The sequence below is a fragment of the Gopherus evgoodei genome, unplaced genomic scaffold (genome assembly GCF_007399415.2).
Source record: "Gopherus evgoodei ecotype Sinaloan lineage unplaced genomic scaffold, rGopEvg1_v1.p scaffold_31_arrow_ctg1, whole genome shotgun sequence".
In the NCBI taxonomy this organism is placed as follows: domain Eukaryota; kingdom Metazoa; phylum Chordata; order Testudines; family Testudinidae; genus Gopherus; species Gopherus evgoodei.
Genome location: NW_022059983.1, coordinates 4830698 through 4900802, shown reverse-complemented (window position 1 = coordinate 4900802; position 70105 = coordinate 4830698). Strand labels below are relative to the sequence as shown.

Here is a 70105-nt window from a genome sequence, read left to right as displayed (position 1 = left end):
GTTATGCTGCCAGGCAGGGAGATGAGGTTAGATCCCCGAGCCCCAGAGCGGCACTGAGAGTCCCATTGCTTCTCACAGGGAGTGGGCCGAGCGACCCAGCGAAGAGGAAACAGCCCAGCCAGAGTCCAGTTCTGGCAGCTGGATTAAACGGTGATTGCAGAGGGTCCCCGGAGGGCAGCAGGGTCAGCCAGTGATCGGCGTACAAAGGGGCATCACAGCTACTGTCCCCCTGTAGAGCCAAGGACCCACTGCTCAGACGGCCGGAACTCAGCTGGTGGCTCCTCCCAGGCCCCAGTCTATAAGAAGTGGGTGGCCCCCAGGGTCTCTGCCCCCCGCCTTTCATCAGGAGGTCGGTGTGTCTGTTTGGACGTCCCTGGTTTGTGGCTCTGGCCAGCAATAAGGGACTGGGGCAAGCTCAGTGCTGTGGAGGGAAAACCAACAGTGCTGAGGGGGAAATGCTGGGGATGGGTTCAGACATGAGGGGGGAGGAGGCCGGCTTGGAGAGACTCTTTCCCAGCGACACCTGTCAGCCCCTCGAGCTGCGTTCGGTTTCCTCCTGGACAAAAGTGAGGAGGAGTCAAGACAAATAACCCTGAATCATTTCTTGAGCTACGGCCAGGCTCTGGGGCAAGAGGTCATGACTTGGGTCCTGCAGCTGAATTGTAGCAATGGGGGCCCAGGGGCCTGCATCAGGCCAGGCTGGCTCCAGGCACCAGTGAAGGAAGCAGGTGCTTGGGGTGGCCAATCGAAAGGGACGGCACGTCCGGGTCTTCGGGGAGAATTTGGCAGCGGGTCCCTCACTCCCTCTCGGAGGGAAGGACCTGCTGCCGAACTGCCGCCGAAGAATGAAGCGACGTGGTAGAGCTGTCGCCCAAGTGCCGCCAATCACAGCTTTATCCTTTTTTTTTAACTTCACTTCGCCGCTTGGGCTGGCAAAAAAGCTGGAGCCGGCCCTGCATCAGGCAGTCCCTTACTAAGGCTCCTCATTTCAGGATACGTATCTAAAGCCCATAAACCCGCAAGTGTAACCCAGGCCTATGCAGGGTGGTGCTCTATCCCCTGCTAGTGGTGGCCAGGCCACATACAGAGCTTTATCAGTAAACCTCAATTTCACTATACACACACGCACAAAGTGATGAACAGATATCTCCACCGATAACTGAAATTCACGGCTAGGCAAAGTGAGAGAACTAGGGTGACGAGATCACAACTGTGATCCAATCCCAACTTACTTCCTGTTTGCCCCTAATTTATATAGTAATATTCTCAGCTATACCTGAACCAATCATTTTACTGAAATTTACCTAACCAATCCTAACCTATTGTAACATGATTAGCCAACAAATTCTATCCCTCCACCTTAATTAGTTTACACCCAGCAAAATGAATTATACTGCAGACAGAGGCAATCACAGAACCAGACGGACCCTGCAAATACACAATAGCAAAGTGGGGACTCTCACGACAAAACAATACAGAAGTGAGGATTTCACAGCTACATCTATACAGACATAAGGGTGTCCCAGCTGTGTCTATTGATAAGTGACTTCTTATCAAACAGAAAACTATTAAACTAAATTTCCTTTTCCATCTTCTAGTCTCTTCCCTTTCTCTGGAGGTGATAGATCGGATCCCCTTTCTAACAGGCCCAGGTTGCCTTCTTTCAATATGCCTGGTTTGAAATGTGTGAGTACGGGCGACTCCCACTGTTTAGCCAAAGGCCTGAGCTTAAGAACAGGGCCTCAGACGGTCACAGAGAGAGAAGGCCCTTACACAGGCAGTGATTTTGAATCTTTCTTTTATACCTCTAGAACTAGCTAAATGATAAACATATACCTAAATTCTGAAAGTATAGACCTTTACGGGCAGGCCTGAATCTCTATGTCCTAACACCCAGCACAACAGGGCCCTGGTCTCTTGGGGTCTATCCCTGCACCTCTGTAATATAACTAACGACACATCCCCGCAGCCCTGGAGTCTGGGAGAGCAGCACCTCCGGGAATCTTTTCCAAGCTGATCCAGTTAAATATGGAGTCCATGAAAATCTGCCAAGAATGCCTGAAGATGTTGCCTTGTGTCCTGCAAACAAGAAGGCCAGAGCATGGAGTGTCTTAAAGGGTGCTCCCCATTCCCCTGTCAGCCTAGCCTGGAGGGGTGGGCATTCGCCCCTTGGGCTTTGGATTAAATACGGCCCAGATCCTTAGACACCCCTAAATTCAAAGGCCAGGTGGCCTCACTTCTCAGGCACCCTGCGGGGAGCGGGTGAGGGGCAGACAGCAAAGATCCAGCCCCTGGCCCATGCTCAGCTCCCAGGCGGGTTCAGGAGTTAATCGTTAACCAGGCATGTTCCAGTAACAAGCCGAGATCCCGGCACTGGGGCTGCAAATCTGGGAATGCCCCACACGGGGTGTCGGGGAGGGGCTGGGAATCTGGACTAGCCCCAGCTCTGGGAGGGGAGTGGGATCTAGTGGGGGTAGGGCTGGGAGTTAGGACTCCTGGGTTCTTGACTCTACCCCTTGATTCAGGACCCCTTGTGTGCTGGCCTAGAGCGAGCAGGACAAGCCCTATTCGTGGTGTGACCCCGTCTGGTTACAGCAGCTGGGATTGCCAGTGCCTAGCAGACCCGCAGAGCTGGGGGCTGCGCGTCTCCTCTCAGGCAGGACCCCGGTTTGCGCGGCCGAGCCCACACACACCCCCTGCCCTGCTGTGCTGTCTGCGGAGGGGGCTGATCAGATCCTGTCAGGGTGTAAATCCAGCGCTCGCGGCTCCGCTTTATTAGCTCAGGTCTCTGACAGCCTGCGAGGTAGAGACATTCGACATGGGCTCCTCTACGCTCCCCACCCCCACCAGCTCTGCCGGAGCCCCTCACTCCTGACCCACAGCCCCTTGCTAGCTCAGTCTTGGGATCTCGCAGTTGGTCACTCGAACTAGGACCTAGACTGTACTGCACGCCCGGTAGCTGAGCAGCATTTGCTCTGTAGACCTGATGAGATCCTAGCCCTGCGAGGAGACTTCTTAGAAACTGGGAATTTCCATGTCATGGGGAACTTTTGTCAAAGCGCCCACTGGTTCACCGCAGCACAGAACAGGAGACACTCTAGGCAGATCCAGGCATTAGTAGGAGCATTGCCAGCAGATCGAGGGAAGTGATTATTCCCCTCTATTCAGCACTGGGGAGGCCACACCTGGGGTATTGTGTCCAGTTTTGGGGGCCCCCAGTACAGAAAGGATGTGAACATATTGGAGAGGGTCCAGCGGAGGGCAACAAAAATGATTAGGGGGCTGGAGCACATGACTTACGAGGAAAGGCTGAGGGAACTGGTCTTGTTTAGTCTGCAGAAGAGAAGAGTGCCATATCCTCAGAATAGAATCTGTCCCGTGCTCTGTTCTGTCACCTGGTGACATGCCCGGAATCGTTTATAAGCACCTGTTGTAGCTTCCGAGGAGTCTTGGAAGAATTAGCTGTTTGACAACGAGCTCTTCAATCTCTCACAGAAAGGCCTAACATGATGCAATGGCTGGAAATGAAGCTAGATACGTTCAGAAGGGAAAGGTGCGGATTTTTAACAGTGAGGATAACGTATCACTGAAATAGCTTACCAAGTGGGACAGTGGGGGTTGGGACGTCTTTCTAAAGGATCTGTTCTAAGGATTATATGAGGGCCGTTCTCAGGCCCGTGTGACACAGGAGGTCAGACGAGATGATCACAATGGTCCCTTCTGCCTTGGAATCTTGGAGTCTAGTGCATGACAGCTACTGACATGATCTGAAATAGCCAACAGAGCTGAAATAAAACTAATGGGAAAAATACAAAAGGGAAAACCCAAGTCCAAAGGACATTTCAAAAATATATTTTTGAAGTATCAGAGGGGTAGCCTTGTTAGTCTGGATCTGTAAAAGCAGCAAAGAGTCCTGTGGCACCTTATAGACTAACAGATATTTTGGAGCATGAGCTTTCATGGGTGACTACCCACTTCGTCAGATGCATGTAGTAGACATTTCCAGGGGCAGGTATATATATGCAGGCAAGCTAGAGATACTGAGGTAGTTCAATCAGGGAGGATGAGGCCCTGTTCTAGCAGTTGAGGTGTGAAAACCAAGGGAGGAGAAACTGGTTCTGTAGTTGGCAAGCCATTCACAGTCTTTGTTTAATCCTGAGATGATTGTGTCAAATTTGCAGATGAACTGAAGCTCAGCAGTTTCTCTTTGAAGTCTGGGCCTGAAGTTTTTTTGCTGCAGGATGGCCACCTTAAGGTCTGCTATAGTGTGGCCAGGGAGGTTGAAGTGTTCTCTTACAGCTTTTTGTATATTGCCATTCCTAATATCTGATTTGTGTCCATTTATCCTTTTCCGTAGCGACTGTCCAGTTTGGCCGATGTACATAGCAGAGGGGCATTGCTGGCATATATTACATTGGTGGATGTGCAGGTAAATGAACCGGTTATGGTATGGCTGATCTGGTTAGGTCGTGTGATGGTGTTGCTGGTGTAGATATGTGGGCAGAGTTGTCATCGCGGTTTGTTGCATGGATTGGTTCCTGAGCTAGAGTTACTATGGTGCGGTGTGCAGTTACTAGTGAGAATATGTTTCAAGTTGGCAGGTTGCCTGTGGGCGAGGACTGGCCTGCCACCCAAGGCCTGTGAAAGTGTGGGATCATTGTCCAGGATGGGTTGTAGGTCCCTGATGATGCGTTGGAGGGGTTTTAGCTGGGGACTGTATGTGATGGCCAGTGAAATGAAGTGAATCTGTTTGTTTCAAAATGTTTCCTAAGCTGGGGCAGGGACTGTCTCTCACTGTGTCTGGGCAGCGCCCGGCTCAGTGGGATCCTGATCTGTTGGGGTCTATCCGTGCACCTCTGTAATATAACTAATGACAAGTCCCCACAGCCCTGGAGTCTGGGAGAGCTGCACCTCTGGGAATCTTTTTCAAGATGATCCAGCTGAACATGGAGTCAGTCAAAATCTCTGGCCAATTTTGAAAATATTGGCCTGTGTCCTCCAAACAGGATGGCCAGACTGTGGAGTGGTGTGAAAAGACGTTAAAGGGAATTGAGTCAGGACACCTCGGTTCCAGCACCAGGTCTGGGAGGAAAGGGGGGTGTAATGGGTCAGAGCAAGGGGGCTGGGAGCCAGGACACATGGGTTCTCTAGAATTGCCAACCCTCCAAGATGTCTCCTGTGATTTCAGATTAAGCTTTACTGAAAGATTATGACATGTGATGAAACCTCCAGGAATACATCCAACAAAAACTTGCAACCCTCATTCTACCCCACTTTGGTGGGGTCTAGCAGGTCAGAGCAGGGGGCTGAGAATCAGGACTGACTGGCAGAGGGTGTTGTCACCTCGTTAGACTCAGAAGCATTTTGGTAAAAACCTCCCATATTTTGTAACCGCACGAGTCTTTTCCCATAAAGACGTGGATCGTAGGTAAACAGCTGTTCATCCAGCCCCATCCTTACTGGAATCTCTACTCCCCTCCCAGTCACTGACTCCACTGGCCAGGAGGGCTCTGAGCTAGTGAATAAATACAGGCCCCTGTAGCTCCCAGCTCCACTCAGCTGCTTGCGGAGAAGACCCAACCCCTAGAGAAGATGAGAGTCCAGATGCTGGCTGTCTTGCTCCTGTTCGTGTCCCTCCTTTGCGCTGAGGGAATCCGCGGAGCATCCCTGGCTGAGGTGAGTGGGGGACCCTGTTCCGTTCCTGGTGTGCCAGGCGCTGCCCAGACACACAGCGAGAGGCTGACCCTGCCCCAAAGAGATTCCAATGCAGTAAAGTATGGGAGGGGAAACTGAGACACTGCCTGGGGAAGTGAGTTTCTCTTGGTCACACAGTAAGGCAGCAGCAGAGCTGGGAATGGAATTCAGCAGTCCTGTCTCTCAGACGCCCCCTCCCACTGCTGCTCTAACGAGGTGAGTGGGGGACCCTGTTCCGTTGCCAGTGTGCCAGGCGCTGCCCAGACACACAGTGAGAGGCTGACCCTGCCCCAGGGAGATTCCGATGCAGTAATGGGTGGGACGGGAAACTGAGGCACTGCCCGAAGAAGTGAGTTGCTCTTGGTCACAGAGCAAATCAGAAACAGAGCTGGGAATGGAATTCAGCAGTCCTGTCTCTCAGATGCCCCCTCCCACTGCTGTTCTAATGAGATGGATTTCCCTCCCCTCCCAGAGTCAGGGATACAGCCCAGGAGTCCTGACTTCCAGCACCCCTGCTCTGAGCACTAGACCCCGCTCCCCTGCCAGAGCTGGGGCAGAGCCCAGCAGTCTGCTTAGAGACGGGCGTTAGATTCCCTGTGATCCCTCCGGAGTTGCAACTGCTGGTCAAACAAACACATGGGGCAGAAGTGACTCCCTGCTGTCCCACTCTGACAGGTCATGGAGTCCCAGCAGTCGGAGGAAGGCCGAGACGAGTCCAAGGTGATGGTGAAGAGAGAAGCGGTGAGTAGGGGGAGGTGGCTTCACTTGTGTCATTGCTGGGGGGAGGGGAGAGCTATGCTGGGTGACATGGGCTAACCCCAATAAAATCATGTGGCAGGTGTTTCAAGATATTTATTTCTAAAATGTCCCATAGGTTGACTGAATTTATATCCAGTGGTAGGGAGTCCCATAGGCTAACTCCAGGAAACCCTGTAGTAGGGAGTCCCAACTCTAACATATCCTGTGGCAATGAGTTCCACTGTTCAACTCTGACACTTTGTATGGGTTAACCTTCGTATGTATAACTGACAGTAATATCCCACCAACAAGCATCTCTCCTGCCCAGCAGAAGGCAGTAGTGGTCAGTCCATTAACTCTGACATTCTGCAGAGAACATAACCCTTTAGCACTCACTCATTGCTGGGCATCAGGAATAGAACCCAGGAGTCCTGATTCCCAGCCTTATCCTTCCTCTGCTCCTCCCAACCCCTGAGCTAACCACTCCCCTTCCAGATCAAAAAGTGTCTCCAAAACTACATCTGAATAATTGTTTTGGGAAAATCTGGGCAGGGAGCCGGGTCTGGTGGTTCGTGTAGGGGGAAGGGAGCCAGGACTCCTGGGTTGTTTCCCCGGCTCTGGGGGCGGGGGAGAGCAGCTTTGGAGAAGGTAGTTGGGGGGTCACTTAAGGGGAGGCCTCACTCTAATCTGTCCATCTCTTCCAGAAGGCAAAGGATTTCATTTGTCGCTTCTGCTATAACTGCTGTCCTGGGAACGGTGGCTTTGGATTCTGCTGCTCTTCATGATCCCCTTTGCCGGTCACCCTGCGGGTGCCGAGAACCTCCCCAGACCTGCCCGGGAGCAAATCCAAGCCAGTCTGGGGCCGAAATCGCCTGGCACCGAGTGACTGGGTTCAGGGAGGGCGGACGCTAACCCTCCTGCTGAACCCCAATAAAGTGTCTGCCTGGACGTGGAGTTTGTGTCTTTATTCTCAAGTGCCATGTGCTTGTCACCCATTCCCTGTGGGGCTGTGCCCGACCCCACCCCCTGCAGCACAGCGCCCCCTAGCACTGCACTGGGGCATTGCAGCCAGCCCTGACTGCCAGGGGAGAGACCCCACCCCACCCCGCTCCTTGCAGCACAGCGCCCCCTAGTGCCACACTGGGGTATTGGGGCCAGCAGTGACTGCATGGGGAGAGCCCCACCCAGCTCCCTGCAGCAGAGCGCCCCCTGGGGCCGCCTTGGGGCACTGGGGCCAGCATTGACTGCCAGGGTAGAGACCCCACCCCACCCCACTCCCTGCAGCACAGCGCCCCCTAGCACCACACTGGGGCACTGGAGCCAGCCCTGACTGCCAGGGTAGAGACCCCACCCCAACCTGCCCCTCCCTGCAGCACAGCACCCCCTAGCACCGCACTGGGGCACTGGAGCCAGCCCTGACTGCCAGGGTAGAGACCCACCCACCTGACCCCTGCAGCACAGCCCCTAGCACCCCCTGCAGCCTGATGCCAGGTAGAGACCCGACCCCACCCCACCCCCTGCAGCACAGCGCCCCCTAGCACCGCACTGGAGCACTGGAGCCAGCCCTGACTGCCAGGGTAGAGACCCAACCCCACCCCACCCCCTGCAGCACAGCGCCCCCTATTGCCACACTGGTGCACTGGGGCCAGCACTGACTGCAAAGTGAGGGCCCCTCTCACAGGGACCCTCACTGCAAGTGCACAGACCTTAAGACATTTGCATACCAGCGCCTCTCAATGGTAAGTCGGGTAACACAATGGAAGGGTCCCAGTCACCCTTGTTCTATGCCCTACACCCCACTCCCCTCCCAGAGCCAGGGAGAGAACCCAGGAGTCCTGACTCCCAGCCCCCCCTTCCCTCTACTCTAATTCGCTAGCCCCCCCTGCCCACCGTCTCATGCTCACACTGCAGGGGCTGTGCTGAGTTCACTCACTCTGAGCGAATCTAGGCCGCCCGGCGTTGTGACAGCTCAGCTCGAGGTCTGGCTGATAAACAGCCCCAGCCCGCAGCCCCACGGTGCGATTCCCCGGCCCCGTCGGCCCGGAGCTCGGCCACAGACTGACACAGTTATTGAAATGCTGAGCAGCGTCTTTGCCTGCAGTGCAGGGCTGGCGTGGGGCTTTGGAGCGCGCGGCAGTGACTGAGCACATTTCAAGGGCTACTTCTGTGTCTTAGGGGGTTAACCCCTGGGACTCCCTGCCACTGGGTGTTGGCAGAGTTAGCACACGGGACTCTCTTCCTGTGTGCAGTACTAGGGTTAACCTGTGGAACTCCCTGCCACTAGGTATTGGTGGTATTAACCCATAGGACTCTTCCCCTGGATGCTTGTGGTATAGCCCTGGAAGACTCCATGCCACTACATATTGGGTATTAGTGGGTTACTCACGTGACTCCCTTCCACTGGATATTAGTGGACTTAACCTGTAGGACTCCCTGCTGCTGGCTATTAGTAAGATTAACTCCTGTCACTTCCTGTCACTGGATATTAGCAGGGTTAACTCATGGGAGTCCCTGCCTCTGGTGTTAGTTTTGTTGCCCCATGAGTCTCACTAATCCCAGGTACAGAGGTGATATCGCAGCCCTGCTCCCCAATCCCCTTCCAGCAGAGCCGAGGGGGGGGGCTTTGCCCCTTTGCTGTGGATTAAAAACAGCCCAGATCACCAGATACTCCTAAATTCAAAGGCCAGGTGGCCCCACTTCTCAGACACCCTGTGGGGAGCGGGTGAGGGGCAGACAGCAAAGATCCAGCCCCTGGCCCATGCTCAGCTCCCAGGCGGGTTCAGGGGTTAATCGTTAACCAGGCATGTTACAGTAACAGGCCAAGATCCCGGCTCTGGGGCTGCAAATCAGGGAATGCCCCACACGGGGTGTCGGGGAGGGGCTGGGACTCTGGCCTAGCCCCAACTCTGGGAGGGGAGTGGGATCTAGTGGGGGTGGGGCTGGGAGTCAGGACTCCTGGGTTCTCAACTCTACCCCTGGCTTCAGGACCCCTTGTGTGCTGGCTTAGAAAGAGCAGGACATGCCCTACTCGCAGCGTGACCCCATCTGGTTACAGCAGCCAGGATTGTCAGTGCCTGGCAGAGCCGCACAGCTGGGGCCTGAACGTCCCCTCTAAGGCAGGACCCCAGTTTGCGCAGTCGAGCCCACACGCCCTAGGCCCTGCTGTGCTGTCCACGGTTGGAGCAGATCCGGGCATTACTAGGAGCATTGCCAGCAGATCAAGGGAAGTGATTATTCCCCTCTCTTTGGCACTAGGAAGGCCGCATCTGGAGTATTACGTCCAGTTTTGGACCCCACACTACAAGACGGATGTTGACAAATTGAAGCAAGTCCAGTGGAGGGCAACAAAAATGATCAGGGGGCTGGAGCACATGACTTACGAGGAGAGGCTGAGGGAACTGGGATTGTTTAGTTTGCAGAAGAGAAGAGTGAGGGGGGATTTGACAGCTGCCTTCAGCTACCTGAAGGGGGGATCCAAAGAGGATGGATCTAGACTGTTCTCAGTGGTGGCAGATGACAGAACAAGGAGCAATGGTCTCAAGTTGCAGTGGGGGAGGTCTAGGTTGGATATTAGGAAAAACTATTTCCCTAAGAGGGTGGTGAAGCACTGAAATGGGTTACCTAGGGAGGTGGTGGAATCTCCTTCCTTAGATCTTTTAAGGCCCGGCTTGACAAAGCCACTGGTTGGGATGATTTAGTTGGGGTTGGTCCTGCTTTGAGCAGGTGGTTGTACTAAGTGACCTCCTGAGGTCTCTTCCAACCGTAATCTTCTCTGAGTCTATGATTCTATAATCTACACTATGAGATGGCGGGATGGCTCCCAGTTCGGACAACCGTTCCCACCCGAGCACTGAGCGAACTAGCACGCAGAGAACAGAGTGCAGCTGCTCCGAGCGACAGGAGAGGCCAGGTGTCCAATCAGCCCTGAGCAGCAGCTGCCCTGCTGGAGTTAAAGAACAAAATCAAATAAAACGAATGGACGATTTCAATTACTGTGTCGTGTTACCAGAATAGAATCCGTCCCGTGCTCTGTTCTCTCACATGGTGACATGCCCGGAGTTGTTTATAAGCACCTGTCATAGCCTACGAGGAGTCTTGGAAGAATTAGATGTTTGATAACGAGCTCTTCAATCTCTCAGAGAAAGGTGTAACATGATCCAATGGCTGGAAGATGAAGCTAGATACATTCAGAGGGGAAAGGGGTGGATTTTTAACGAATTACTGGAATCGTTTACCAAGTGTGGTGGTGGGAGGCAGTTCTCCAACACTGCAATGTATAAATCACAATGGAACGTCTTTCAAAAGGATCCACTCCAGGGATTATTTGGGGGCCATTCTCAGGCCCACGTGACACAGGACGTCAGATGAGACGATCACAATAGTCCCTTCTGCCTCGGCATCTCAGAGTCTAGAGGGGAGGGATAGCTCAGTGATTTGAGCATTGGCCTGCTAAACCTCAGGGTTGTGAGTCCAATCCTTAAAGGGGCCACTAAGGGATCTGGGGTAAAATCAGTACTTGGTCCTGCTAGTGAAGGCAGGGAGCTGGACTCAATGACCTTTCAAGGTCCCTTCCTGAGATAGGATATCTCCATTAATTTTATTTTTTTGAATATTATCTAATATGTTAAGGTCAGTTTACGGTTCTGTTTATTTACTAGTAATCTGCTTTGATCTGTTTGCTTTCACTTATAACCTCTTAAAATCTATCTTTTTGTAGTTAATAAACTTATTTTCTGTTTTAATCCAGACCAGTGTGCATTTGACTAAGGTGTCCGGGGAAAATCTCCGCTTGGTTTCTACAAGCGTGCATGGTTCTCTTCACACTGAGGGAGAGGCAGACCACGTATTAAACCCACATACAGACAAGATTTGACCAGGGCAGGATGGTTCAGCTCTGCAATCCCAGGCTGGGAGGCTGGCGGTCAGAGACCCTGCAGGTAACTGCAGCTGTGTGTGTCCCGACCTGTGTGAATGCTGGTGAAAGTGCAGGGTGGAGGACTTTGCAGCTTGTCACCCAGCAAAGTGCGAGAGGGAGCCCAGGCTGGTTGTCAGGGGGCTCAGCGGTACCCTAGTTCCAGGTGGTACCCCGGAGTGAAGCCCTCACAGAAGGGTCTAGGTGCTGCTGGAGCTGGTCTGGCCCCATCCTCTCCCCTGCCCCTCGTCGCATGCTCACACTGCAGGGGCTGTGCTGAGCTCACTATCTCTGAGCGAATCTAGGCCACCCGGCGCTGTGACAGCTGAGCCCGGGGTCTGGCTGATAAACAGCCCCCGCCCACAGCCCTGCGGTGCGATTCCCCAGCCCCGTCGGCCCGGAGCTCGGCCACAGACTGACACAGTTATTGAAATGCTGAGCAGCGTCTTCACCTGCAGTGCAGGGCCGGCGCAGGGCCTTGGAGCGCGTGGCAGTAACTGAGCTCAGGGTGACCCACTAGCCATGCCCACATTTCAATGGTTGCTTCTGTGTCTTAGGGCAGTGGTTCCCAAATTTCTGTAGTGGTGACCCCTTTCACACAGCAAGTCTGAGTGCAACCCCCGCACTTATAAATTAAAAACACTTTAAAAATATTTAACACTATTATAAATGTTGGAGGTAAAGCAGGGTTTTGGGGTGGAGGCAGACAGCTCATGACCCCCCAGGTCATAATCTCACGACCCCCTGAGGGTTCTCGACCCCCCCCAGTTTGAGTACCCCATCTTAGGGGGTTAACCCATGGGACTCTCTGCCACTCGGTGTTTGCGGAGTTAGCACACGGGACTCTCTTCCAGTCTGCATTACCAGGATTAACCTGTGGAACTCCCTGTCACTAGGTATTGGTGCTGTTAACAGGTGGGACCCTCTTCCACTGGGTATTAGTAGGTTAACTCATGTGACTCTCTGCTACTGGATTTTAGTAGGGTTAACCTATCAGACTCCCTGCCACTGGCTATTAGTGGGGTTAACCTCAGAACTTTCTGTCACTGGACATTAGCAGGGATAACTCGTGGGACTCCCCGCCCCTGGCAATTAGTTCGTTTACCCCATGAGTCTCACTAATGCCATGGACAGAGGTGATATCACAGCCCTTCTCCCCAAGCCCCTGTCAGCACAGCCGGGCGGGCATTTGCCCCTTTATCTTTGGGTTTAAAATGACCCAGATCACCAGATTCCCCTAAATTCAAGGCCAAGTCACCCCATTTCTCAGACATTCTGCAGGGAGCAGGTGAGGGGCAGAGAGCAAAGGTCCAGCCCCTGGCCCATGTCTCGCTCCCAGGCAGGCTCAGGGGTTAATCGTTAACCAGGCCTGTTCCAGTAACAGGCCGAGATCCGGGCTCTGGGGGCTGCAAATCTGGGAATGCCCCACACAGGGGAGCCCAGGAGGGATGGGGAGGGGAGTGGGATCTAGTGGGGGTGGGGCTGGGAGTCAGGACTCCTGGGTTCTCTACCCCTGGCTTCAGGACCCCTTAAAGAAGCCTAGAAAGAGTGGGGCCAGCCCTACTCGCGTGACCCCTCTGGTATCAGTGGGATTGTCAGTGTCTGGAAGGGCCGCAGAGTTGGGGGCTGCACGTCCCCGGTTTGCCCTGCTGTGCTGTCTGCAGAGGGGGCTGATCACATCCTGTCAGGGTGTAAATCCAGCACTCGCGGCTCCGCTTTATTAGGTCAGGTCTCTGACAGCCTGCGAGGAAGGGAGATAAGGCCTGGGTTTCTCTGGGCTCCCCGCCCTCACCAGCTCTACTGGAGCCCCTCACTCCCAACCCACAGCCCCCTGCTAGCTCAGCATTAAGCTTCCCCCACTCCCCTGACTTCGTGGCTTCAGCACCCAAGTTCATCTGAGTGCACAGGAGGCCGTTCTGGTGGCAGGAACAGGCTGGGGGGAGGACTCCCAGAGACAGGTGGGTTTTCGTGAACTGCCCCTGGTAAGAAGGCGAGAAATGCTGCAAACACACAAGAGAAGCACCTGAGTAAGGAACAGATCCCAGGAGTCCTGACTGCCCTGTCCTGATCCCTTACTCTAACCACTAGACTCCACTCCCATCTCAGAGCCAGGTATTGAACCCAGGAGTCCTGGCTCCCAGTTCCAACCACTAGACCCCAGTCCCCTCCCTGAGCTAGGGATCAAACCCAGGCATCCTGAACCCCAATCTCTGCTCTGACCAGCAGGCCCTGCTCTCCCAAGCTGGGACAGGGGCCCTGGCTCCAAAGCTGCAGTTCTCAGCCCCGTCTCTCTGGCTGTGGGGCTAGCCCAGCACGTGACGCTCAGCGGGGAGTTCCCTGCCTGGCGGGGCCACCACGCTCCAGTCCCCTGCCAGCTGCAAGCAAAGACCATGAGGCTGGAGCTGGGTTGTCTGGTGCTGTGGGTCCAGCTCCTCCCCTGGGGTCCAGGTTCCTTCACAGGTCAGTGACCTTCCTTCTCAGGGTGGGGGAGAACTCATTAGAGGAGTGAAGTTCTGGAACAGCCTTCCAAGGGGAGTAGTGGGGGCAAAAGACATATCTGGCTTTAAGATTAAGCTTGATAAGTTTATGGAAGGGATGGTATGATGGGATAGCTTAATTTTGGCAATTGATCTTTGATTATCAGCAGATAAGTATGCCCAGTGGTCTGTGATGGGGTATTGGATGGGATGGGATCTGAGTTACTGCAGAGAATTCTTTCCTGAGTGCTGGCTGGTGAGTCTTGCCCACATGCTCAGGGTTTAGCTGATCGCCATATTTGGGGTCGGGAAGGAATTTTCCTCCAGGGCAGATTGGCGGAGGCCCTGGAGGTTTTTCGCCTTCCTCTGCAGCATGGGGCACGGGTCACTTGCTGGTGGATTCTCTTCAGCTTGAGGTCTTCAAACCACAATTTGAAGACTTCAATAACTCAGACATAGGTTAGGGGTTTGTTATAGAAGTGGATGGGTAGGGTTCTGTGGCCTGCTTTGTGCAGGAGGTCAGACTAGATGATCATATTGGTCCCTTCTGACCCTAAAGTCTATGAGTCTATGAGAACTGCACCCTCCATCCAGGGGTGGGGGAACAGGAGCTGTGTGTCTGCCATAGACCCCTGTGTGATCAGCACAGAAGGGCGGCAGCCAGGACACCTGGGTTCTAGCCTCAGCTTGGGGAGGGCAGTGGGGTCTAGTGGTTAGAACAGGGGGCTGAGAACCAGGACTCGTGGGTTCTAGCCTCAGTTCTGGGAGAGGAGTGGAAGGTAGGGCAGAGGGTCAGGACCCCTGTGTTATTATCTCTTCTGAAATGTTTTTATTTCTCCTACTCTGGCCTGTCTGCACACAGAAGTTGTCCCACTGTAACGAATCGCTGTTCCGTTAGAGCGAGGCAGCCCGTTGTGTGGACACGGGGAAGCCGGCACAAAGGGGCACAGCCCGGGAAGGCTCTACCCAAAGGGCAGGGAAAGACATGATTGTTTAGCAGTTCCCCAGGAGTGAGCAGTTTCTGCTCGGCGGAGGGGGCGATGAGGGAGTCGCTCTGCTCCTTGGGGTGATCCTGCGCACGGGCATGGACTGGGAACACACAGATCCCCTGCTCCTGGGGCAGGGAAGTAGCAACACCGCAAGACGCGATCTCTCCCTTCATGGTCCCAGCCCCTGCGGGCATCTCGGCCCGGCTTAGCTCTAGGGCCCTGCGTTATGAACGGGCCAGTTAGCCGCAGAAACAGCCTTTGGCTGTCTAGAATGATCCCTTCCCCTGGGAAACTGCCTGGTTAGTTGGGAAAGGGCAGGAACTGTCTCTCGCTGTGTCTGGGCAGCACCCAGCACGACGGGCCCTGATCTCAGCTGGGGCAGGGCCTGGCTCTCGCTGTGTCTGGGCAGCGCCCGGCACGACGGGCCCTGATCTCAGCTGGGGCAGAGCCTGGCTCTCACTGTGTCTGGGCAGCGCCTGGCACAACGGGCCCTGTTCTCAGCTGGGGCAGGGCCTGGCTTTGGCTGTGTCTGGGCAGCGCCCGGCACGACGGGCCCTGATCTCAGCTGGGGCAGGGCCTGGCTCTCGCTGTGTGTCTGGGCAGCGCCTGGCACAACGGGCCCTGTTCTCAGCTGGGGCAGGGCCTGGCTTTGGCTGTGTCTGGGCAGCGCCCGGCACGACGGGCCCTAATCCCAGCTGGGGCAGGGCCTGGCTCTGGCTGTGTCTGGGCAGCGCCTGGCACAACGGGCCCTGTTCTCAGCTGGGGCAGGGCCTGGCTCTGGCTGTGTCTGGGCAGCACCCGGCACGACGGGCCCTGATCCCAGCTGGGGCAGGGCCTGGCTCTGGTTGTGTCTGGGCAGCACCCGGCACGACGGGCCCTGTTCTCAGCTGGGGCAGGGCCTGGCTCTCGCTGTGTCTGGGCAGCGCCCGGCACGACGGGCCCTGATCCCAGCTGGGGCAGGGCCTGGCTCTGTCTGTGTCTGGGCAGCGCCTGGCACGACGCGGGATTTCTAGTTGTTACTGTGATACAAAGGACCCTAGGTATGAAGCGCCAGGGACGGCTGGCTGGGAATACTAATGGGTCGTGCTCTGTGTTGCTTCTGCAGGTTGAACGCATTGCACCCCGCTCCCCTGGGACCCCTTCCCCCTCTATTTCTAGACTCCCTGAACCCCTCCCAACTCCTCCCTCACTCCAAGGGCTCTGGCTGCCCCCCTTCTCCCCTCCCCCCATGTTAGGGTCTCCCACTCTTTCCCCATAGCCCCCCTCCTCCACTATTGTCCCCCATTCTCTCCCACACCGGGCTTTCTCCGTGCAACCCCATACCCCTCTGCCTGCCCATTCCCTCAAGCCCTGCTTTGCCCCCTGCCCCCATACCAGTGAACCCCGTTCTCTCCCCTGCCAGGGGCTCTATGTGCCCCCCATTCCTCCCTGCCCCCCCATGCTAGTTCCCCTGTTCTCTCCCTTGCCAGGGGCTCTGTGTGCCCCTTCCATCCCTCCCTTCCCCCCCACACCAGGGGCCCCCGTTCTCTCCCCTGCCAGGGCTCTGTGGACCTCCTACTTCTTCCTCTGCCATATTTGGGTCCCCCTCCTTCATGCCCAGGGCTCTGTGCCCCCCGTTTCCCTCTCCCCCATGTGAGGGGCTCTGTTTGTCATCCCCCCGTTTTCCTTCCCTCCATGCCAGGTGCTCCATTGACCCCCATTCCCCCCATGCCAGGGATTCTGTGTGACCCCCATGCCAGGGGCTCCATGTGACCCCTATTCCCCCCATGCCAGGGGCTCTGTGTGACCCCTATTCCCCCCATGCCAGGGATTCTGTGTGACCCCCATGCCAGGTGCTCCATTGACCCCCATTCCCCCCATGCCAGGGATTCTGTGCCACCCCCATTCCCCCCATGCCAGGGGCACCGTGTGACCCCCATTCCCACCATGCCAGGGGCTCTGTGTGACCCCCATTCCTCCCCTCTCAGGGGTTCTGTGTGACCCCCATGCCAGGGGCTCCATTGACCCCCATTCCCCCCATCCCAGAGGTTCTGTGTGCATCTTTTTCCCCTCCCCTCCCCCATAGCAGGATCCTTGATTCTCTCCCCCATGCCAGGGGCTTTCTCTATGCCCTCGTGTCCCCACACTTTTCCATCCCTCGATGTTTGTGACCCATGGGGGGATGCTGGGCACAGCTGAGTTGGGGGCAGGAGGAGGCTGGCTGGCCACTCTGCAGTCAGTGCCAGAAGCCAGCTGTGCCGATCAGATGCACCGGGTGGCGGGGGCTGTGTGTCCTCAATTTCCCCCCTTCTGTGTTTGCGATTCCCACCCCCAAATCACCGCCGGAGCTGTGTAATCCACTGGTGTGTAGCCAGCGTGGCAATTAGCCCATTAATGAGATCTGCGCCGTTTGGGTTTGAGTCTCGCTTTGCCCACTCCCAATGGCCTCCTTACCTGGCTTGGCCTGACGCCAGCTTCTCTTGAACTAAACCGGATGAGTGTGAGACATGAGCACAAACATTTAATGTGTGTAGCGGGCGGTGTGTGTGGGGGAGTTTCTGCTCAAGAGCCTAGCAGGCAGCTGAGAGCCCTTGGCACAGAAATCCCTGCTCCCAGCTCACGTACGCAGGGCTGCCCAGAGGTGGGGGGGAAGTGGGGCAATTTGCCCCAGGCCCCCCACGAGCCCTGGCCCAGGTCTTTGGCCGCGAGAGGCCCTTCAGTGCTGCCGAAGACATGGAGCGACTAAAGAGCCCCCCCTGCCGCCGAAGACCCGTGCTGCCACCAGGCGAGTACAAGTGCTGCAGCTCCCCCGCTTTGCTCCAGGCCCCCTGAATCCTCTGGGCAGCCCTGCACGTACGCAGCTAGGGAAGTGACACGATGGGGAAACTGAGGCATGATGTGGTTATGTGACTTGCCCAAGGTTGCACGGAGACAGGGAGAGAGCCCAGGTGTCCTGATTCCCAGCCCCTCTCCCTCCCCTTTGCTCTAACCCACTGGTTCTCAAACTTTTGTACCAGTGACCCCTGTTACATAGCAAACCTATGAGTGCGACCTATTAGTGCAAACCTTCCTTATAAATTAACCCCCCCCACATAATAACCTTGTGACCCCCCCCAAGGGGCCTAGACCCCAGCCTTTCCCGAAGCCCAGGACAGAACCCAGGAGTCCCACGAAGAAAATGCACTAATATCATGTTGCAGTGAGTCCCACAGAAACACCCCACTAACGTCTAGTGACAGGGAGTTCCATAGGACCCTGCTGTAACTACTCACCATGCTTGTGTCTCTGCACAGATGCCAACCTCACCGTGGTGCAATCTCCGGCCGAGGTGGGAGTCATCCGAGGAAACAATGCCACCCTGAACTGCACCTTCTCCCGGGGCCTGTCCCTGGACAAAGGCGCTGTCTCCTGGTCCCGAGGCGGGCCAGGAGGAGAGGCTGCTGTGCCTCTGAGAGCCCGTTTCGCGCTAGCCTATCCCGACACCTTCCTGCGCAGAGGGGAAGGGACCCTGGCCATCACCAACGTCAGCCTGGAGGATGCTGGGAAATATGTCTGCCGGGTGCTGCTGTGGGGCACCGGGGAGGCACGAGGCAACAGGACCCAGCTGCGTGTTTATGGTAAGGGCTCCTGCCTGCATCCTCCAGGGAAGGCTGCGGGGTCACAGGCAGGGGCTGGGAACTTTGTCCCACACTAAACTAGGCTCTCATGGCTCCCGTGTGAGTGTGTTTATCGGTCCATCCACCCACTGCTGGAGGGATGAGAACTGCTCTCTGTGTGTGTGCTGCCCCCTGCTGGAGGAGATGAGAACTGCTCTGTGTGTATGTTTGCTGCCCCCCCCGCTGGAGGAGATGAGAACTGCTCGGTGTGTTTGCTGCCCCCTGCTGGAGGGGATGAGAACTGCTCTGTGTGTGCTGCCCCCTGCTGGAGGAGATGAGAACTGCTCGGTGTGTTTGCTGCTCCCTGCTGGAGGAGATGAGAACTGCACTGTGTGTGCTGCCCCCTGCTGGAGGGGATGAGAACTGCTCTGTGTGTATGTTTGCTGCCCCCCCCTGCTGGAGGAGATGAGAACTGCTCGGTGTGTTTGCTGCCCCCTGCTGGAGGGATGAGAACTGCTCTCTGTGTGTGTGCTGCCCCCTGCTGGAGGGGATGAGAACTGCTCTGTGTGTATGTTTGCTGCCCCCCCTGCTGGAGGAGATGAGAACTGCTCGGTGTGTTTGCTGCCCCCTGCTGGAGGGATGAGAACTGCTCTCTCTGTGTGTGCTGCCCCCTGCTGGAAGGGATGAGAACTGCTCTCTGTGTGTGTGCTGCTCCCTGCTGGAGGAGATGAGAACTGCACTGTGTGTATGTTTGCTGCCCCCTGCTGGAGGGGATGAGAACTGCTCTGTGTGTATGTTTGCTGCCCCCCCCCCGCTGGAGGAGATGAGAACTGCTCGGTGTGTTTGCTGCCCCCTGCTGGAGGGATGAGAACTGCTCTCTGTGTGTGTGCTGCCCCCTGCTGGAGGGGATGAGAACTGCACTGTGTGTTTGCTGCTCCCTGCTGGAGGAGATGAGAACTGCTCGGTGTGTTTGCTGCTCCCTGCTGGAAGGGACGAGAACTGCTCTGTGTGTGTGTGTGTGTGTGTGTGTGTGTGTGTGTGTGTGTGTGTGTGTGTGTGTGTGTTTGCTGCCCCCTGCTGGAGGAGATGAGAACTGCTCTGTGTGTGTGTTTGCTGCCTCCTGCTGGAGGGGATGAGAACTGCTTGGTGTGTTTGCTGCTCCCTGCTGGAAGGGAGGAGAACTGCTCTGTGTGTGTGTGTTTGCTGCCCCCTGCTGGAGGGGATGAGAACTGCTCGGTGTGTTTGCTGCTCCCTGCTGGAAGGGACGAGAACTGCTCTGTGTGTGTGTTTGCTGCCCCCTGCTGGAGGGGATGAGAACTGCTCGGTGTGTTTGCTGCTCCCTGCTGGAAGGGACGAGAACTGCTGTGTGTGTGTGTGTTTGCTGCCCCCTGCTGGAGGAGATGAGAACTGCTCGGTGTGTTTGCTGCTCCCTGCTGGAGGGAATGAGAACTGCTCGGTGTGTTTGCTGCTCCCTGCTGGAGGGAATGAGAACTGCTCGGTGTGTTTGCTGCTCCTTGCTGGAAGGGACGAGAACTGCTCTGTGTGTGTGTGTGTTTGCTGCCCCCTGCTGGAGGAGATGAGAATTGCACTGTGTGTGTCTTTGCTGCCCCCTGCTGGAGGGGATGAGAACTGCACTGTGTGTTTGCTGCTCCCTGCTGGAGGAGATGAGAACTGCTTGGTGTGTTTGCTGCCCCCTGCTGGAGGGGATGAGAACTGCACTGTGTGTTTGCTGCCCCCTGCTGGAAGGGATGAGGACTGCTCTGTGTGTTTTCTGCCCCCTGCTGGAAGGGATGAGGACTGCTCTGTGTGTTTATTTGCTGCCCCCTGCTGGAGGGGATGAGAGCTGCTCCAGGAATGTGAGATTAGAACCAGCCAGTTCCCTGCCCTGGGGCCAGGTTGGAGCTGACACCCCCTATTGGGGAAAGGCCCATGTCCCAGTCCACTCTTGCAATGTCTTTATGAGTCTTTCCCAAGATGTGTCAGGTTGATTATTTTTCTCTGGCTCTGTTGGTCTGTCTGTCGCCCTCCACCCCCATCTGTCTGTCCCATTCCACCCCAGCTCAACCTTCCCACCCAGTTATTTTCCTCCAGTTCCACCCAAAGCCAGAGTCGAAATGGAACCTGGTTTGCAGAACTTCTGGTTTCTACCCCGCACCTGCCCGGCTCACCTGGTACCAAGGCAGCGTACGTCTGCCCCCAACCCAGCCACTGCAGGAGTGTGGGGACCCGACCAGATCCCTCCAGGCTTCCACCACTCTGGAATTACCCTCATCAGGGCCAAGAACCACCTACACCTGTCAGGTGGGGCACCCGTCCCTGCAGAATCCCCTCAGCACGGACTACACCTATGGTGAGTAGGGGCAGACCAAATCCTCTCATGTAGTGGGGAGTCCCATGGGCTGGTCCTGCTTACGTCCAGTGGCAGGGAGTCCTGCAGGCTGGCCCCACTTGTGTCCAGTGGTGGGGAGTCCCATGGGTTTCCCCTGCTTGTAGCCAGTGGTGAGGAGTCCCGTGGGCTATCCCTGCTCACATCCAGTGGTAGGGAGTCCCATAGGCTGGCCCTGCTCATGTCCAGTGGCGGGGAGTCCCACAGGCTGGCCCTGCTCGTGTCCAGTGGCGGGGAGTCCTGTGGGCTGGCCCTGCTCATGTCCAGTGGCGGAGAGTCCCACAGGCTGGCCCTGCTCATGTCCAGTGGCAAGGTGTCCCGTGGGCTGGCCCTGCTCACGTCCAGTGGCAGGGAGTCCTGTGGGCTGGCCCTGCTCATGTCCAGTGGCGAGGAGTCCCACAGGCTGGCCTTGCTCACGTCCAGTGGCAGGAAGTCCTGTGGGCTGGCCCTGCTCACGTCCAGTGGCGGGGAGTCCTGTGGGCTGGCCCTGCTCCTGTCCAGTGGTGAGGAGTCCCACAGGCTGGCCCTGCTCATGTCCAGTGGCAAGGTGTCCCGTGGGCTGGCCCTGCTCATGTCCAGTGGCAGGGAGTCCTGTGGGCTGGCCCTGCTCATGTCCAGTGGTGAGGAGTCCCACAGGCTGGCCCTGCTCATGTCCAGTGGCGGCGAGTCCTGTGGGCTGGCCCTGCTCATGTCCAGTGGCGGGGAGTCCCACAGGCTGGCCCTGCTCATGTCCAGTGGCGGCGAGTCCCACAGGGCAAGGGAACGATCGCGGTGATGGGGAAATGTTTGGGGAGGATTTGAGGCTGCTGGCTAGATGCAGAGCATCTCACATAGTGACAGGCCGGGGCGTTTGCCTCAGGAGGGGCTGCAGAGCTGGTGGGTACCAGCCGGAGGGGGGAAGGTACTGGGCATCAGCCCTATGTGCTCGGTACAGCTCATCTGCCTGGGGAGAGACCTGCAGGCCCTGGGCACAACAGGGCCACTGGGAGCCTCTTGGGGATCCGGGTGTGCCCTGCATCCTTAACTCTGGGGCTTTCCCTTTCCAGACCCGCAGCGCCAGGACTCCCCCTCCCTGATTGCTGGCCTCAACCTCCTGAAAATAGTCCTGCTGGGGGCATTCAGCCTGGGCGTGGGGCTGGCTGGTAAGAGACTCCTGCCCCCACGACCCCCTGGGCCCCTTCAAAATCTGCAGAGTAAACGCCAAAGGGCATCAGACCCCAAAGGGAGGGACGGGGAGGGAGACCCTAGCTGGGCAGGGACTGGGACACGGGACCTTTCCCCTCTAGGGGGCGCTGGCTCTGATCCGTCCCTAGGGCGGGGGGCTGGGAAACAGGACCTTTCCCCTCTAGGGGGCGCTGGCTCTGATCCAGCCCTAGGGCGGGGGGCTGGGACACAGGACCTTTCCCCTCTAGGGGGCGCTGGCTCTGATCCAGCCCTAGGGCGGGGGACTGGGACACGGGACCTTTCCCCTCTAGGGGGCGCTGGCTCTGATCCGTCCCTAGGGCAAGGGGCTGGGAAACAGGACCTTTCCCCTCTAGGGGGCGCTGGCTCTGATCCAGCCCTAGGCAGGGGGGCTGGGACATGGGACCTTTCCCCTCTAGGGGGTGCCGGCTCTGATCCAGCCCTAGGACGGGGGGCTGGGACACGGGACCTTTCCCCTCTAGGGGGCGCCGGCTCTGATCCAGCCCTAGGGCAGGGGGCTGGGACACGGGACCTGGGCGGTGCCGTCACTGTCTCTCACACACACCCAAAGCAAGGCTCCCTGCTGTGGGTCTTTAGGGCGACTGAGGCAGGAGTCCCTCCCAGGGGGTTAGATCCCAGGGGCCAGACGCGGAGATGGGAGGATCCGCTGCTGACCTGCTGGACTCCTAGCCGCGCTGACGCCCCCTTTCTTCATGGTCCTTCCTTCTAGCCTGTCTGAGGCCCGGCCTAGGGCGACGCCGCCCGTTCCAGGGGGGTGATGCCCTGTCACAGAAGGGACCGGTCCGGTCAGTGCTGGGACTCACCACCAGAGGGCGCCCTTCCATGGGCTCCCCATCGCCAGGAGCTGCACCGGCTGCTTGGATTCCGGGGGGCTCGGGCAATAGAAGGAACTGAGACTTGGAGAGGGGGAAAGGACTTGGCCTGGGTCATGCAGATGGGGAGAGAACCTAGGAGTCCTGGCTCCCCTCCCCTCCCCCGTTCTAACCACTAGGCCCCACTCCTCTCCCAGAACTGGGGACAGAACCCAGGAGTCCGGGCTCCCAGCCCTCCCCCAGCTCCAACAACTAGACCCCACTTCCCTCCCAGAGCTGAGAGAGAATCCAGGAGTTCTGGCTTCCAGCCCTGCCACTCTCGCTCTAACCACTAGACTCCCCTCCCCTCCCTGAGAGAGAACCCAGAAGTCTGGGCTAGCAGCCATCCCCCCCGCGCTAACCACTAGACTCCCACACCTCTCCTGGAGCCAGGGATAGAACCCAGGAGTCCTGGCTTCCAGCCTGTCTGTGACTCACAGGGAGTCAAGGGTGAGAGGCTGAGGGTGAACGACTGGGGGGTGGCGGGCGGGGGCTGGGGCTCGGGGGAGAGTGATGACTCAGGCAGGTACCCCCTAGAGGTTCAGTCCCTCCCGCCCTCACCCCCACTGCCCCGACTCTGGCACACCATGTGCCCAGGCTGAGCTGCGCCCATCTCTGATCAGTGTCTGCGCTGCGGATGGCACATTCCTGGCAGCCTTCGCATTCCCGCTGCAGCCAGGGCTCCTCCTTCTGCACTGCGGCCAGCCAGCTGTCCCTTCCCTGTGTGCTGCTTAGCATCCCCCCGCCTGACCACCCCGGGAACCCCAGTGCTTCCCTGGCACGGTCTGCAGGAATCAGGACATGAACCCTGGGGTCCTGGCCAAATGCCATCTCACAACCTCCCCAGCTGTCCTGCCCCAGAGGTGGCTGCATCTCAGCACCAGGCACACCCTCTCTCTGTTGTGTTGGCTGTTAAACATACAGTACAAGGTGATGATAGCCTACTACTTCTGCCAGCTGATGAGGTGACTCCTTTAGCCCTCCATCATAGCGTAACAGCCAACTACTGCAGCCTTCCTACAGCGGCTCAGCAGTGGGGCCTGTACTGATGTCTAAACTGTTCCGCTCTCTTCTGCACCAGTGGACATGGCCGCGGCTGTTAATAAAGCCCTTATCAGATGAAACAAGCTGAACACAGCCCTTCTCCCCTTCTGCCCTCCTGGCAGTCGGGTTTCAGTGCCGCACTCTTATCTAAACTCTCGAGGTTGCCTGGTTCTCCAGATAAACTAATCTCCAAACAGCCCTTAGCACGGAAATCAGAGATTGTGCCACTTCCTCTCAGCTGGAAGGAGACATAAATTCGAACACTGGGCCAGATCCCCAGCTGGTGACAAATCCGCGCTGATGTGACTGACTAGCACCAGAGATCTGTCACCATTGATGCCAGTGGGACTATGGCCTGTGACAAAGTGGAGATTTTTGTAGTGTTTTATGTGAATAGCGGGTGCGTGCCTCAATTTCCCTGTGTGCTGCATGTTTAACAAGGGCTGAGAGGACCCCGGTGACCTGACCAACCTGTTCCAGCCAGAGGGGAACAAAGGAGGGAAGAGAGAGGGCCCCAGGGACCTATTCACCTGGACAGAAGACAGAGGCAGGATGTGGGGGAGATGATATCAGATGCCCAGTGGGAAAGCACAGGGTCTCTGGGCTGGAGACGGGGAGCAGGCAGAGCCCACCTGGATGCAGGGGAGACTGGGATGTGCTGTGCTGAGGGAGACCAGGCCTGAGGCTCTGGGAGTTTCCTGTGCTGTGTTCAGTTGCTCAATAAACCCTCCTGTTTTACACTGGCTGAGAGTCGCTCTGAGCTAGAGAGCAGGGCGGCATTATTCCCTCTGGGAGCAGAGGCCCCGGGAGTCCAGAGTGAGGGACTCCCTGAGGGGGCCCGTGGCAGAGACAGGTGTGCTAAGGCTCAGAGAGGTGTGGTTTCAGGAGGCGGAGGGGCTTAACCCCCGAGAGAGAGCGGACCCCCGAGAAGGGCTGTTGCACTGAAGGGGGTTCCCCCCACGGACCAAAGAGCGCCAAGAGTGGGTCCAACCTGAGAGTCCGTGACAGGCCCATGGACCCCAGCTGGGGGTCCGGCCCTCAAGCTATAACATCTTTCTGCCTAAGAGAGTCAAGTCTCCTTTACAAATTGCATGGAAATGGTGTGATCTAGTGATTAGCGCAGAGGGAGCTGGCAGCCAGGACTCCTGGGTTCCATTCCTTTGTCAGTGTGGGCAAGTCCTGCACATGCCCTGTGCCTCAGTTTCCCCTCTGTATACTAACAAGATTTCCTGTATATTGTGGAGCTGCCAGTTATCGCTTGTTTCAAAGTCCTTTCACACTCAGGGTGGAGGGTTTATTCTTGTCTCCCAGCTAGGTACATGGAGTGCTTTGCAAACATTAGCTAATTAAATGTTATTATTGTTCCAGGGGCTGGATCAATATAATTCTCCATGTTGTACGGGGGTGAAAAACAAGGCATAGATATGGGATAAGATACAGGCAACCAAGGAAGAGAACCCAGGTGATCTGACTCCCAGCCCGTTCTAACCACTAGACTCTGCACCTCTCCCAGAGCTGGGATAGAACCCAGGAGTCCTGATTCCCAGCCCCTCCTCATGCTAACCAGTCGGGTTTGTAGGTGGAGAGACCATTATCTCTCTCTGCCCCATTCACACACTCCATTATCTCCTCGCTAATCAGACCATGTCACATTCTCCAGGATAGAAACCAGTGGCCCCTGACTGACTCCAAGTCTCTTGCTTTAATGCCCTGCATCGGCCGCTTTAATTGGCTTCTCGTTGCCGTAATTACAGAGCCTAATGAGGCACCTTTGGCTGGACACCTACCCAGAGATGGGGACAAATCCGGGAGGTAGCAGCAAAATGGATGATCAAAGTCTGAGATGAGGCCACCAGTGGGATGCATTTTCACAAGAGTCCACCAGGGGGTGGTGGAAGTGCCTGAGGCATTGCAGTACCCAGTGACTCCACCAGAGGGAGGTGTTGCAGTCTCACACTGCACAAACCCATGCCCCGCACTGCCAGCAGGATGCCTCCCACTGCTCTCTGTCGCCCCCTCTTGCTGTGGAGGTGCACTGCGGGCAGGGTGCCATCTCGCCAGCCCAGAGAACAGCCTACGACTGGCACCGCCCACCGCAGTGCTGCCTTGCAGCAGAAGGCAGAGGGGTGTGTTTTGGTACCGAGGTGGAGGGTTTGAGTCAGAGGATCTGTGAGAGGAAGGCCGCGTTGCTAATAATTGCAACAGGAGGGCACCCGATTTGTCCCAGGATGATGATGTTCCAGTAGCCGGCTCTTCGTCCCCAAATCCCACAATGCTTTACATGTCAGTGTCATTATCCCCACTGTACAGTGGGGGAAACTGAGGCACAGAGTGAGGAAGTGACTTGCCTGGGGTCACGCAGCAGGCCACGAGACCTGGGCTCTGTCTGCTCAGCCTCGCAGGGCAGGGAACGGGCAGAGGCCTTTGATGCAGAAGGGAAGGGGGTTCAGGGCCCCGACATGGCTCAGCGGCGGGTTCCAGTCCTGACCTGAGCGTGTCTTGAGGTTGGGGCTTTCCAGCTTGGTTGTGGCTCCAGAGAGGAGATCCTGAGCAGCAGGGGAGGGAAGGCAGCTCTGAGAAGAGATCGTGTCTTGAGGTTGGGGCTTTCCAGCTTGGTCGGGCCCCAGAGAGGGGATCCCGAGCAGCGGGGGAGGGAGGGCGGCTCTGGAAAGATGTGGATCTGGGAAGAGGACCCAGGAGTCCTGACTCCCAGCCCCATGCTCCAACCCACTGGACTCCAGCCCCAGGGATAGAACCCAGGAGTCCTGCCTTCCTAACCCACTGGAGCACCCCACAGTCGAGTCAGTCCCTGGGGGCCGGGTGACTGCTGGGATCACAGCTTGGAGCAGCAAACCTGGCCACCCCCAAGGCCTCTGCATTGCTCCTGGGGCTGCTCCGGTGTCAGCTTCTCCGTTCGGCGGTAGAAGACCTTCCTGGCCAAGGGGGGCAGGGAGCAGACGCCCCAGAGCCGGGCCAGGAACCTGCGGCAGGAGTGCTGGACGGCGGAGGAGGAGAAGTAGAAGATGACGGGATCCAGGCTGGCATTGAAGGTGCTCAGGAGCAGGGCCTTGTCCCGCCAGGGCGGGCTGGCCCGCTGGACGAAGCCCACCACGTGGGAGACGTTGTATGGCGTGAAGCAGATGATGAAGACGGCCAGGGTGGCTGCCACCAAGCCCACGGCTCGTTGCTTCTTCCCCCGGCGGATGTGGGGCGAGGAGACCACCACCCACATGAAGCCGCAGTAGCAGAAGGAGGTGAGCAAGGAGGGCACGAGGAAGAGGACGATGCCCAGCTCCAGGCGCACGGGGAGCAGCAGCTGCAGCTGGCTGGGGGTGAAGTCATCGTAGCAGAGGTCCCTGGAGGAGGACGCGCTGGTGGCGTTGGCCGGCCCGGCGCCCGGCTGCAGCTCGGTCACATAGACGATGCTGCAGTGGGCCAAGGAGCAGAGCCACAGGCCCAGGCTGGCCAGGGCGGCGTAGGCGGGGCGGCGACGCAGCTTGTAGCGGATGGGGTAGGCCGCGGCCAGGTAGCGCTCCACGCTGACAGCCGTCAGGAAGAGGGTGCTGGAGTAGATGGTGCTGAAGTAGAAGAGGCCGCTGAGGGGGCAGAGGAAGGCGGGCAGCGGCCAGCGCCCGGCCCCGGCCTCGGCCACCTTGAAGGGCAGGAAGGCCAGGAAGCAGAGGTCGGAGAGGGTGAGGTTGAGCAGGAGGATGCAGTTGGGGGTGGCCTTACAGCGCAGCTTGCGGATGAGGGCGTGCAGGGCCAGCAGGTTGGTGGGGAAGCCGGTCAGGATGGTCAGCAGGTAGATGGAGAGGTACAGGGCGCGCTCCTCGGGCTGTGGAGCCATGCTGGGGGCATCGCACCTGGGGAGAGAGCGGGGACAGGGTCAGCCTGGGACGTGGGGCCTTTCCCCTCCAGGGGGCGCCAGCTCAGTGGGGGAAGGGAACGGCACATGGGGCCTTTCCCCTCCAGGGGGCGCCAGCTCAGTGGGGGAAGGGAACGGCACATGGGGCCTTTCCCCTCCAGGGGGCGCCAGCTCAGTGGGGGAAGGGAACGGGACATGGGGCCTTTCCCCTCTAGGGGGCGCCAGCTCAGTGGGGGAAAGGAATGGCACATGGGGCCTTTCCCCTCCAGGGGGCGCCAGCTCAGTGGGGGAAGGGAACGGCACATGGGGCCTTTCCCCTCCAGGGGGCGCCAGCTCAGTGGGGGAAGGGAACGGGACATGGGGCCTTTCCCCTCTAGGGGGCGCCAGCTCATTGGGGGCAGGGAAAGGGATATAGGGCCTTTCGCCTCTAGGGGGCGCTGGCTCCAATCTAGCCTGTAGGAGACTGGCTGGCTCGGGAGGGTGGAGGGAGGCAGAGAATGGGGCATGGGGCCTTTCCCCTCTAGGGGGCGCCAGCTGAGTGGGGGCAGGGAAAGGGATATAGGGCCTTTCCCCTCTAGGGGGCGCTGGCTCCAATCCAGCCCCAGGACGGGGACTGGCTGGCTCAGGGGCTGAGATCTGAGTGGTCAGCGGAGTATTTTGCTTGGCTATCAAACCTGCTTTAGTGGCCCACTCTTGGCAGCCGCTCGCACCTCTCCCTCCTTCCCTCCCCACCCCACCAGAGCATGGCTGGTGCATGACAACCCTGGAGGAACCGGACAGCCCTAGCCCAGATGTGTCTGCCCCTGCTTTCCCCAGCCCCATCGCTCTCTCTGAGCCATGGGGGGAGCTCATTCCCCCTCCCCCTCATCGGCATGCACCCCCCATGCACTTCTGTTGCCTCTGCCCCAAACAGGCAGCCTCATCAGGCAGCCCCTCCTAGCCGGGAATGCACAAAAAGAGCCCTGCATTGCCAGGGATGCATGCATGTGTGCTCACACCGAGCAGTGTCTGATGCAGCGTATCCAGTAGGGGGCAGGGCTAACACACAGAACAGGACTCATCCCCTCCAGCAGGGGGCAGCAGGGACACACACACACACACACACACACACACACACGCACACGGAGCTGGGCCCAGCCCTTCCAGCAGGGGGCAGCAGAGACACACACACACAGACACACACACACAGAGCTGGGCCCAACCCCTCCAGCAGGGGGCAGCAGGGACACACACACGCGCGCACACACACGGAGCTGGGCCCAGCCCTTCCAGCAGGGGGCAGCAGAGACACACACACACACAGACACACACACACAGAGCCAGGCCCAGCCCTTCCAGCAGGGGGCAACAGAGACACACACACACACAGACACACACACACACACACAGAGCCAGGCCCAGCCCTTCCAGCAGGGGGCAACAGAGACACACACACACACAGACACACACACAGAGCCAGGCCCAGCCCTTCCAGCAGGGGGCAACAGAGACACACACACACACAGACACACACACAGACACACACACACACACAGAGCCAGGTCCAGCCCCTCCAGCAGGGGGCAGCAGGGACAGACACATGCACACACATCCACACAGAGCTGGGCCCAACCCCTCCAGCAGGGGGCAACAGAGACACACACACACACACACACACAGACACACACACACACAGAGCCAGGTCCAGCCCCTCCAGCAGGGGGCAGCAGAGACACACACACACAGACACATCCACACAGAGCTGGGCCCAACCCCTCCAGCAGGGGGCAGCAGGGACACACACGCGCGCGCACACACACGGAGCTGGGCCCAGCCCTTCCAGCAGGGGCCAGCAGGGACACACATGCACACACATCCACACAGAGCTGGGCCCAACCCCTCCAGCAGGGGGCAGCAGAGACACACACACACACGGAGCTGGGCCCAGCCCCTCCAGCAGGGGGCAGCAGAGACACACACACACAGACACACACACACAGAGCTGGTCCCAACCCCTCCAGCAGGGGGCAGCAGGGACAGACACATGCGTGTGCACACACACACACACACACACACACTGAGCTGGGCCCAGCCCCTCCAGCAGGGGGCAGCAGACACACACACACACACACACACACACACACACACACACACACACACACACACAGAGCCAGGCCCAGCCACTCCAGCAGGGGGCAACAGGGACACACACACACACACACACAGAGCAGGGCCCAGCAGACACACACAACCAGGACACCCCAAGTAGCTCTCCTGATCCCCTGCCAATGTAGCCCCCTCCTCCCACCCCACTGCAAGAGGGGGTGGGGGAAGAGACTGTGCCCAGTGCCCCAGGATGTGAAGTGACACAGGGACAGCTCGCCTGGTGCTGGGGAACTGGATCAGCGCCAGTTCTTGGGTTCTGTCTCTGGGAGGGGGATCAAGTAGGTTAGAGCAGGGGGCTGGGAGCCAGGACTCCTGGGTTCTGTCCCCAATGGTGAGGGAAGACAGGTTAGAGCTGGGGACAGCACCGGCAGGCAGCTGTCGGCATTGATACATCAGGAGCTCTTGGTGTCTCCTTGTGGGTTTAAGCAACAAATTGTCTCCCAAGAGACCGACAGCAAGTCAGTTACAAGGTGTCTCCTCCCCTGCATAATAACGGCCTAACTCAATCCAGGGCTTGGCTCATCTTTCCGGGACAGTGCCTGAGTCACTCCCAGCTGCAGTTCCTGTGACTGGCCATGGGGCTTAATTCTCATCCCATCGTCGCTCTCCTGCTAGATTAACTACACTAGCTCTCTGCTGGCAGTCAGGGCTGGCCCCAGGGGCGGCACTGGGGGGGGCTGTGCTGCATTGAGCAGGGTGGGGCTCTCCCCTGGCAGACAGGGCTGCCCCAATGCCCCAGAGCGGTGCTAGGAGGCGCTGTGAGGCAGGGCAGCCCAGGTCATGTGTGTACATTGCTTATTTGTGCTCTTTGAAGTCGGCACATTTGCATGCCCCAGATTGGCCTGGTCATCTCTCCTCTCCCTTATCTGTCAGACAGCGGGTGAGAACATGGGAACCGCGGCAATGCAAGATCCCCCCAACCCTGCCTGCAAACTGCTGGCCACCAACCCCACACTTTCCCACGGCCCTTCGTCCGCTAGGAGACGACACGGCAGCTGAACGGCACTCTGCCCAACGGAACGCCCCACGCCTCCCTCCCGAAGGGCTGGGGGAGAGGACACAGCCCCCGCGGGCGCCTCTCTGGCTAGGAGAATAAACAGGCTAACCCAGCCCTTGGGAGCCAGGACTCCTGGGTTCTATCCCAGTTCTGGGAGGGGAGTGAGGTCTAGCAGTTAAAGTGTTGGGGGCTGGGCAGGTGGAGTCAGGACTCTTGGGTTCTGTTCCCAGCTCTGGCCCTATACTCCCTATGTAACGTTGAGCAAGTGACTTTGTGCCTCAGTTTCCCCCAGTCTATAAAAGTGAGGCAGGCCCTCCCTTCCTCTCTGCCTGAGGGGCAGGCCAAGTACCAAGATCAGCTCATAACTGCATCATTAAGGCTGAAGAAAGCTCCTGTTTTAGCAACAGAGCCTCCAAAATGCCCTAAAACCCACAGGTCAGTGGTGCCAATTGGGGGTCAGGCAGCTGGGTGGAGCCCTCCATGGGAATAAAGGACCTGCTGCTCCACAGTTCTCTCTCTCTTTGCTCTTACCGGGGGAATAAATCTTCCCTCTTTTCACCCCAGCCCCCAATCTCTGCTCATGGCCCCCACAATGCCAAGCCCACCTGCTGCTACTCCAGAACTATTCCATTCTGAGCTGGCGCTTCCCTCGGAAATCCGAGGGGATCAAACAGTACATTTGCTTTTCCCTGGCTCCAGAAATGGGGCACGGGGCCTTCCCCCCTAGGGGCCGCTGTTTCCGATCCAGACCCAGGGTGGGGGACTGGCTGGCTCAGGGACTGGGGGAAACGGGGCCTTCCCCCCCTAGGGGGCGCTGGTTCTGATCTGGACCCAGGGCAGGGGACTGGCTCGCTCAGGAGGGTGGGGAATGGGACCTTTCCCTTCTAGGGGGCACCAGCTCTGATTCGGACCCACAGTGGGGGAGTAGCTGGCTGAGGGGCACAGGGCCTTTCCTCCCTAGAGGTTGCTAGTTCCGAGCCAGACCCAGGGTGGGGGACTGGCTGGCTCAGAGAGTCGGGGAAGGGGATTTGGGACCTTTCCCCTCTAGGGGGCGCCAGCTCCCACCTGATCCCAGGGCAGGGGATTGGCTGGCTCGGAGTGGGGGGACAGGGAATAGGACACTGGGCCTTTCCCCTATAGAGGGCACCAACTTCACACTATACCCACATAGCTTCATGTAACAACTCCCTGGCCACAGGCTGTTAGCAGAGCTCGAACCCTGGGCCTCTCTAGATAAACAGCACAGCCCACTTGAGCTAAGAGAGTTGCTCCATTACCTGGCAGATATAGTAGGTTTGTATCCCCTTACGTCTTCCAGCCCTAGTGGAGGTTGCACTGTAGATCCAGGAACTGGCGGCCCCAGCCCAGCCGCTAATGGCTGGCACCTGCTTAGAGGACGACTTGGGGCACGTCTGCACCCGGTGTGCAATCGCAGTGTAGACACACTCTGAGTCGCAGCGCCTCGTCTAGCCATTAGGAAGGTGACGAGCTGCTCGGCTCAGGATGGGAGGTACGTGCCCAACCCCGGCAGGCCAGTGAGTGGCAGAGCACAGGGGATCTGGGCACAGCTGAGGGGGTGTGGGGAGCCCAGGGCTGGGTTGCCAGGAGGCTGCGGGTCGGGATTGAGGGGCACCGGCAGAGCTGGGCTGCATGCAGAGCTGGCTAGCGAAAGCAGCAGCTGGACAGGCTGATGGATGGATCTAATGAGGGGAGATTTGCTGCTGGCGTGGGAGGGCTTTTCTCATCATCCTGATCGAGAATCTAAGCAGGAAATCCAATTTCCCTTCCTTCAAATGGGTGAGGGATGAAGTGTTGGGGGCTCTGATGGCCTGGGGGAGCTGGGGGTCGGTGGAGCAGGCTTCACAGCCGCTGGCATCTGGTGTTGACCATGCAGGGGAACTTCACTTCCCACCCTCCTGAAGCAGAGCTCCCAGCCCACCCTGTGCTGACTCCCCTAGACCTCCATTCCCCTCCCAGAGCCAGGAAGAGAAGCCAGGAGTCCTGGCTCCCAGCTCCCACCACTGCTCTAACCATTAGACCCCACTAGCTTTAAACGACCAGGAAGAAATGCCAGCTACTGCCCAGGGCTCTGGGCCGCAGTCACACTGGCCAGACCCTCTGCTCAGCTCAGCACCTCAGAGCCTAAATGTACCTGCACTGCCCTTCCCCCCACACCCCCCATCTGGCCTTGGCCCAATGCCCCCCATCTGGTATGGGGACCCTGAGAAAATGGGGGTTACAGCCCCCCACAAACCATCAAACCCAGATCTGCTCTGCCTCAGCCTGCCCTGCGGCGATGGGGAAAAGCTTTCTAGGACTACTGAGGCAGCAGCTGATCAGATTTGGTGACAAGATACTGAGATGCAGCCGCCTCTGGGGTGGGGCAGCCAGGGAACAGCCACACAGCAATGCCACACGGGTACAGATCACCCAGTGCAGGGGAATTGGATCAACATTGATACCTGGGTTCTGTGGTCAGATCTAGGAGGAGAGTGGGGTCTAATGGTTAGAACAGGGGGTACTAGGAGCCAGGACTCCTGGGTTCTAGTCACAGCTGTGGAGTTTAGTGTTAGAGCGGGGGGGGCTTGGAGCCAGGACTCCTGGGTTCTATTCACAGCTGTGGTTAGAGCAGGGGGGCTGGGAGCCAGGACTCCTGGGTTCTATTCACAGCTGTGGTTAGAGCAGGGGGGCTGGGAGCCAGGACTCCTGGGTTCTATTCACAGCTGTGGAGTTTAGTGGTTAGAGCGGGGGGGGCTTGGAGCCAGGACTCCTGGGTGCTAGTCACAGCTCTTCTGTTGTATTGGACACAAGCATAGTTGCCAAATATCCAAATAAACCACCAATACAAGTAGGAGCTGGAGTTCTCTCTGCCAGTCCCAGCTGTTAGACCCCCTGCACTCCCAGAGCCGAGGACAGAACCCCGGTGTCCTGGCTCCACATTTCTCTCTGTGGGTTTGGGCTGGATCTTCATTGTACTCAGGCGTCTCTAACATCCAGGGCTGTCTGATCTCTCTGCCCTTTGTCCCTCCCCAGCCACCCAGTGACTCTGCCCGGCGTCAGCGCTAATGGTGCGGGGTGATATTAAAGCCAAACAGCACTGCCCAATTTCCAGGAACGGATCTAAAGGCTGTGAGGGGCCAATGTGCAGAAAAATCAGAAAAATCGCAATAAACATCCTTCCCTAAGCGCTTTGGAGAGCTGGAGTCCGGGGCAGAAAAGCAGCCAATGTTTGCACAACATGCTAAAGGCTGAAAGAAAGAAACAGATTTGCCACACAGCAAATCATTAACCCATGGGACTCCCCACCACTGGGTGCTGGGGGGGTTAAGGATCCAGGCCCTGCTATGAGAGACAGTCCCTGGCCCAGGGGAGATCAGAGCCCCACTATGCCAGGCACACGGTCAGAGACACTGCTTAGTGAAGCAAATTCCTGCCAGGGGTGTGAAGTGGGGTGTGTTGGTTTTCGCCCAACACACTTTTGCTACTCTCTGAAAGGCAGGTGCACACACACACCCACACACCATGGTCACACCAAAGGATTGGTGCATGCACGCACAGATCCAGAGCAGGTCTCAGCTCCTCCTGCAGGGGGCAGCAGGGATCCCTCCTGAAAAGCAATCTCAGGGGTCCCGCAATCACACACACACACACACAAGAGCACGGCAGGCCCCGATCTGTTTCAAGGTCGTTCTCCAGGAGGGCGTTCGACAGGCCCTTCAGCATCTGGAGCCCTCAGCCGTGAAGGAGGCTTGTCCTGGGGCCGGGAGCGCAGCCAGCTCATCACTAGAGCAAACCTGTATCCCTGACAGAGCCGGGTCCCCGTGGGATGGGGTCATGGGCAGGCCCATTGGCACGAACGGGAGCAGGACTCGTGGCTCTGTTCACTCCTGCTTCTGGACATCCTGGCTGGGAGTGGGGCAGATTTCACGTCCCCCAGAGCTATAAGGATTGCCTGAAACCCCCTGCTCTCACCACTGGATCTCACAGCCCTCCCAGAGCTGGGGATAGAACCCACAAGTCCTGGCTCCCAGCCCCCTGTTCTAACCACTAGACACCACTCCCCCGGGAATACTGGCTCTGTCCCCCCTACACTCTAACCACTAGACCCCACTCACCTCCCAGAGTTGTGATAGAACCCAGGAGTCCTGGCTCCCAGCCCCCTGCTCTAACCACTGGATCCCACTGCTCTCCCCAGCCCAGGGCAGTGCTGACATGCATCTCTTGCCTACTGGGTGGTGTTTGTGTGACACAGAGGGAACAAGTCGATCCCATTAACGGTTCCTCAGCACGGGGCCCCGAGCATGGACAGCAGCAAACAGGTGCAGCCCGGTGTTGCTGGGAAGCCAGAAAGTTTTCTGCAGTAGGTAAACAGAGAATGTTCCAGCCCTGGCGAGCTGGAGCAGTGGACAGGCCACCTTCCACCTCTAGGGGGCGTCGGCTCCCATCCGGCCCCGGGGCGGGGGGGGAATGGCTGGCTCTGGGGACGGGCCTTTCCCTCTAGACCACACTCCCAATACACAGCTGGGAATGGAAACCAGGAGTCCTAAAGAACGATTGACTGGAAACATCCACCTTCCTGGGTTGGAGCCCCAGTTCTGGGAGGAGAGTGGGGTCCAGTGGGTTAGAGGTGGGGGCTGGGAGCCAGGACTCCTGGGTCCTAGTCTGGGCACTGCCAAAGAACACCAGGAACCATGGAGCTGGTATGAGACTGGAGCATCTCCCTGTCTATCCATCCAGCCATGCACCCCCCCAGTACACCTACCTGTCCATCCTTCATTCTGTCCCCCAACGTGTTCCTTAATCCCTTCCTATGCACCCCTTTTCCTCTCTCTGCCCTATGCTGTTTGTTCACAGGCCTCAGGCTGGGACAGGGCATCACATTGAACTCACCAGGTCAGGTCAAATCTCAGCCGTTGATTAGATAGATAGATAGATAGATAGATAGATAGATAGATAGATAGATAGATAGATAGATAGATAGATAGATGGGTGTATGGGGATAGATAGATTATGGGGAGGGATGGATAGATAGGTGGGGGATGGAGGCAGGTGGGGGGGATAGAGGATTGAAAGGGGATGGGGAGATGAAGGGGTGTGGATGGATGGATGGGGAAGCAGGGAGATGGAGGCATGTGGGAGGGGAGGATGGATGGAGGGTGAAGGGGGATGGAGGGATGGTGACTTAGCCGGGAACAGGGGAAGGGGGTGCAGGTGGAGGGTTGGATGGGGACCGAGGGCAATGCAAGGCTGTATGGGGCTGGGGGGAAGGATGGAGGGTGTAAGAAGACACAGAGAGGTGGATGCCGGGGCGAGGGGAAATAGATGAAGGGGTTGGTGATGGGGGGAAGAGTGGGGGCTATAGCAGTGAATGGAGATGGGGGGATGGACAGAGGGGTGGTGGCTGGGGGACTAGATCAAGGAAGGGAGGGGTGGGAGCTATGGGGGAGGGTGCGATGGATGGATGGAGGAACAGTTGGGACTACTGAAGTACACGGGGGGTTGGTTGGAGGCAGGGGTGGCTCCGGTCGCCGGGAGGGTGGCAGGCGGCTCCGGTGGACCTCCCGCAGGCGTGTCTGCAGAGGGTCCGCTGGTCCCGTGGCTTCGGTGGAGCCGCGGGACCAGCGGACCCTTCACAGGCACGCCTGCGGGAGGTCCACCGGAGCCGCGGGACTGGCGACCGGCAGAGCGCCCCCCGCGGCGTGCCACCGTGCTTGGGGTGGCAAAATGTCTAGAGCCGCCACTGACTGGAGGACTGTGGGGCTATGGGAGGGGGGATGGTGGATTGGGGGGATCTCACACATACTCTACAAAGGATGGATTATGGGGGGGCTGGATGGATGGGGGTGCAGGGGGCTGGACTGGGGGATATGGGAAGATGGGAGAAGGGGTTGGGGCACACGGGTGGATTTGTGGGATTGATGGATGGAGTGCACGATGATCTGTGGGGGATGGATGGATCTGGGGTGCATGGGGGGACAGATGAAGAGAAGAAGGGATGGGGGCGATGGGGATGGATATGGATGGAGGGGGGTGAGAGATATGGTGTGGGTGGATGGGGGGACGGGGGCTATGCTGGGGGCTGGGGCCGTGGGGGCTATGGGGCACGGGGGCTATGGGGCACACATAGACTTAAGGCCAGGGGGACACGTCCTGCCCCTCTTCCCAATCCCCATCCCCAGCCGGGCACCTACCGCGCTGGAGAGTGGCCGGACTCCTGGGTCCCTCGGCTGGAGCGCTGCCTCCCGCCTCTCGTCCCGTCTGCTCCGCTCCGCCGGCTGCAGCCCCCTCCCACACCAGCTAGCACCGCCCGAGGGCGGGGCCGGGAGCTGCGGGGCGGGCTAAGTGGGGCACGAACTGGGCCCCGGGGGGGCTGGACAGGGGCGCGGGAGATGCACCGGGATGGGGGGGCGGACTGGGAGCTCGCCCTGGGGGGACTGAACCCTGGTGCAGTGGAGTGGAGCTGGGGGGCAGAGAGGGGGCTGGATCCCGCCCACCCTCCAGCGCCGAGGGGACTGGGAAAGGAGCCACAGCGCTCAGGCTGCTGAAGGCTAACACTGGACAAAGACCAGGCAGTGGGGAGCCGCTGAGAGCAGAACCCAGGAGTCCTGCCTCCCAGCCCCCTGCTCTAACCACTAGACCCCACTTTCCAAGCCAGGGATAGAACCCAGGAGTCCTGGCTCCAAGATCCCCTTCTTGGGCCACAAAACAGCGCCCAATATTCCAGAGGTGGGCTGGCAGGGGGCTGTGGGTTAGGAGTGAGGGACACCGGCAGAGCTGGGTTGGAGGGGGGCCCCAGAGCTCGGGCTGTGGGTCAGGATTGAGGGTCACTAGCAGAGCTGGGGGGGTGGGATGGCATGGGGCTATGGGTCAGGACTGAGGGGCACCGGCTGAGCTGGGGGGAGCCCAGGGCTGGGCTGGTGGGGGGTTGTGGGTCAGGACTGAGGGGCACCGGCAGAGCTGGATTGGAGGGGGGACCCCAGGGTTGGGATGGCAGGGATCTGTGGGTCGGGACTGAGGGGTACCAGCACAGCTGGGTTGGAGGGGGGCCCCAGGGCTGGGATGGCAGGGGGCTGTGGGTCGGGACTGAGGGGCACCGGCAGAGCTGGGTTGGAGGGGGGACCCCAGGGCTGGGAAGGCAGGGGGCTGTGGGTCGGGACTGAGGGGCACTGGCAGAGCTGGGTTGGAGGGGGGACCCCAGGGCTGGGCTGGCGGGGGGCTGTGGGTCGGGACTGAGGGGCACCGGCAGAGCTGGGTTGGAGGGGGGACCCCAGGGCTGGGCTGGCAGGGATCTGTGGGTCAGGACTGAGGGGCACCGGCAGAGCTGGGTTGGAGGGGGGACCCCAGGGCTGGGCTGGCGGGGGGCTGTGGGTCAGGGCTGGGGGGAGGACCCCAGGGCTGGGGCTGCAGGTCAGGATTTCTCCCTAGCTATTGTTATTAACTCCGCATCCCTGCCCGCTGCAGGCCTCTCTCTGTATTTACCATTTTATTACCCTTTCTATTACGCTCAATGACTTCCCCAATAAATCTCTGCCGCGACGATGGATCTAACCTTTGGAGCTGTGCCCGGCTCGGCGCTTCCTCTTTTCCCTGGTCACCCTGGAGGATTAACCACACAACAACACCACACAGTTGAGTCAATGGCAGCTGGCCCGGACCCGAGCCAAACCCACCGTACCCTGCCCCTACTAGGACTCCGAGCCATCATTGGCATAGGCAAAGTGGGCTGTCAGACTGTACATTTCCAATTTCCCCAATGCTTTCCTTCCTTAACAATCTCAGCACTGACACTCAGCCACCTCCGGGGCAGGGCAGTGGGGGAGCAGCCGCATAGGGATGGCTCGCCTGGTGCTGAGATGCGACCAGCTCTGGAGTGGGGCAGCTGGGGAACAGCCTCATAATGATACCCCCAACTATGCCCCCAGCACAGTGCCCCTGTGCCAGCCTTCCTCTGCAGCGTGGGGCGCAGCTCCCCCTGTGCCAGCCTTCCTCTGCAGAGGGGCGCAGCTCCCCCTGTGCCAGCCTTCCTCTGTAGCGTGGGGTGCAGCTCACCCGTGCCAGCCTTCCTCTGCAGCGTGGGGCGCAACTCCCCCTGTGCCAGCCTTCCTCTGTAGCGTGGGGTGCAGCTCACCCGTGCCAGCCTTCCTCTGCAGCGTGGGGCGCAACTCCCCCTGTGCCAGCCTTCCTCTGTAGCGTGGGGCGCAGCTCGCCCTGTGCCAGCCTTCCTCTGCAGAGTGGGGCGCAGCTCCCTCTGCGCCAGCCTTCCTCTGCAGGATGGGGTGCAGCTCCACCTGTGCCAGCCTTCCTCTGCAGAGTGGGGCGCAGCTCCCCCTGTGCCAGCCTTCCTCTGCAGCGTGGGGTGCAGCTCCCCCTGTGCCACCCTTCCTCTGCAACGTGGAGTGCAGCTCACCTGTGCCAGCCTTCCTCTGCAGCATGGGGCGCAGCTCCCCCTGTGCCAGCCTTCCTCTGCAGCGTGGGGCGCAGCTCCCCCTGTGCCACCCTTCCTGTGCAACGTGGAGTGCAGCTCACCTGTGCCAGCCTTCCTCTACAGCGTGGGGCGCAGCTCACCTGTGCCAGCCTTCCTCTGCAGCATGGGGCGCAGCTCCCCCTGTGCCAGCCTTCCTCTGTAGCGTGGGGCGCAGCTCCCTCTGCGCCAGCCTTCCTCTGCAGCATGGGGCGCAGCTCCCCCTGCGCCAGCCTTCCTCTGCAGCGTGGGGTGCAGCTCCCCCTGTGCCAGCCTTCCTCTGTAGCGTGGGACGCAGTCGCCTGTGCCAGCCTTCCTCTGCAGCGTGGGGTGCAGCTCGCCCTGTGCCAGCCTTCCTCTGCAGGATGGGGCGCAGCTCCCCCTGTGCCAGCCTTCCTCTGTAGCGTGGGGCGCAGCTCACCTGTGCCAGCCTTCCTCTGCAGCGTGGGGCGCAGCTCCCCCTGTGCCAGCCTTCCTCTGCAGCGTGGGGTTCAGCTCCCCCTGTGCCAGCCTTCCTCTGCAGCATGGGGCGCAGCTCCCCCTGTGCCAGCCTTCCTCTGTAGCGTGGGGCGCAGCTCACCTGTGCCAGCCGTCCTCTGCAGCATGGGGCGCATCTCCCCGTGTGTCAGCCTTCCTCTGCAGCGTGGGGCGCAGCTCGCCCTGTGCCAGCCTTCCTCTGCAGCATGGGGTGCAGCTCACCTGCGCCAGCCTTCCTCTGCTGCGTGGGGCACAGCCCCCCCTGCGCCAGCCTTCCTTTGCAGCATGGGGTGCAGCTCCCCCTGTGCCAGCCTTCCTCTGCAGCGTGGGGCACAGCTCGCCTGGTGAGCTCACCTGCACACATCTCCCCTAACCAATCCCCTGCAGTGCCTGGGGGCTCTGGCCTTGCAGGCATCTCCTGTTCTCTGCCTGGGTCGAGCGCCAGTGTCTGGCCAGGCACTGCAGGACGTTGCCCCGGCTGATCTAAGGAGCCCTGCGGGGTAGACCTGCCAGGGAGTCTGGTGTCAAGCTGGCAGGTTCTCCCCGAGGTGGGCGGTGCTGGGGGCGGCTCAGTGTGTGTTTGATTTGCGCTGGGCCAGTGGCTGGCTCGGCTGGGACGTAACCTGGTTACCCCCCGGGCCAGGGACTCTGGCAACTCCAGACAGCTGCCCTGACACATGCCCTCACCAACCACGCCCAGTGGCCGGGTCTCTCTCTGTGTCTTGCCACGTGCAGCCTGCTGGCCGGTTTGTCTCCCTCATGCCCACTTGCAGGATCCTTTGCTAAGCACCAGCCTTACCCTTTGATTCAATATGAGGGGGGGACTGTTAACATTGTCACGAAGCCAGCCACACTCCAGCCCTCCTGCATGGGACAGACCGGAGAACTGCCCCCAATGACCCCAGCGCCAATCCATTAAAAACCCAGCCAACCCTGATCTAATCCCTGCACCAATGGAGAAGGCCCCAGGCCCCTCGGGAAATTGTTCCAGTGATTAATGGCACTCGCTGGAACAGACGTCTACACTACACAATCAAAGCGACCCAACGTCAGCACACGGCCGCTGTGGGAATGACATCGCTGCCTGTGTCTACGCTTGGGTCCCCGTGTCACCGGTGCGTGTCCACACCATGAGGACCTGCACCGATTGTACCGTTACCGCGGCCCCTGAAAGCCAGCAACAGGCAACGTGAGCAGCACAGCGTCTGGGCTGACACAGCGTCGACCGCCTCTCTGGTCTTTGTTATCAAAACCAGCCTTCAAAATCCCTCCCCCGGGGCTCCGTCTGGTGGCATTATAATTGCTTCACACATCCGAGCCTGCCCTCCGTTCCCCCTGCCGTCCGAAAGACCGCCACAGCCTGTTAAAATCTCCATCCATCACTGTCTGCGTCTAGACATCGCAGGTCGGAGCTCTCCACTCCCATAGCCTTCACCACAGCACTGACGCCCGGGGAGGAGGGGAGACTCGCTGGGTTCCACGTAGCCGGATCAGGATGATGGAAAGGTCAGCCTCACGGGGCCAGGCCAGACAGTTACTCCCAGCCGCTGTGGTTGGGATTTTCCCTGGAGTTTGAATGCAGGGAAACGTGTGTCAAATAATTTCAGAGCAGGAAATGCCCCCTCAAAGGTGCTTGTATTTCAGAGAGGACAAATGGGAGGCAGGTTTTATGCACAGGTCATTTTTTCTGGCTTTTTTAGCTGCAGCTGTTGGAGTAGGAAAATGTGAGGCCGCCACGTGCCATGTGCCGGCCTGGTCCAGCTCTGCATCCTGCCACGTGCCGTATGCCAGTCGTGTCCTGCTTTGCATCCTGCCACGTGCCGTGTGCCGGCCGAGTCCCGCTCTGTCTCCTACCACATGCAGCCTGCCGGCCGGGTCCCACTCTGCATCCTGCCATGTGCCGTGTGCCGACCGGGTCCCATTCTGCATCCTGCCGTGTGCCGTGTGCCAGACAGGTCCCACTCTGTGTCCTGCCACGTGCAGCCTGCCAGCCGGGTCCTGCTCTGCATCCTGCCATGTGCAGCCTGCCGGCCGGATCCCACTCTACATCTTGCCACGTGCCAGCTGGGTCCTGCTCCGTGTCCTGCCACGTGCAGCCTACCGGCTGGATCCCACTCTGTGTTCTGCCACGTGCCAGCTGGGTCCCATTCTGCTTCCTGCCATGTGCAGCCTGCCAGCTGGGTCCCACTCTGCATCCTGCCACGAGCCGTGTGCCAGCCAGTTTATCCCCCTCACACTCACCTGCAGGATCAGTGGGCATGTGCCTCCCTTTAAATATGGAGGGGGGAACTATTACCATTGTCACAGCACTTTTTTTGTGTCACAGGCAAAATAAACCCTTCCAGTGAGGCTTGTTTGGGGGACAGGGGCCTGCACAGAGCCAGCCACATTCCAGCCCTCCTGCATGGGACAGGCCAGAGAACTGCCCCCAATAACCCCGGAGCCGACCTGGGAGAAACACAGCCAATCCTGATCTAAACCCTGCGCTGATAGAGAAGGCCCCAGGCCCCTCGGGAAATTCTTCCAGTGATTAATGACTCTTGCCAGGACAGACGTCTACACTACACAATCCAGGCGACCCAGTGTCGGCACACAGCCGCTGTGGGAGTGACATTGCTGTGTGTGTCTATGCTTGGGTCCCTGTGTTGCTGGTGGCATCTGCACCACGAGCGCCAGCACCGATTGTACCGCCTGTGCTTGTGGGGGGGGACAATCAGGCGGCAGGTTTTACGCATGAATCAGCCCTAACAGGGTCATTTTTTTCAGCCGTCTTTGGCAGCAGCTGTGGGAGCAGCAGAATGTGAATCCTGATCCTTGCACGCCTTGTCCGAGCAGTGTGTGCCATGCTCGCGCGGTCCGTCCCCGTCCCAGCAGCCTCTGAGCTAATCTAGTGCTGAGGACACTGCCTAAGCCTGGTTGGCCTATTGCTTTCTTTGCTCACAAAAAGACTTTTTACCAGCACTCACCCTCTAGCCAATGAGCGAGCGAAGCCCACGTCTTTCCATTTCTGCCACAAAATGCAAGTTCCCTAAAGGTAAAAATTCACAAATCTTTCCATTGATAACAACCAGAATCAACAGCCAGTCGACCCCAGAGAAACAGCTTGAGATCGAGCCACCCTCCCTTTAAAGTTACTGACGATGTCTGTATTGACAGGTAACACTGACGGTCGAAGGTTTAATGATTAGCGTCAACTTTTGGAATCTCAGCAGTTGGGTCATTAAAATTTAGTCATAGAATCAGAGAAGATCAGGGTTGGAAAAGACCTCAGGAGGTCACCTAGTCCAATCCCCTGCTCAAAGCAGGACCAATCCCCAAGTAAATCACCCCAGACAGTCGTTTGTCAAGCCTGATCTTAAAAACCTCTAATGAAGGAGATTCTACCACTTCCCTAGGGTAACCCAGTCCAGTGCTTCACCATACTCCGAGTGAAATAGGGTTTCCTAATATCCAACTTAGACCTCCCCCACTGCAACTTGAGACCATTGCTCCTTGTTCTGTCATCTGCCACCTCTGAGAACAGTCTAGATCCATCCTCTTTGGAACCCCCTTTCAGGTAGTTGAAAGCAGCTATCAAATCCCCCCTCATTCTTCTCTTCTGCAGACTAAACAATCCCAGTTCCCTCAGCCTCTCCTCATAAGTCATGTGCCCCAGTCCCCTGATCATTTTTGTTACCCTCCGCTGGACTCTTTCCAATTTGTCCACATCCTCCTTGTAGTGTGGGGTCCAAAACTGGACACAATACTCCAGATGTGGCCTCACCAGTGCCAAAGAGAGGGGAATGATCACAATCTCCTGGCAATGCTCCTACGAATGCAGCCCAATAGGCCGTTAGCCTTCTTGGCAACAAGGGCACACTGCTGACTCATATCCAGTTTCTCATCTGCTGTAATCCCCAGGTCCTTTTCTGCAGAACTGCTGCTTAGCCAGTCAGTCTGCAGACTGTAGCGGTGCATGGGATTCTTCCTTGTTCCCTGCACTTGTCCTTGTTGAACCTCATCAGATTTCTTTTGGCCCAGATCTCCAATCCCCATTGTCTGATCCCATCATCATCTCCTGCAACTCTGAACATTGAAATAGATGAAAATTGGGGGTGGCGGAAACACTGAAGCCGAAAAGTGGAGATTATCTGTGGAATTTATTTTAAAAACATCAAATTGAAAGGCCGCGGGGGTGTCGGGGCCCCTTGCAGCAGTGGAGCAATAGCTGAAAAGCAAACGGCCCCGGGGAAAACCATGTCAGGGGATTGCAGCTGCGATGCCCTCATTGACCTTGGCTGCCTTTGGCCTGGCTGCTCCGTAACGGCCAGACTCATCCAGGTGGTGAATATCATCTAACCCCCCCACACCCCACCTCCCCCGCAAAAAGAGACACACGAGGCTGTAGGATCTTGCGAATTTCTGTGGATTCCCGCCGCCGCCAGCCTGCCCACCACTGGCTTTTGGTTTCCTTCTGGTGCCCCATCCCTCAGGGATACTTGGGGCCCCCAGCATGGCTGGGCCATTACCTGGTTACCCCGCCCAGTGCCAAGTACCCTGTAACTCAGAAACCCCTCGCTGGGTGTTAGCTCCAGTGCACGTGTGTCCCCACTAACGCCCCCATCCCTGGCCACCTTCTGCCACTGCATCCTCTGAATAGTCAGGGTGGGACTGTCGGCTCCAGACTCTGGTGCCCCACATCCCTCTGGGGCTCAGGTGTGAGGTGCTCGTGCCCTCTGGTGGACACAGCAAATACTGCACCTGGCTTTTTTCCAGGACTGTAGGAAATCTGGGGGAAGGGGGGGTTTGGTGCTCCAAAGGTGGGGACAGTCAGGGGCAGGAGGGGACACGGGGTGGGGTGGGGGTCTCTGGCAGACTGGGGTCTGCCCATGGACTGCAGGTGCTGCGTAGCCAGGCCACGGAGCGTCTTCACAGGGCCGGTCCTTGTGCCGTGCTTAGGGGGCGGCTCCGGGACTTGTTGGGAAAAGCAGATGGTGCCAGAGCTGAGTGATGCCTTCCAGGGAGCTCCCGACCGCCGCCCCCTCCGCCCCCGCCGCCCGCCACCCGCATGCCTTGCAGGCCCCTTGCCCAGGCTCCCAGGTCCTGCCTCAGCTGCCACAGCCTAGTCCAGACACAGCTCTGCCGGTGCCCCTCACTCCTGACCCGCAGCCCCCTGCCAGCCCAGCCCTGCCCTGGGCTCCCCCCACCCCCCAGCTCTGCCGGTGCCCCTCACTCCTGACCCGCAGCCCCCTGCCAGCCCAGCCCTGGGCTCCCCACTCCCCAGGGCTTCCAGACCCCTTCACTCCTGAGCCACAGCCCCCTGACAGCCCAGCCCTGCCCTGGGCTCCCCCCACCCCCCAGCTCTGCCGGTGCCCCTCACTCCTGACCCGCAGCCCCCTGCCAGCCCAGCCCTGGGCTCCCCACTCCCCAGGGCTTCCAGACCCCTTCACTCCTGACCCACAGCCCCCTGACAGCCCAGCCCTGGGCTCCCCCCACCCCCCAGCTCTGCTGGTGCCCCTCACTCCCGACCCGCAGCCCCCTGCCAGCCCAGCCCTGAGCTCCCCCCACCCCCCAGCTCTGCCGGTGCCCCTCACTCCTGACCCGCAGCCCCCTGCCAGCCCAGCCCTGGGCTCCCCACTCCCCAGGGCTTCCAGACCCCTTCACTCCTGACCCACAGCCCCCTGCCAGCCCAGCCCTGGGCTCCCCCCACCCCCCAGCTCTGCCGGTACCCCTCACTCCCGACCCGCAGCCCCCTGCCAGCCCAGCCCTGGGCTCCCCACTGTCCAGGGCTTCCAGACCCCCTCACTCCTGACCCACAGCCCCCTGCCAGCCCAGCCCTGGGCTCCCCCCACCCCCCAGCTCTGCCGGTGCCCATCACTCCTGACCCGCAGCCCCCTGCCAGCCCTGCCCTGGGCTCCCCACTCCCCAGCTCTGCCGGTGCCCCTCACTCCTGACCCGCAGCCCCCTGCCAGCCCAGCCCTGGGCTCCCCACTCCCCAGGGCTTCCAGACCCCTTCACTCCTGACCCACAGCCCCCTGCCAGCCCAGCCCTGGGCTCCCCCCACCCCCCAGCTCTGCCGGTACCCCTCACTCCCGACCCGCAGCCCCCTGCCAGCCCAGCCCTGGACTCTCCCCCCCCCCGACAAGCTCTGCCAGTGCCCCTCATTCCTGACCTGCAGCCCCCCGCATCCCTCCACAGCTCTGCTGCTACGGCCGATGTAAGGGAAGGATGGGACACTCGCTCTGGGCCAGCCCTGTGGCCTGTGGAGAAATCCCCCGACACAGGAGCGTGTCCATCAGTCTTGCTATCAGCCCTGAGCCCACCAGATGGCCCTGGAGATTCAGGTCTGTGCACAGAGCGCAGGGTAGAAACCCCCAGCTGCAGACACAGGCAGATTATAGCACTGCCTGGGGCATCGGGGCCAGCCCTGACTGCTGGGGAGAGCCCCCACCCTGCCCCCTGCAGCACAGCGCCCCCTAGTGCCAGCCTGGGGCATCGGCACCAGCCCGGACTGCCAGGGGAGAGCCCCCACCCTGCCCCCTGCAGCACAGCGCCCCCTAGTGCTGCCCTGGGGCATCGGCACCAGCCCTGCCTGCCAGGGGAGAGCCCCCACCCTGCCCCCTGCAGCACAGCGCCCCCTAGTGCTGCCCTGGGGAATCGGGACCAGTCCTGACTGCCAGGGGACAGCCCTCCGCTCTCTGCAGCACAGCGCCCCCTAGTGCCAGCCTGGGGCATTTGGGGCAGCCCAAACTGCCAGGGGAGAGCCCCCACCCCACCCCCCTGCAGCACAGCGCCCCCTAGTCCTGCTCTGGGGTATCAGGGCCAGCCCGAACTGCCAGGGGAGAGACTCCGCCCTGCCCCCTGCAGCGTAGCGCCCCCTAGTGCCGCCCTGGCATGGGCAGTGAGTTCACCCTGCTAAGCGCACACACTCTGTTCCATACGGCTGTTGTGGTGTGTGAATGTCTTATGGGTGCGTGAGTGTGCTGAGATTGTGTGCAGCTGTGTGGGTGGGATGGGGGGTGGGGTTAAGGGAGTGTACCTCCTGCCCCCTGCTTGAGGGGACGAGCCCTGTGCTCGTGTGTATGAACAGACACACCTCCCTCTCTCTCCCCCACAGTTCCCCTACCTGCTGCCCAGGGGTGTCTCTAGGCATTTTGCCACCCCAAGCACAGCTGACAGGCCTGGAGCCGCCCCTGCTGCTGCCTGTGTGTGTGTGTGGGGGGGGGTTGCAATGCAGTGTTGGGGAGGGGCACTCCCTGTGCGTGTCTGCACCACTCTCATTTGTTTATCTGCTAACAGCTGCTCTTGGGAGCTCGCTGTGCAATGAGGTTTGCTGGGTCTCAGCCCCATTAGGAGCAGGAGCCAACCTGCACCCAGCTTCCCCCCACCCCTGCCCGCTGACCCCTCCAAGGAGCTGGACAGGCCACGGTGACTGAGCCCAGGAGAGGGGACTGCACATCTGTTTACAGGGAACTGTATGGGGGGGCTCCTGCTCTGTGGAAGTCCTGGGGGTGGGGGGTGAGCTCCGTGGCAGCATCCCATGGTCTGGGACCTGGTGGTTCCTCCAGCTGCCCATGCGAGATCCCCTGGCAGCCCCAGGCCCTGCTCAGCCCAGTTATCCATTAACCCCAGTTAATATGGGTGCCAGGGAGACACTGTTTGTTTACATGCTGTGCCAGATTCACGCCCTGCAGTTAATTAAAAGTCGACAGACACAATGTGCTTGTGTTCTACTTCCTAGCCCTGGTCCCCTCACATGGATAGAACCCAGGAGTTCTGGCGCCCAGCACCCACCCAACTCTAACTCACAGACCCCACTCCCCTCCCAAAACTGGTTATAGACCCAAGTGTCCCAAGCCTCTGTTTGCTAGAAGCTGGGAATGGGTGACAGGGGATGGATCACTTGATGATTCCCTGTTCTGATCATTCCCTCTGGGGCACCTGGCATTGGCCACTGTTGGAAGACAGGACACTGGGTTAGATGGACCTTTAGTCTCACCCAGTTTGGCCGCTCTTATGTTCTTATGAGTCCTGGCTTCCAGCCCCACTGACTCCAACCCACTAGATCACAAGAAAAATTAGAAAATAATCACTATTGGATAATAAATCAATAACTTTATTTAATATGTAGCTAAAGCCACTGCGCCTGGGGGGCGCCAGATACACCAGCGAAGGGAGGAGATGCAGGACCTTGCGTGAGGGAGATCTCAGCTCTATGTCCGGACCTGGAACAGACCCACAGGGACCAGTGTCCATTGTACGGGTGCCTGCTAATCGCCCATCCCCCACCAACAGCATACTTGGAGGATAACAGCTCTATTACTGCTGCAAAAGGTACTCTGCCTTTAGATCACGTGAGCCATTCACTGTGGTGCTGGAAGTCCTGCTTTCTAATCCTGCTCAGTAAAAGCCTTCCCACGACTGTTTGCATAGAGCGCCCTGCATTGATAGTGAAGGTCCAGAGTCCAAATCCTTCCCATCCACCCTGCTGCCAACACACGGCATTTCTCCTTTCGCTCAAGCAATAGCGAGCTGGGCTGCAGCCTCTTGCATTCCAGTCCCACTGAGGCAGTAACAACATTTCCACAGAGGCCAACATGCACTAATGCTAGTGGCCAAGAATGAGGAGCTCTCCATAGCACAACAAGGGCAAACTCGGGGCCCACAGGCCCCTCACGGAGCCTGGTCCTTGTTCATCTGCCACTAAATGGTTCCCCGAAATGGGACAAGCTCAGCCCAGCTTGTTTGCCCTCCCTCAAGCAACCCCCACTTGGTTCCCCCCTTGCAGTTACAACCCATAGTAAATTGTTTGCCCATTAGTCCAACCATGGAGAAGGAAAGACCAGGAGTGAGTGGAGGGCGCTGAGGGGACCCTCCAGCTGAAATCGGTCTATGTTTCGCTTGTGAGCCAGCAGCGACCAAGGAAGGCCTTTGACGCCATGATGACCCTGACACAGAGAGAGGCCGGATCCTTGAGGAAGTTGGGACACTCGCTCCAAAGCTGAAGTAAGCCAAAGTCCAGTGACAGCTTGGTCAACTGCTTAGTTGTGGCCCGGCAGCGGCATAAGAAGGCCCTTGACACCATGGCGACCCCGACTTCAGGTCAACCAAAGCCCTTTGGAGCCAAGTTTGGCCAACCACATAGAAGCTCAAGTAGGCCAAAGCCTTGTGGAAGTTGGGCACCAGCTCCAAGCCCTGCCACACGCTGCTGTCTACTCTCAGGAGGTGCAGGGAAGGACAGAAGATGCCGTCCCTGTCTGAAGTGCAGGATCTCTTTCTCCTGTGACACATAGGACAAGGAAGGCTCTGCGGAAGAAACAGAGAGTTGGTGTCACCCTGGGAGTCAAGTCATTGACCCCTCAGCCTCGTCCCCACTGTCTGCCTCCCCCTCTCTGCCCCCTTCCCCGCTGCAAGTCAAGTAGGGGAGATGGCACCGGGCCATGAAGGGGCTGAGTTTGTGCCACAGGCCGGCCAGGCACTTGGTGAAGGCCCGTTGGACAGCAGTGGAGGAGAAGTAGAAGATGGCGGGGTCCAAGGCCGCGTTGAGGGTGCTGAGGAGAAGAGCGTACACCCTCCAGGAGGGGCTCTTGTTCTGGACAAAGCCCACCACATGGGACAGGTTGTAGGGGGCGAAGCAGACTATGAAGTTGAACAAGGTGGCCACAGCCAGGCCCACGGCCCGCTGCTTCCTCCGGGCCGGGATGTTGGGCAGGGCCATCAGGATGCGGACGAAGTTGACGTAGCAGAAGATGGTGACGGTGAAGGGGAGGCAGAAGAGGACCAGGAAGATCTCGAGCCGGACAGGGAGCAGGATCTGGAGCTGTGTAGGGGAGAAATCTTCGTAGCAGTGGGACGCATTGTTGAAGGGTGCTGTCCTGTTCTGGCTCGGGTCTTGGTATTGGACAATGTAGACGATGCTGCAGTGGGTACAGCCCACCACCCAGAAGACCACGGAGGCAGCTGTGGCATAGGCTGGCCGGCGCCAGAGCTTGTACTTGATAGGAAAGGCCACGCCCAAGTAGCGCTCAATGCTGACGGCCATGAGGAAGAGGGAGCTGATGTAGATGCTACTGTAGTAGAAGTAGTTGGTGAGTGGGCAGAGGAAAGCAGGCAAGGACCACTCCATGCCTGAGGCAGCCTCCACCATCCTGAAGGGCAGGAAGATGAGGAGGGAGATATCGGATATGGTGAGGTTGAGGAGAAGGATGTCGACGGGGGTGGTTTTCTGGCAGACCTTCACCAGGAAGGTGTAGAAGGCCAGGAGGTTGGACAGGAGGCCGATCAGGAAGGTGAAGATGTAGACGGTGAGAACCACCGGGGTGCAAATGGTCGCGCTCATCGTCTTGGCTTCTACAAAGGACAAAAGCCTTGTCAGCTGCTGAAGGAACCCAGGGGTCCTGGCTCCCAGCCCCTGCTGCTCCAATCCCCTTGATCCCACTCTCCTGCTAGGCCTGGGGATTGAACCCAGGGGTCCTGGCTCCTAGTCCCTCCTTACCCATAGCCATGCGAGCAAGCTCAGGGCTCCTGCTGTGTTAGCTGACACTAGACCTGAGGCTGGAATTTATGTAGCGGGCTCTCATATTTATTTAGCTCAGTTTCCTGTTTAGCCCAGGGCAGACGCGGGGGGGCCAGCGCTGGAGAGATCGGCTGGTCTGGGATGCATGAGATTGCGTGAGCAAATACACAGGGATGGGCTGGGGGGAGAGGGGGGGCAAGCGGGCAGCTCGTAGGACAGGGAAGTGGCTTTTCCTCAGAAGGAAATTTTCATAGCTATTATCAAATGTGCGGTCTAGTGGCCAGGCAGGGGGGATGGGCGCCAGGACTCCTGGGTTCTCTCCCTGGTTCTGAGGAGTGATTTTGTGGTTAAAATAGGGGATAAGGAGTCAATGCACAGTAGAATTACGAAACACAACCCAGGATTCTTGAGCTTTCAGATCCACACAACCCACTAGACTCCACTCTCTGCCCCGAACCAGGGAGAGAACCCAGGAGTCCTGGCTTCCCCCTCCAGCCGCTGAGCCATCCCAGTGACTCTGAAGACCAGCCTGCCAGTTTTCCCAGTGGCCAAGTGGGGCAATTTGCCCCAGGGCCCGCAGGGGCCCCCATGAGAATTTTTCGGGGCCCCGGAGCGAGGTCCTTCACTTGCCGCAGAGCCCCAGAAAACTCTCACGGGGCCCGGGGCCCCAGAGTTTCTTCCGCTCCAGGTCTTCGGCTGCAATTCGGCGGCGGAGGAGTCCTTTAGCCCCGGGACCACTGCCGAAGTGCCAGGGAAGACACCAGGCCCCCTGAATCCTCTGGGTGGCCCTGGGCCAGGGCGTCCTGCACCCGTGCTTTAGACAGGCTGTGGGTGCCCTCATGCCAAGCTGCGATGGGCCCCTCCTTTCCCGGGGTTCACGTAGCTCTACTCCCGCCTCCTACCTGTAGGGATCGATCCTTAAAAAGCCTCATTAAGGAGAAGTTAATAAACCTCCTGTAAAGTAAACCATTGCCTGGGCTCCGCCAGTCCTTCTGCTGTCTGTAATCACGGCTTCTAGATCCCTTACCAAAGGTGGGGGGAGGTGTCTAGCAGACTGGGAGCCAGGACTCCTGGGTTCTAGTCCCAGATCTGGGAGGGGAGTGGGGTCTAATGGGTTACAGCAGGGGGCAGGGTGCTAAGAGCCAGGACTCCTGGGTTCTGGATGGATAAGGTACATGGGTATAGATGAAAAGACAGCAGAGCTATCCCACCCATGAGCCTCTATATCCATCTTTCTCCATACGCACCCTGTATCTAGCTATCCAGCCTCATGGACTCCCATCCATGTCTCTTAACAGCTGTCTATCCATCCCCCTGCCTTTCTCCCCCTAGTATCCACAGCCTTGTACTGCACTCGCTTGCCCCAGCTCTATGCAAGAGGCATCAGGCCAAGCCACAGGTTTGAATCCTGGGTCAGCCGGTTCCCACAACCTGCCGGCTCCCTACTCTTTGCCCAAGTTGGATCTCAGTCACGGCAGGGTGGGATTGCTGGTCATTCCACCCACGGATGCCCAAGAGAGCTAAATCGCTCAGGGCTTGGCTGTGTAAACAGAGTCCCCACTTTGAATAGAAATATCCCCCATCACACACTGCTGTCATTTTAGCCAGCTCGTAAAATCAGGCGCTGGGCTGATCTGACCTGCAGCAATCCTGCTACACAGCTTGGCCAGCTTATTTTCACTCCTTGGGGTAATCCTGCGGAGCCAGGACTCCTGGGTTCTATCCATAGCTCTGGGAGGGGAGTGGGATCTAATGGGTTACAGCAGGGGGCTGAGAGCCAGGACTCCTGGGTTCTATCCCCAGGTCTGGGAGAGGAGTGGGATCTAGTGGTTAGAGCTGGGGAGGTGGGTGTCTCAGCACCAGGACTCTTGGGTTCCATCCCCAGCTCTGGGAGAGGAGTCAGGTCTAGTGGTCAGAGCTGGAGGGGTCTTGTGGTCAGGACTCTTACGTTCTGTCCCCAGATCTGGGAAGGCTGTGGATTCTAGTAGTCGCAGCAGGAGGCTGGGAGCCAGGACTCCTGGGTTCTTGGAATTGGGGTGGGTGTATGTGCCAGCCAGCACTTCTCTCCTTGTCATGCCCTCCTGCAGTTACTTTTCTGTCCTTCCACTCTCTGTTCTCAGACAGAAACCCACTTCTCCTGGCCTGGCTGGCTGCTCAGATGTGGTGGCATGACATGGAACCACGAGGAGATCAGACCCATTGTCAGGTTCCAAGAGTCGTTGGTAATGGAGCCGCTGCCCAGGGTGGGAGGAATTGTCCCCTCCAGTCTCTTCCTCCAAGAGGGGAACCCATTCTGTGGGGGATGGAATGACCGCGCCCCACATCCTGACTGGCACCTCCCCATCCCAGTGCTGGATACCCACCTGTACATGGACTGTTGGGTTCTTCTGTCTCAGGATTCCCCTCTTCCTGTGCCCACCTTGCAATTACTCAGCTGAGCTAGACAAATTTCCATCCCCCACTGCCCATGTCGCTCAGCCCTGATCGCTCGGAGGTGGACGAGCGCATGGCCAAATTAGGTCACAAACCTTCACCCCCATTTTACAGCTTGAAGAACAGAGTCAGAGCAGGGAAAGGGGCTGGCCACACTGGGGAAAGAGCACAGGAGTCCTGGCTCCCCCCCAGCCCCTGTCTCTAACCACTAGACCCCACTCCCCTCCCAGAGCCGGGGCTAGAACCCAGGGGCCAGCTGAGGCAGCCTCTTCCCATTTACTTAATTGCTTGTTTGTTTCCTTTTAATTTCACAAAAACTAAACTAAACTTTGCCCAGAGGCCTGGGCATGACTGGTAAAGGGAAACACAAACTGGTCAGGACTGGGAAGAGAACCCAGGAGCCCTGCCCCTGACTTTAACCACTAGACCCCACTCCCTGTCCAGAGCCAGTGATAGAACCCAGGACTCCCAACTCCCCATTTTCCCCTGCTGTAACCACTAGACCCCACTCCCCTCCTTACAAGCCCTAATCCAGACAGCTAGAGAGCCCAGCCTCACCTCCTTTCCAGCAGTCAGTGCGCTGAGAGCCTGCAGAAGGGCTGGAATCCAGGTGTCCACGCTGGGAGCCACCCCAAGTGATGTGTCAGGGACGAGCTGGTGGCTGGTCTCCTGCGTCCTGGCTGGGTAGTGAGTTTCCTGTACCCAGGCGGCTGGTTATATTGTGTCCGTGGCTGAGCTCCAGGAAACCCCACTGGTCCCTCTCCTCAGAAACCCACGCAGAAAGGATGAGAGATGCAATCGTTACTTCCTTGTGCGAGATGTGAACCAGCACGTCCTCAAGGGAGTCTGAGCCTCCCTTCCTACCAGTCAGCTACTGCATCCTGCTGGGGGTGAGGCCCCGTGGGTTCTAGTCCAGGCTCAGGCAGGGGAGTGGGGTCTGGTAGTTAGAGCAGTGAAGGGCTGGAAGCCAGAACTCCCAGGCTCTGGAAGAGGAGTGAGGTCTAGTGGTTCTACCACAGGGCACGGAGGAGAGGCTGTGCTGGATTTATGGTTCTTTGATCTCCCGGGCTGCAGCATCTTTCAGAAACGCGATATTAAATAAACAAACAAATCCGAGTTCATATTTCTTCGCTCGGGCTCCGGAGCACATAAAAACCCTGCACAGAGCACCAAGTCACAAACAGTGGCCACAGCTGAGTGGGAGGGAATCCTGACTGACTGCTAAAGATAGAGGCAATGGGGCCAGATCCCAGCAGGGGGTCAGTCGTCCCTTGCTCTATAGCCAGGATACCAGAGGCGATGGGTCCCCAGGGGCCATCAGGGTAGCATTGCAGGGGAGGGGACACTGACATCGACGGGCCAATGATGGGAAAATGGTGAGACGTCCCAAGGCGTCATGGCCAGAGTGAGGGGTTGGGGTCCCCAGCCTCAGCCTTCCACGCCCAGGGCCTTGCTTTGGGGAGGGATGAATCAGCTCCAGGAATGCAGACCCTCACCCCAGCCTCGTGCAGGGCTCTGGGTCCAGCGTCCTGTCCCTCCCCCACGGTGGAGCTGCATCAGTCACTGTTTGCATTGTTCTGATAGCATCGGTGCTGTGAGACAAAGGGGGCATCCTGGGCCCCCGTCCGCCTGGCGTGTGCACAGACGGACAGACTGACGCTCATGTGGGAGTGCCACGGGCTGGCTCACCTGTCCTTCCAGGGGGAGACAGGTTTCAGATGGAGGCGTTTCTCACTGCAGGGTCCATGCTTGGCATCCATGAACCCATCCTGTGCTCTTTTGCCATGATAGCCCTTGGCCCAGAAGTCCTGGCTCCCAGTCCCCTGCTCTCACCACTAGACCCCACTTCCCTCCCAGACCCAGAGAGAGAACCCAGGAGTCCTGGCTCCCAGCCTCCCCCCCTGCTCTAACCACTAGACCAGCAGTTCTCAGTTCATTTTAATGAGGTTGCCAGGGCCAGTGTTATACTCACTGAGGCCCATAGGAGGAAGCCTGAGCCCTGGCCAGAGCCCTGGCAACCCCCTTCTGACAACAAAAAATAAGGACATGACTCCAGTGCCCTGGCTTCACTCTTGAGTAACACAGGGCACTGGGGGCATTTGTTAACTACTGAGTAACACAGGGCACTGGGATCATGTCGTTATTTTTGTTGTCAGAAGGATGTTGTGGTGCAATAAAATTTTGAGAATCTCTGTCCTGCTCCCCGCCCAGAGCTGTGGAGAGTCCAGGAGTCCTGGCTCCCAGCATCCATGCTATGACCCCTAGATCCTACTCCCCTACCACAGATGCAAAGAGAATGCAGGAGTCCTGGCTCCCAGCCCCACCCCACCCCACTCCACCCGACCCCCCAGCAGCTCCAACCAATAGACCCCAAGCGGAGGAGCCGAATCCTGCCTGCCCCATGGTGGTTGGTTGCCCCATTAGGTGCAGGGAAGTTAGTCCGGGCGGGTTCTGCCCCTGGCGAGACAGGAGGAAATGGCTGCCCACAGCAGCTGCCAGAGCTCATGCTGCACCCAGTGCAAGGACTCTGTGGTCAGGGCTGATATGGGGCCTTTGTACAACCCTCAGCACCCAGACTTCTGGAAAACCAAACGGCGCTACAAACTTCTGCCCACAACATTTCCACAGATTTCCCCTAGGGGGCGCTGGGCCAGATCTGGCCCCAGGACAAGCACTGGCTGGCTCTGGGGGAGTGGGGAATCATGAGGGGTGGGGTGGGGAGTATTTAGCCAGCTGGTGCCAGAGGGAGGGGTAACCCTGAGAGCCCCCTCCTTTCCTCTTGCCTAGCCCAGCTCCCAGCCCCTCCTGCTCTAACGCATTAGGCCTCAATCTTCTCCCGGAGCTGGGGGTAGAACCCAGGAGTCCTGGCTCCCAGCCCCTCTGCTCCAACCCACTAGGTCCAACTCCTAGTAGAACCCAGCAGTCCTGACTCCCGGACTCTCATATCTCTTCCTGCCTTCGCCATGACCCCAGGAGGCTGGGGTGGGTGCCCAGTGCCCAGCTGGTGGCCATGATACGGAGGCAAGGCAGCCCCACGGAGGACATAGCGGGGACTACACACAAGGACCCCAAAGCTGAGCTCGCCATGGTCCCCCTTCCCTTGCCCAGTTCCGAGAAAGAGCCCCCCTTTCCTGCCCCAAGACACGGAGAACTGGTTCCACCTCACGCAGGGCGGTGGCCTCATCGGCACAGCCACGGGCGCCCCTGGCACCTCACGCTGGAGTTTCTCCCAGTCAGGGTTATGTTCCGTCAATGGGATTATTTTTATTATTGACAGCTGGGTTTATTGTTTCTTTATGAGCCGTCTGGGAAAAATCTCCTCAGAATATTGCTCAAAAGGTCATAAAATTCCTTGTGAGCACAGGGCTTTTGGGGTGAGGTTTTTCTCCACCAGCCCTCGGCATCCAAGTGGCAGACGGCGGGGATAGAATTTAAGGCCAGAAGGGACCCCTCCCACCAGTCAGTTTAACTCAGATACCCCTGTATTAAGCCCTGTGACGGGGTCACTGCCTTCAGGGCACCGCTTGTGGCATGGGGTGGCCCTGCCGCAGCCCTGCCTCAGTTTCCTTTTTTCAGGGCTTGTCCATAAACTCCACCCAGGCCTTTGTCTTGGCACATAACACCCTGATTTGTTCCCACAGAACCTTGAAGATAAAGTCCTTCACATAGAATCATAGAAGATTAGGGTTGGAAGGGACCTCAGGAGGTATCTAGTCCAACCTCCTGCTCAAAGCAGGACGAACCCCCAACTAAATCATCCCAGCCAGGGCTTTGTCAAGCCAGGTCTTAAAAACCTCTAAGGAAGGAGATTCTACCACTTCCATAGGCCACCTATTCCAATGCTTCACCACCCTCCGAGTGAAATAGTGTTTCGTAATATCCAACTTAGGCCATGTCTACATCTACAATTTTGCAGCGCTGGTTGTTACAGCTGTATTAGTACAGCTGTATAGGGCCAGCGCTGCAGAGTGGCCACACTTACAGCAACCAGCGCTGCAAGTGGTGTTAGATGTGGCCACACTGCAGCGCTGTTGGGCGGCTTCAAGGGGGGTTCGGGGAACGCGAGAGCAAACCGGGAAAGGAGACCAGCTTCGCCGCGGTTTGCTCTCGCGTTCCCCGAACCACCCTGCAAACCGCAGGGAAGGAGACCTGCTTGTTCGGGGAATGCGAGAGCAAACCGCGGCGAAGCTGGTCTCCTTTCCCGATTTGCTCTCTTGTTCCCCGAACCCCCGAGCAAGCAGGTCTCCTTCCCTGCGGTTTGCAGGGTGGTTTGGGGAACGCGAGAGCAAACCGCGGCGAAGCTGGTCTCCTTTCCCGGTTTGCTCTCTCGTTCCCTGAACCACCCTGCAAACCGCAGGGAAGGAGACCTGCTTGCTCGGGGGTTCGGGGAACGAGAGAGCAAGCTGGGGAAGGAGACCAGCTTCGCCGCGGTTTGCTCTCGCGTTCCCCGAACCACCCTGCAAACCGCTGGGAAGGAGACCTGCTTGCTCGGGGGTTCGGGGAACGAGAGAGCAAGCTGGGGAAGGAGACCAGCTTCGCCGCGGTTTGCTCTCGCGTTCCCCAAACCACCCTGCAAACCGCAGGAAAGGAGACCTGCTTGCTCGGGGAACGTGAGAGCAAACCGGGGAAGGAGACCAGCTTCGCCGCGGTTTGCTCTCGCGTTCCCCGAACCACCCTGCAAACCGCAGGGAAGGAGACCTGCTTGCTCGGGGTTCGGGGAGCACGAGAGCAAGCTGGGGAAGGAGACCAGCTTGATTACCAGAGGCTTCCTCAGATATGCTGGGATACCTGCTTATTCCACGAAGGTCAAGAAAAGCGCTGGTAATTGTCTATACTTGATTACCAGCGCTGGATCACCAGCGCTGGATCCTCTACACCCGAGACAAAACGGGAGTACGGCCAGCGCTGCAAACAGGGAGTTGCAGCGCTGGTGGTGCCCTGCAGATGTGTACACCTCCTAAGTTGCAGCGCTGTAACTCCCTCACCAGCGCTGCAACTTTCTGATGTAGACAAGCCCTTAGACCTACCCCACTGTAACTTGTGACCATTACTCCTTGTTCTGTCACTGCCACCGCTGAGAATAGCTGAGCTCCATCCTCTTCTTTGGAACCCCCTTCAGGTAGTTGAAAGCAGCTATCAAATCCCCCCTCACTCTTCTCTTCTGCAGACTAAATGACCCCAGTTCCCTCAGCCTCTCCTCATAAGTCACGTGCTCCAGCCCCCTAATCATTTTCATTGCCCTCTGCTGGACTCTCTCCAATTTGTCCACATCCTTCTTGTAGTGGTGGGCCCAAAACTGGGCACAATACTCCAGGTGTGGCCTCACCAGCGCCGAATAGAGGGGAATAATCACTTCCCTTTGTCTGCTGGCAATGCTCCTACTCATACAGCCCAGTATGCCATTGGCCTGCTTGCAACAAGTGTTAACAGATTTGCCTGTTACTTTGGGATACGCTCATTTATTAGGGTTACTCTTTTGCGGGGGGGAAGGGGGGATTCTGTAATTCTATCAATATGCTGCTTGTGACACTTGTGTGGTCACTTGGAAATGTCCTGCAGGACCTTGGTTCCCCAGGGCTGGGTTCCTCCAGCCCCAGAATCTCTCTCTCTCTCTCTCTCACACACACACACACACACACACACACACACCAAGTCTGAGTGGACCGGGTAAATTAGCACTCTCAACCTGACCCCCTTAAATGCCCCTGGACTCAATACTCTGGGTCGAGCAGCTCTTCCAAGCTGCCACCCTCGTGTATCACAGGTTCAGCACGTCCCTATCCCCACTGTCACGTTACAATTGTTCTGGCAGTAATCTACTTGATGAGCAAACCCCACAGGATTTTTGGGTGCTACAGGGATCATTAGCTTAGGTAAGAGGAGCGTTGCTGCAGAGTAAATGGGGAAGCTAAAAACTCAAGAGTAAAGTTGAGAGAGAGAGAGAGAGAGAGAGAGAGAGACGTAACCAGCTGTCAAAGTTAGACTCAGGACTCACAGTTTGTCAGACCACTCTGTTTTATTAGCACAGCGCTCTGCTAATAACATCCAAATAATGTGAGCACCATGCAAGACACAAACTATCTTATTTATACAGATAAAAGAGCGGGAATTAGACAAAGGGACAAAGAAAGCAAAACAGTAAAATTCACCTGGGGCACTTCCTTACTAACTCTTATCGATCTAAGGCTAATACTTCACCAATTGCTCTTAAACGGTGCAATTGTTCTATGTTAATGTCTGTATTCCTGACACCTGGATTGCAGCATTCCAACAATTTTGTTTAAAGGTACAGACAGCATTTCTTTAATCCTTTCTATTTTCACAATATAATTCATTCTACTTTCACAATCCCTCCTTTTGGTCAAGCGCACGCCATGACCAACAATTACTGGGTTCCACAAATTAACCGTTCCTTATCTCTTTGTTCATCAGCGATATTCAAAATCATCATATTAGCACTCTGTTTTGGGGCAGTCGTCTGGGTGACACAATTCTGGATACAACAGGAGATTAACTGAAAGCATACAAAAATCACTAAGATTCCAAACAGGATAGTTAGGGCTCCCTGAAACAACCAGTTTCCTATGCCAGAGAAATTGAACAGGTTACTTAGCCACTTCCATAAAGAACTCGGCTCTAAGTGGGGAAGATATGCGATTTGTTCTAAGTGGCTAGCGCGATCTATTACCTCATTGGTATCGTCAAGTATAAACAGACAACATTGTTTTCCAATGAGAGCACGTGTCCCTCCTTTGGCAGCCAGAACTATGTCCAATGCCTGACGGTTCTGGAGGGCCACCTGTCGGATCGCCCCTGTTTTTTTGGCCAGGGCTCTTAAACTTTCTCTGGTTTTATTTGCCATTATTTTAACTACTGCTTGTAACCTCAGGAGCCTTTTTGCCTGGTGTATTACTCCCCCAAGTGGGATAAAGGAACTGCCAATAGCCTCTTCCCAGGTGTCATGACTGTTCCATATTGTGTTAAATGGACAAGGTCCTCCAGTGAGGTCTGGGGAATTGAGTGGGATCGCCAGGACAGGAACACCAGTTTGAGAGTGGGCTGGGATGTGGCTGCAGACCCAGCATTTAGAAATATTAGGGGTCTGAGCTATCCACACTTGCTGCTGGATAAAAGAATTGTCATTGTGGACTCCCCAGACCTTAAGACACCACAGTCGAGGAACAGGCACCACCAGAGGCGCATGTTGGAGGCAGGGCCCTTCTGGTTCTGACAATGTCAACTGAGGAAACTGCAATCACAGTTTTATGTCCACCAGGCAGCAGGCGCTAGGCTCACTACTGCTTCTTCTTGGGCCTTGCTTTATGTAGTCATCTGCTTCTGGCAACCCTTACGAGAGCGTAGATTGTAAGGTATTGCAGGCTGTTCCTCTACGTCTTCTTCTGGAGTCACAATTGACTCTGCCTGGTCCTGAGGTGATGATTGGTTCACTGGGGGGGTGCATTTTTACACGGCAAAGCATGTATCCACTCTGAGATGCTAGACAGTTTAACAGCCGTCGGGGTAGTAAGCAGTGCCTGGTGATTCTTTGATGTTCTTTAAGTTTCTTTACTACTTCTTCCTCGACTCTGGCTATAACAATGGCCTTCACACCTTATCTTTTCCTGATGCATACATTCCTCATTCACACAAACAGATTGAGAATACAAACAGTAGTATTTTATATCGAGCAAAGAAGCATTGCAAATTAAACCTTGCTAAGTTTTGCAATTAATAACCAAGACAATTTACATTGAGACCCAGGCCTTCAATGTTTCTCTAATTTACTTAACATAGACACAATAGAGAATCCTGTCTCTTACTACCTAAATCTTAAAACAAAGAGTTAGAGAGGGCCCAATTTGTAATGCATATGGGAAAACAGAACCTTATAGTCCCAGGGGGTCATTTCTTTCTGCTATTTAAAAAAGGTGGCTAGCAGGATGAAATCAAATTATACTTGAAATCTTATGGGACATTATAAAATCCTGCTCCTACATATCCCCCTTTTGACACTAAGATTATTAATCGCCAGTGTCACTTCTTATTTAGTCCACTTAATAGAAAATACTGGGAGGTGATTTGGGCCTGTGGCTTTAGCTTTGCACACATTTGTTTTATCCACTAGCACATTTTAAATATTTCAATTAAACACATACAATTTAAAACCAAAAACAATTAGGAGTAGTAACATTAGTATGCCAGTAGTTGCGGGAGAATATATGTTATACCAGTGGTAAGCTGTTATGTTTTTCTGCAGTGGCAATTCTTAACATGTCCCCATTTGCGTGTATAATATGAAAGGTCCAGTTTTCCACATTTTTTTTTCTAGGAACTATGTTACCTTTTTACCTTTTAACAGATGATTGGTAACTGTTTGCCATTCAGTGCCAAGATTGATAGAGAACTGAGCTAAATCAGTGCTTACAGTAAGCTGAGACTCTTTTGTTGTTGTTGTGGCAAATAGTAAATGTGATTATTGGTAAACACAGTACTTACATTACATTTACATTTGTCTTCTGGTGGGTTGCTAACACTTTTTAAACACTTTTCCCCAAGAACTAACACATACACATAGTCCATTATACAGTACTTTGGATTATCTGAAAGGCAAAAATAACGTTTTTCTACCCCTTTTGGGGTGGCATTGATTATTACTTAAAAGATTCCTTTCTTTTTTAAATACTCTTGCTGATTGCAGGCAAAACAGAGGAATTATCCTCATATTTTCTTGTGTTTTTTGTTCTATAGTCAGGCCAGGTTTTAATGGGTTCTACTTTTTAAGGGGTATGCGGAAATTATTCCACTGTTTAGTTATTAAATTCATGAGGTGGTGTACCTCAAGTTTTCCTTCTTATATAGCAGACCAAGTTTGTAATGTTTTTCCTGCTGTGTTAAGCTTTAAGTTTATTCACAGCTAATAGCTGAGAAGCATCATTACCATATTACTTTAAAGGATTTTTCCAAAAATCATACACACTACAAGTTGTTACAGGGGTACTTACGAAATCATACACACTACAAGTTGTTACAGGGGTACTTACTAACATTAAAGTTATGTTAATGTTTAATATTAACAGTAAGATTAGCATCAAATCTATTAAAGGTATCTTGTTATACCATGCCTTTTATGTAGGCAATTTGTTTGCTGACCAGGTATGTTGTTTATTTGCAGCTGCTTTTGTGCTGGCAGTTCTCACCTTTCTTTATCAGTTAGGTAATTTGCATCAACACAGGCTTGGCTTTTGGATTCAAAGCCATCAGCAGAACTCAGAGACTCTGTCTTAACACACAGGGATCTGAAAAAGAAAACACAGCCTACTGTGGCTCTTGTTGGAGCCCTAATAGGATTTTAATTCAGCAGCACGTTTCATTTGCATTTCTTTTACCCCTTTCTACAATATACACTGCACATGTCCTAGGGAAAATGCACATTCCTTCTATACTAGAACTTTTTAAAAACATTAGCCATATCAATTTTTACATAAGGTGGAACTGTTTCTTTTGTTCTTACAGAGTTTTCACGTACCCCTGCGTCTTGCAAAAAGGTCTGTCAGTTTTGCAACTTTGAATTAAAGAGTCAAATGAATTTGTAGTGGCTTTAAAAACAAAAACAAAATCAATTTATCTTACACCTACAAAACAGGAGTTTTACAAACCAGATGTGCTGGTTTAGATTCTTAGAACTTTAATATTTTCACAGACAAATAGATACATACATATTTTCTTTTCCTTAACATTCCTTTACACTGCTTTGTTTTTACATAGCTGTATATATATTTGGATTATTTACAGGTATTCTTCTGGAAAAGGGCCCATTTTCCCTTCAGAATGGCTGCAAAGAAACCAAGAATTCTCTCTCTTTAACATGGTCCTTTTTTAACATTTTCACGAAGTTTAACTGCTTAATTCTCTCCAGCCTCTGTAGAGTTAACTTTTCACTCTCTTTCCTTATCACTTGTTTATGTCCCAAAATGACACCTTTATCACCTCAGATTTCACCATTTTAAGTATTGTTCCAGGGGTTCATGCCTGCACTTACTGCTTTTCTTACTCCTGACACTATTCCCTTAGGGCTTTCAACCTGTTTTTCAGTTTCTTTATCTGTGGCTTGCCTGCTTGTCTGGGCTCGATCCTGCTTTTTCCAAAGAACCGTTTGTGAGTGATATTGTGGTCATTTCACAATTTTGAAAGAAATGTTCAAGGAAAGGGACCAGGAAGGGTGGGAGCTAGTTGAGGAGCCCACCCTCCTTGCTGAATTGGTAGTGGAACACTAAAGAATCAGTTTTTGAGGCAGACAACAAAGGGGAACAGAACAAGGGGCTTTTTGTCCTTTTTACAATGAGATGGGAGTATGAAGGGGGTTGGATCGATCCGGGGTCTGGAGAATGGGGTAAAGGGGAGCGCTCGGTCTAGTGGTGGGAGAGGAGGCTTTTAATAAAGCTTTTAACTTATTATTTGAATAATTGAGAAAGGCGAGTTTTGATTTTGTCCACCTACGATTTGCCTCTTCCCACCATTGCGTGAAACAATTAACATCTCCTTTAGCCAATTTTGTTTTAGGTTGGCCGAGTTTGTCTTTTAAGACGTCCACTCAGTCTTTGTTCCAAGATTTTAACAGTGGCCACTGAGTTTTGGGATCCCCCTGAGTTAGCCTAGACCATTTTTCCAGAAATTTACGGGAGTCTGGACCCTTTTTACAGGAATTCAGAGCCATCCTAAATACATAAAATGAGCCAACGTTCATTTAGGGAACTGTCCCGACTCAGACATCTGGTTACCAATACAGGAGGACTTCACACACCAATCACACAAGAAGGAAATTCGGGTTCGTCAGAGCGATGCCCAGTGCAACACACAAAAGGAGGCCACAGGCTACTGCCTCAATCGCCCTTGCTTTCACACCAGGAGTTTTACCCAAAGTGCGGTGTGGCTGCGATTGTGCAGATTCCACTCACTCACTCAGACCGCGGGAACAGGAGCCCCTTGGTCGGCCGATCCCCGGACGGAGACGGCACCTGGACTCAAACACTCCACAAGAGGACGGATAGACACAGAGACAGGACAGTCCTCAGTCCGGACAAAACACAGAAATAATTACCTGACCAGATTCCTGATGTCAGATCCCGGGATCCCTACCAGAACAGAGTGGGAACCAACAGGTTCTATAGCATAGACTTCACTGTGGTCGTGCGCCTTTCCGCCCTAGTGGAGGACCACTCGGGCCAAATGCCCAGGTGCCGGCTGCCACAGTCATCCTACAAAAACAGTCAGGAATCACAAAGCCCCAGTGAAGACGATTGCCATCTCGGTGGAATCTCCAAATTGTCAAAATTAGACTCAGGACTCACAGTTTGTCAGACCACTCTGTTTTATTAGCACAGCGCTCTGCTAAGAACATCCAGATAATGTGAGCACCATGCAAGACACAAACTATCTTATTTATACAGATAAAAGAGCGGGAATTAGACAAAGGGACAAAGAAAGCAGAACAGTAAAATTCACCTGGGGCACAGCATGCATATCCTACTTCCTTACTAACTCTTATCGATCTAAGGCTAATACTTCACCAATTGCCCTTAAACAGTGCAATTGTTCTTTGTTAATGTCTGTATTCCTGACACCTGGATTGCAGCATGCCAACAATTTTGCTTAAAGGTACAGACAGCATTTCTTTAATCCTTTCTATTTTCACAATATAATTCATTCTACTTTCACACAGCTTAACCATAAAAGTTATTTATAGACTAATAGTGATACCACACAAAGATCCTAAAGCAACATAACAGCTACATTACTGAAGGTTAAAACCTGAGGTAGAAAAGAAAACAGAGAGAGATGGAGGGAGGGATCTCACCACTCCATGAAACTTGAACTGGTCGGGGTTCCCAGGAGCTTCGGGTCCTGGGCGCTGGAGACAGGCAGAGTCCCCAACACAATCAGTCAGGAGAAGATGAAGTCCCAGTGGAACTGGTGCAGAGTTTGGATCCAGGCATCAGAGCACTGACTGGAGCATGGGTAAGGGTTCCTTGTAGAGAAACAACAATAGTTCAAGGGAGACACTAGATTTGTTTATGGGTAAACTGATGACTCAGGTGGTTTCTTTAGGCTGGACAATAGAAGCTGATCACGTTCCTTCCTGGGAGCTCCCAATGCAATTAGGCTGCTTCACTATTTTGGATGCCAGTCAAGGATTGGTTACTAGAATTGATCTGATAAGTGCTGAGCTGGGTGTGTGCAGGCGGGTTCATTAGCGTCTGGAGCAGAGATCCCCCATCATGATGTGCTTCCCGGCTGTTCTGGTCCCAGAGTTCAGCGCGGTTCTCTGCTCTCCACTCTGTGTGCTGATGGAGATGTCTCCCTGTCCCATCTTTCATGCAGATGAAGTAAGGGGAGTTGCTTTTGTTCTTGTCACCCTTGTCAGAAGGGGTCTAGGTGTGTCTCCCGCCGCCCTTTACTGCTCTCTGCAAGTCTTTTCTCTGATCGGTTTTGGTTCAGGCAGAGGCTGGCAGGGACAGTGTCTTTCATGAGTCAGACAGGCTGGATACTGCACCTTGGTTCCCCAAGAACACAGAGCTGACTGGCATCACAAGGGCACACAGCTGACTCATATCCAGTTGATTGTCCACTGTCATCCTCAGGTCCTTTTCTGCAGAACTGCTGCTTAGCCAGTCAGTCCCCAGCCTGTAGTGGGATTCTTCCATCCTAAGTGCAGGACTCTGCACTTGTCCTTGTTGAACCTCATCTAATTTCTTTTGGCCCAATCCTCCAATTTGTCTAGGTCACTCTGGACCCTATCCCTACCCTCTCCCCCCAGCTTAGTGTCATCTGCGAACTTGCTGAGGGTGAAATCCATCCCATCGTCCAGATCATTAATAAAGATGTTGAACAAAACTGGCCCCAGGACCAACCCCTGGGGAGCTCCGCTTCATACATCCTGTTGTTAGGTCTTCCCAGCTCTCCAGCCAGCCCCCTACTTGCCCTGCTTTTGGGAGTGACTCTCTGCCCTCCCTAGGTAGGGTCTTTTCCTGCCTGGATTCTGAGGGCTTCCTGCAGGAGCCTTCTCCAGGCCTCTGCCGAAATCTCTGCCTTCCCCACATCTTGCTGCCGGGGCCTCTCCATCATCTAGGGAGGCAGATTGGGCATGTCGCTGGCAGGGCTGGGCCCAGTCTCCCTTGAAAGGGCCCCCTCCCACCCGCCCCATGAGAAGCCCAAAGACTCTGGTTGGACTGACTGTTAGAGGGTTTTCCCTTCACCCTCTCCCCTGGTTCTTGTCATGCAGACAGAAAGCAGAAAACCAGAAGTCGGAAGTGCAGCCAATGTGATGCTTATTGGAGTTAGTTCCAAGTTAGTTCTACACGCCGACAGAGTCTGTTCCCCAGTGTCCCCCTTCCCAGCTCTGATGCTGCAGAGCCCAGCCTGTGTCTCCGCTCCCCATTCCCACCTCCTCCTTCTTTGCAAGCCCCAGTGTACCTACAATGCACCCTTCAGCTGTTCTGATCTGTTCCCATTGTACTGACAAATCCATCGGGCTAGGCAGAAGCAACACTCACAGTGTCTTTGTTCACACATACATTAGTATAAGATATAAGAGTAGCAAAAAGTCAAACCCCAAATTCTATCTCAGGCTGACAAACAAAGCTAGATACTAACACTCCATCCCTCCCCCCCACCCCTTTTCTTCTGGAATGCGCCTGCCCAGATGTCCCAGGAGAAGCATGGGACGTACGGTGGCACATTTCCTGATAGCGCCAGGTATCAAGATGGAATGTGTCGGTGCTCCATTTGCCCCACTTCTCCCTGGGCAGTATCGTGCCCTGCGCCCTCCTTCGTATGCACATGCTGCACCTTTTCCAATGAGTGTGTCAGGCTGTGCATAGTGATGGGCCCGAGTAGATTGGGTCCAGGTTAGCTGTTACCTTTTGGTGGAGGGCCTCTTACATTACTTATATGTGCTTTGTGGGTCTGTGCCCCGCAAACCACAGCCCTGTATATTGCAGGATTAGTGTACTTCACAATAGGCCAACAACCATAACGATTCATAGGAACTCTGAGAGCCCTGACCGTTGTAATCCAACATCCGGGCCACCACCAGAAACACTGCTTCTCCTCCATCGACTGGGTAAAGATCTTGTAACGCCATGCTGGAGTGTATATTTTAAATGTGTCCAGTTGTTGGCAGTTGCATCGAGCTGCTCCCGCAGTCTTCACGTGCTTTTGTCCATATTATGAGTCCACTGGATATTCACAGAGACATGGGGTATTGTCCAAACCAGTTCTACCACGTGGCATGGAATCGGGTACTATGCACCGGTTCAGTTATTCACAGCAATGAGTTCCACAGATCCATTCGTGCACCCAAGTCCAGATAGTTGTGCATAGGGGCGTGTAACTTGGTCATGCGCTGGTGCAATTGTGCCCCCTAGTATTGTGGCCATTCCCAGCAAAACACCCCATCCCCCAGATACATCACCCATAATGGCCCCCATTTGCAACAGGCCATTGGTTCTGCTCCTCCGTGGCCACTGGGGAAGGACACAGCCAAATATTTTTATGGACAAACAATTGTTCAACTGAATTATTGTCCAATTTACCCCATTCCACTTTCCCCATCTATCCCCCAATGGGTCCCAGCGAGCCTCTTCCTTCCTCATTACTCCCATAGGGTTCACGGGGACCCACCTTAGCTGCCGTTCCGTTCCAAGGCATCACTGCAACAATTACACAGGTGCTAGCCCTCGAGTTGAGCATTCTGCATCCCCCCAGTGAGGCCTTCTGAAGCCACCCCCCACCCACGTCACGAGGTTCCCCGTCCCCTGAGTGAACCGCAGGCTCCTCTCTGCTGCCCTCTTTCACCCTATAGCGACTGCAGACAGTTGCCGGTCATTCATTGATTTGCTGCTGAGGTTCTACATTTCGGCTGATCAATTGCTTAGTTACTCAACTGCCCCCCAGGTTCCATACGCCCATCCCTGTGCTTCCCGCTCTCAACAAATCCCTCTCCGGCGACGAGTCCATGTGTGTCCCCTCACCCACCACTGAAATTGCTGCTTCAACCCTTCTATGCACGTGCTGCAGTTGGAGTGTACCCGATCCACCCACCATTCTCTGGGGTGTGCCACCCACCCATGTTATGGACTGGAAAGACACGTTGAAAAGCGCTGGTTGCACCCGCTCCCACAGTGGATTCCAGATGTTTGCCTGCTGGGGGGGTATTTTCGGCTCCAGGCTGAGGTCAGTTTAGATCAGGTTTTCCCAGCTTGGCATCCATATTACCTGTAGGGTTACATTCTGCAAAGCAGTGAAATTGTCATATACCCAACGTGCCGGGGAGACTTCGTGATACGTACATCATAACTGCACGTCCAGGGGTTTTCCTCTGTGGAGGTATCATTATGAGTGCACATGGTAACATCACAACCCAGTTGTGGGACCCCATAACCCAAATACCCCAGGACGCCAGAAGGTTATATTTTTGGGGCTCTCTGTGACAAACCATATGTCCAGATGACTGTTTCTCACTGTCCTTGATCATGGCATAGCCAGGGGAGACCATGCAATATTTCCTGATACATTTGATATTCTCCACTGGGTTAGGACCCTTCCCCTTCCAATCCATACACCACATACCGGCACTGCCAAATTCCCATGGGGAGATCAGAGGTACAATTTCCTATGGGTAAATCCTTAAAGTCCTCCTGGCCTCATTACCACAACTTGGGGTGTCACAGTTCAAGGTGTTTCCTCCCTTTGCCACCTCATATCACGGGATCTGGGCAGGGTTTACGACAGCAACAGTTGTGGTTAGTTAGCAACAATGATTGTTTCATCCTGGGCTGGGGGGGCCTTGTTTTCCCTTTGTGGATCCACCCGTAGGATGCATGCAACAGAATTTATCCGTCCTCCTTTTTAACCCCCATTCTCTGCCTTTTTACTTGCATGCAATGAACCCATTCCCGCCCTCCAGTCTCTGTTCCCTAGAGCAGCAGGCTGGGCCCCAATCCGTCAAAGACTAGGTAAGGGTCCCTCCATTTAGAAGCTGGGAATGGACTGCAGTACATCACTAGATTTCCCCCTGTGGGCAGACCGTGCTCTCCAGACAGGTCATACCGTGCATTGACCTTTGCTGCTACATGTGTTAACCCTCCTTGTCAAATATCCACCAAAATAACGGTCAGAACAAAGACAAACAATACAAAACACACAACACAATCCTCCTCGCGGCAGTAGACCCACGATGTTCTCGGTTGCTCTTCCACTGGCACCAGCTTGCCTGAAGAGTATCTGAAAAACAAAAGAAACATTTCCCAGTCTCCTGGTGGGGACAGATTATTGCTTAAAAATATTCCTTCCTTTTACCAATCTCCAGGAAAAACAGAAGAATTGCTGCCATGCTTTCTTTGTTTTGTTCTAAAGGCAGGCTGATGAATTATCCCACTGTTGGTTTATGAAATTCATGAGGTGGTGTGCCTCAGTTTCCCTCTGTGCACAACAGACCGGGTTTGTAATGTTTTTTCTGCTGTGACGAGCTTTAAGGTCATTCACAGGTAATAGCTGAGAGGCAGTTATCATGAGATCTTTGACATGCGATTTGCTTTCAATTACCATTTTTAGCATGCTTAAAAATCCCCCCCCCCAATCATACACATTATTCACTGTTATAGGGTTACTCACTAGCATTTATGCCAAGGTTTAACACCGTGACAGTCTGATTACTTAGAGCCACGTCAAGACTCGGTGTTTCTGACATTGGTTCTTTTGTACAATTCACCCTTCAGCGGTGCCGTATGGAACAGAGTGTGCGCTCAGTGGGATGAACTCGCTGCCGGCGACTAGGGGGTGCTGTGCTGCAGGGCGCAGGATGGGGGCTTTCCCCAGCAGCCCGGGCGGGGCTCCCGTGGTTTATCGGCTATAATCTGTCTGTGTCTGCAGCTGGGGGTTTCTACCTTGTGCTTCTGTGTACAGCCCTGAATCTCCAGGGCCATCTGGCGGGCAAAGGGCTGATAGTAAGACTGATAGACGCTTGCTTCCATGTCGGGGTGATTCCGCCACAAGCCACAGGCCTGGCCCAGAGTGAACTTCTCATTGTTCACTTACGTTGGAGCATCGGCAGAGCTGTGGGGGGATCGGGGGAAGCCCAGGGCTGGGCTAGCAGGAGGCTGCGGGTCGGGAGTGAGGGGCACCAGCGGAGCGGGGGGGCGACTGGCTGGCAGAACAGGGGTCTGCATGCGGAATTGGGCTTGGGGTTTTGGAGCCTTGCGGGTTTGGGGTTTGTTTGCTTTGGAGGTGGCTGATTTGGCCTTCAAGGCCGGCCGGGCTGGGCTACGGCCTGGATGCTCTGCTTCCGTGCCATACAGAGCCCTGGG

The 70105-nt window shown here is 56.4% G+C and overlaps 2 protein-coding genes across 3 annotated transcripts; both read right to left on the bottom strand.

The window, feature by feature from the left end:
- Nucleotides 1–26702: 26702 nt before the first annotated feature.
- LOC115640495 (free fatty acid receptor 3-like) lies at nucleotides 26703–27716 on the bottom strand. Its single transcript, XM_030543313.1, has one exon. It carries the CDS (start codon nucleotides 27714–27716, stop codon nucleotides 26703–26705), a length of 1014 nt encoding a protein of 337 aa, XP_030399173.1.
- A 20246-nt stretch (nucleotides 27717–47962) lies between these two features.
- LOC115640494 (free fatty acid receptor 2-like) lies at nucleotides 47963–53374 on the bottom strand. Of its 2 annotated transcripts, none has more exons than XM_030543312.1 (2): nucleotides 53301–53374; nucleotides 47963–50143 (listed from the first exon to the last, which is right to left on the bottom strand). In XM_030543312.1, exon 2 carries the CDS (start codon nucleotides 50130–50132, stop codon nucleotides 49137–49139), a length of 996 nt encoding a protein of 331 aa, XP_030399172.1. In that variant the 5' UTR covers nucleotides 50133–50143; nucleotides 53301–53374; the 3' UTR covers nucleotides 47963–49136. The 2 variants fall into 2 exon arrangements, with proteins under 2 accessions (XP_030399172.1, XP_030399171.1); XM_030543311.1 differs by lacking the exon at nucleotides 53301–53374 and adding an exon at nucleotides 50289–50308.
- Nucleotides 53375–70105: the final 16731 nt, after the last annotated feature.

Excerpts from the sequence above, each read along its gene's own strand:
- LOC115640495 (XM_030543313.1), bottom strand. The coding sequence starts at position 27,716 with ATGGCTCCACAGCCCGAGGAGCGCGCCCTGTACCTCTCCATCTACCTG.